Genomic DNA, 72,089 nt, shown 5'->3' with positions numbered 1-72,089 from the left:
AAAGTTTCTTAATAAAAAAAGAGAGACAAATTGATACCAAAAAAAGAAATAACCATAGCAAATATCTTATAACAGTTGTTGTAAACACAGAGGTATGTTCACATTTAACATGAAAACATTTTCTGTTCCATTTCTTAGTGTCCTCTACATGAAATTCTAAGTGAACACATTTTTTATAAGTTACTTAAGAGAAGTTGCCTTGAGCAATTGACTCTTTTTCCTTCTTTCCCGGGCTGTCACAAACTTCAGAACCAAATACGAGGCTTGATCACAACACCTATGTTATCACTTCTGGAGGAGTATTTGTGTTCTTTTTTAATTTTTTCCTTGTATTTATTATTTATTGATTCCAAACTGGCTTGAGTCTTTTGTAGATATAGGAAGTGAATAAATCACCTTTATTTTTTGTTCTAGTCTTTTTCATGAACATTTTAACATTATTTCTTCTTTTCTTTCTTCCTTTCTTCCTTTCTTCCTTTCTTTCTTCCTTTCTTCCTTCCTTCCTTCCTTCCTTCCTTCCTTTCTTTCTTTCTTTCTTTCTTTCTTTCTTTCTTTCTCTCTTTCTTTCTCTCTTTCTTTCTCTCTTTCTTTCTCTCTTTCTTTCTCTCTTTCTTTCTCTCTCTCTTTCTTTCTTTCAGAGTCGACACAAGTAGGGGAGAGGGGCAGAGGGAGGGAAGGGGGGGTGAGAGAGAGAGAGAATGAATCTCAAGTAGGCTCCGTGATCAGCATGGGGCCCAATGTGGGACTCAATCCCACAACCTTGGGATCATGACCTGAGCCAGAATCAAGAGTTAGTCAACCAACAGAGCCACCCAGGCACCCTCATGAATATTTTAATAACTCTATTAGCAGGTGGTTTGATTTTATATTAGTTTTGATATCTCATAATAACTTTAAGTCTGTTTTTGGTGTCTTCTTTTTCATACTTAAAAATATGTCAGGAGACTGTTGTGGCAAAACCTTGATTATACTGATACTATAGAATAGCATATTATAAACACTTGTCAAAGCAAACATTGCACTGGACAAAGCTAACTGGCAAGGAAGACTTTCTTCAAGGCTCCCATCGTAGGAGACACAAGAACTGAGTGTGAGTTCAACTTCACTAGAACAAAGAGTGGGGACATCTTTGTAAGACTTGGATTGGAAGGTGGGGTTCTAGGCCATCTGTGTTTGTTAATCACTTTTGCCCCCAATGGAAAAGTAATCTTCATGACCAAAGGTAGTTTTACAATGTATAGCAAGGCTTCCAACAAAGTGAACCTCCTTCTGTCTCAAAGATGCTGGGAAGTAGGGACATTAACTTCCTGAGTGTTTACATTTCAAAGAGATAGCCTCTTGTCCCTGAGAAAGACATTCCAGGATTGGAAGACTGGCAAAAAGCTTTTTAAAAACTTTACATCTTAAAGGGGCAAAGAAAGAATTTACAAGCTTTATAAAGTAAATGTTGTAAATAAAGGGAGGCCAGGGCCTATCCTCTGGAAAATATCTAAAGTTTAGTCAAGCTGAGGGAAACATTAAGGGCCTCCTAACTGAGTAAGATTGGGGAACAGTCAAGGGACTTCTAACACCATCTGTTTTCTCCTCGACGAAAACAGAGGCCTAAATCCTCATTCCTTTGGATCCGAAGCTGCCAAATACTTGGCCGTTTGGATCACCTGTTTTTATCACATTTCAAAATTGTTCAATGATGGTATCATAATAAAACGATGTTTAATCGGAATTCTGTAAAGATTCAGCCCACATTTTGACAGAAGAGGAAGCGCTCAGTAACTATACTAAAAAATATTTTAGTATTTTACGATCCAACATGACTAGTTCCTCATATAATAACAAACTGTCAAAAATAAATTTCTCACTCATGTTGAAAGCAAATGAAAGGAAGACACCAAGAAACAGGAGCTGTAGGAATGAAACATTTATTATTTAACTGAATGATCACTTCAGGAAGAAATAGAGGCTGATAGTGATTCCTGTGATATTTGGGTGGTTTTGCCTTTTGGGGAAACCAGTATGAAAATAGCAAGCCTTTGGGAACTAAAATGATACCAAACTTGATGTCTGTTTTCACTGTTTGTTGTCAATTGCTGTAGGCAAAAATGACAGGGAGAGTGATTTAAACAAAGACCAGATGTGAATATTTTGGAAGGAAAAAGTAACTTTTTCATAATTCATCAGGCTTATTTTTTACTTTGAATAAATCTCAGAATACATGACTAAAAGAAAACAATAGTTTCAGAATAACTGTTGGACATATTTTACAGGGGAACTAAGAGTATTTAATGTAGACAATAGATTTTGGAGACTGAATTAAAAAGTGATATGATTCTTAAAGCCAGTTTTCCTCTTAAATACATAGTTCAATGTAGCAAAGCCATATTTAGCTTAGGTCAGAACTTTTTTTTTTTTTTTCTCAATTGTTTCATATATCCATTAGAGACATCACATGAAAAACTGGTGAAATGGATTTACCCCAGATGCAACTTAGTCAAAACTCAGGAATCAGATTTTACATGATGGACAGTGGGCTACACTCCCATCTACAAAGGGATAATAGGAAGTGGAAAGAACATTTTGTGTCATTTTTCCCCTAGTAGGAAATGTCCTTTTTAGATTTTTCTAGCTCATTTCCCCCCCCATCTGAGTTAGGATTACACTCAGATAAATGAACAACAAAGAAATTAAATAATAGATTACTTAGTAATATCTAATCCTCTGCTCAAACTTCTGGCTGCTTCACTCTGGGTTAGTGAAAGGACACTTCAGATCATCACCAAGCTTTGGGAAAAGGCAAAATTTCCCTTGATTATACATTGTTTAGGCCTTAGCAAGCACCAAAGAAAGTCTTTGAGGTGACATTTGTTCTCTGATAACTCCTCCAAGTGGGCTCTCATTTCATATTAATTGAATAGGTTTCTCTGTTATTTTTCCTGGTTTCTGCCTGCACCTTACATGGTGAGAATGTTTGGACTCGCATCCCCTTCTCATCTCTACCCACCACCACCCTTTTTTCTCTTTCCTTTTTCTTTCCACTTCATGGGTTTTTTGTGGCCTGTGGTGGGTCAGCAGCTAGAAGCTCTTGCCTCAGGTTTACTCAGAAATTGCTTCTAAATCTAGGGCGCCCGCCTGGCTCAGCTGGTAGAGCCTGCAACTCTTGATCTTGGGGATGTGAGTTTGAGCCCCACACTGGGGGTGGAGGTTACTTAAAAATAAAAACTAAAAAAAAATCTCAAAAAAAAGGAAGAATTGCTTCTAAATCTAGAATTGTGAGTTCTTCCCAAAGTTAACAAGATCAAAATTCAACAGGTCATTCCCATTATATGATAGCTACTAAACAATAGTTTAGCGTGAGGCTTTGTTCAGACAGTTTATATCCCTGGGACCACTCCTTCTTCCCACCCATTATTTCGTAGCTGGCCTTTGTTAAGTCACAACTCAAGGCCACTTTGCTATTTCTGGTTAACACAAATCTCTCACATTCCACTCTTCTATGTTTCCTTAATGGCAAATTCTGTAATAAACTTCTTGATTGTAGATTCAGCACCACTTCCATGAAAAACTGATAATTTCATTGAAAAAATAATATGGGGAGGAGTACAGTCTATAAAAATGAGCAAATGGCCATTAATAATTGGAGAAACACTTGTGTTTTTTTCTTTGATTTTTCTTTCTTTTTTAATGCTTAATTATTTATTTTAAATTTTTTTAATGTTTTGTTTATTTCTGAGGGAGAGAAACAGTGTGAACAGGGGAGGGCCAGAGAGAGAGGGAGATACAGAATCTGAAGCAGGCTCCAGGCTCTGAGCTGTCAGCACAAAGCCTGATGGTGGGCTCAAAGTTGTGAACAAAATTATGACCTGGAGCTGAAGTCAGATGCTTAACCAAGTGGGCCACCCAGGCACCCCATCTTTCCCTAAATTTTCATGTAGTATAACTGCAATAATACCAGGGAAGGGAAGCAAAAACTTAGATATGTGCATCACAGATTCTCTGTTTTAAGTCTACTTCCTAGGATGCAATTTTTTCTTCAGGATGTTAACTTGGTTCAAGGAAGCTGAAATAACACGACATTGCATGTGACACCTATAATCAGTTAGCATGTGTGTTGTACTTTTTGGGGGCTTTGTTTTTGTCTTTTTAGTAAAGGAGAGGTAGATATAAAGCTCTGATCAAAAATGGAGAAAATTTTTGAGATTTCTGTGATTCTCAGCATCAGATACCAATTTTACTCTGTTTTCAGGGGACTTCAGAGGGTAACCAACTGAGCATAACTGACCTACCTAGCTATAACCAAAGTGTGATACAACTTCTATCCAGGATGAGCATATTTGCTCTGTTACATTGCTACATGAAAGGAAGCCCCATGGCAGTCCTAGTCTCTGTCTGGTAGTTTTAAATGGCCTTAGGTCAGACACAAAGGCGAAGCGATTTGACCTGGCAGTGTGAAGACATCAAATGACGGAGTACCATGCTGAACAGAGATAGAGAAAGAAGTAAGGATGTCTTTCCTCTAAAGCTCCAAAACTTGGGCTCAAACTTTGTGTCCTGTAAATGTGTGGATTTGGCTCACTGAAGCTCAAATTCAGTCAGCTATAGGACAGAGCTTGACACTGATTGTGTAAAACATACAGGGTCACACAGTAGTCCTTGATTTAGTGGAGAAAAGATGCAGAAGGAGCAATGAATAGACTGTCTAAGCATTTTGCAAGTGGAAATGTTCGCATTCCAAGGGCAAAATGTAGGGTCTCATGTAATTATGGCTTTCGGTTACTTACATTTTCCTTTCTATCAATCCCAACATGAATCTCGAGCATCTTCTGTGTGCCAGCTGGAGTATAAAAGGCCCATTTTTCTGAAGAGATTATTTTGTGGTTGAAAAGGATTTTGTTTAAAAAAATTAGTGGGAAAAACTAAAAGTTACACATCAAGTATTAGGTTATGGTGTAGGACTCAGAGAAGGAAAGAGGCTGCAGTCTTTGGGAATTTTGTGTGTATCTTTGTGTTTGTGTGTGTGTGTGTGTGTGTGTGTGCGTGCATGGGTGTGCATTCTGGATACTGAAGTATCAGAAGGCTTAAGGGCCCATGAAATTGTGAAACTATGTCAGTTGTGTCCCCTGCAATTGTGTCAATAATTTTGGGTATATATACACATTTTATAGGCACATTTTTCTGAGAAAGAAGACTCATAATTTTCTCATTCAGATTCTCAAAGTGATCTATGTAAAAAATATTAAGAACCAGCTATGGTTTTATAGTCATCATTTTTATGAAAAAAATTAAATTACTGGAAAGGAAAAATATATTAATTTGACAATAGGGAGGTATATTTTCCCATTTTATATCAAGTGATATACAATATTTCAGTAATCAATTATATAATTATAAATAGGAGAATTAAGCACAGTCTATAATAATGAAACTGTGAGGCTTAAATGAGGTATTGGATAAATATAAACTCCATTTCCAACCACCCATATTTTTCTCTAATATTTATTGAATTATCCTCTAATATTTCTATGTATGTTTCGGTCATTTTGGTCAATGCCTCTTTGTAGAAAGCCAAACCATGCTTGCTTGAATTTGGCTAACAGATTGACTGACTGAAAAACTGAATAACTAATTGGATTTTTTGGTTTGATTAATTGTCTTATGTTTCAATCCTTCCTAAAGTCAGCTTAGGTTCTATAGCTAGGCTCACTGGCCATTTAACCTGTTTGTAAGGAGGCAGAGAAGATACATTAATATTTAGGGTCGATGCACATGGGAGGCAGAAATATTTAGTTTCACTGCCCAGAGCTCTCCTATGGATCCTCTTTTCTCCAGTCCAACATTATTCAACAGGTGAATCAGTTTAAGATGAAAATCAAAGGCATCTTGAAAAGGAGAAATGCCATCTTTGATAGCTTGTGGAGTACATATGAGGAAGTTGTAGAGTCATTCTGTCCAGACTGTTTTAGATTATGGTGCACTGTTATTCAAAAGCCTTGGAAAGTGTAATTCTTCTCTATCTTCTACCACACTGGTCAACTCCCTAAGAGAGTGCCCAGTTGACTATTATGGATTCCTCAAACTATTGGTCTGGGAGAAATTATGGCAGTAAGAAAATTTAAGTTGTGTTTGTAACACGGCTGGTTTTAGTTTTCTTCAAATGTGGAAGATTTGAGCGAACCATGAATGTGGGAAGGAAGCATTTTCCCAAATAGAGTGACATTCAGAAGTCAATTAAGGGTTGCCTGAAAATATGGCATAAAATCTGCTAAAATAAGACGAAAAGATGTGCTAACCTTAAAAGATGTAGTTCACATCACACATTCATAATTATGCCATTATTTTGGTATTCCAGATTTCCAGGGAATATGGGTCAGCTTAGATAGGGCACTTGCAAATTTTGTTTCCTTGATGTTTTAAGTGGCCTTGCTGATGCACAGGCTAGACTAAAGGTAATAGATTGTGGAAAATTGAAGTCTAAGGGAAAAATTTATTTATTTGTCTTGGCAAAGTCTATTTCAACAACATGTAGCCTACTTTCTCTCCTGAAAAACACAGTCATAAGATCTGGGGTGACTCTACCATTTTGCATAGGTGAAACAATTAGTATATCAATGTAAAGTTATGGAGCTTGAAGATTACTATGAACATGAAAAATATTGGAGAGAGAAAAAATAATGAAAAACAGAAACTATATAGCAATGTAGAGATTTTTGTTTATTATATTGAAGAAGGTGGTTTCTTCAAAGTGGAAAGGGTTTAAATTATGTATAGACACATAGATGAATATAGAGATAATATGTGTCTATTAGACATGTTTATGTGGCAATATATCCCATTATGTACAGAAACAAATCAGACTGTTCTGCAAATCCAATCTAGAGGCTGGGCTGTTGCTTCTTTGAGGATTGCTATTCATCTTTTTATGTAATAAGTAGTCTAAACTATTCTGTCATTAGGTTGATGAGAAGCAAAGAAAACCAAAACAAAACAGAACCAAAACAATGCCCGTTCTCCTTTGGAAACTCTATCGAGTTGCCTGCTATCATGAGAAGTAGCAAGATGGTTTTATGTAATTATGTATCTCATGTCACTAATAAGAACCATTTAGCAATGGGGGACCATGGAAATTAGTTTGGCAGTAAGATAGAAAATGTGTTTGAATTATCAGCACTTAATAGAGGATAATGGATAAATGTCAAATCAACTCTGGGGGGATATTAAATAAAAAGTAGCAACCCAAAAGCTAACAGTAATAGACAATTGGATGAAATTGCTGTGTGGGAGTTTTCAAAAATGGTAGACACATCCATGCTGCTTGTCATTAGAAATCAGATTTGTCACTCTTTTTAAAAATATTTCTAACATTTTATTTATTTCTGAGAGAGAGAGAGAGACAGTGTAAGCAGGGGAGGGTCAGAGAGAGAGAGAGAGATACAGAATCTGAAGCAGATTCCAGGCTCTGAGCTAGCTGTCAGCACATAGCCTGATGCGGGGGTCAAACCTACAAAATGTGAGATCATGACCTGAGCCGAAGTCGGATGCTTAACTGACTGAGCCAACCGGGCGCCCCCAGATTTGTCAACTCCTAATTGTAGAGATAGACTTCATGCTTATTCACAAGTTTTTGAGCACATAAGTATAATTTCCGTGAAATTTTGGCTAATAGAATACAATTGCCTTGCTTCTGGTTATAAAGAATAAGAACTATAAACATGTACAGTCACTATGAAAACTGCTATAGTATAAAAGAACACAGTGGGCTGTGAAGGTGGGGACATGATGGCAATGAAAGGCTTTCTGTTTCATTTTTGTGTTTCATTCAGAGCATTGTCTTGTGATTATTGTTGACAAATAGCTATACTCCAGAAGGTGAAAAAAAGTCATTTTACGGATTTATTAAATGTAGATATTTTTAAGTGTTTTTAATAATAATTTATCTCTTATTTTTAATAATTATATATGTAATTATAATTTATTTTGTAAATTGTATTTTGTAGTATTTTTAATAAACTATATATTTTTAATTAAAGAATTAACAAGCCTGAATATGGGTAATTTGAGTCTATGAGGCTATGTTTTGGGGAGAGATCAAGCAAATGTAAGAATAGAATTGGGAGAAAAAGAATTGAAAAAGAGAAGCCTGAGCAAATTGAATGCTGTGGCTAGTGCATCGATCATTCAGGAGTGTGTCCTTGAGTTCATGCTCTGCTGTTTACTAATTGTCACTTCCCCTCACTGAACCTTGGTTTACTCTTATAAAATAAATGTTATTACTTAGTTCATGGAATTTTTAATATTAAAAGACATTTAACATATATAATGTATCTGTCTTGAAGCACATAAAGATGTGCATTAAATGGCAGACCTACCTGTATTGCCTTCATCAGTATGGAATGACTTGCTTCTCCTAAGTGGATTTTATGGCTCCATGGTTTAGCTGGGTCATATAATTTTTCCAATCCATTGGAAAATGCCAGATGAAAGAATCCAGTGGCAGAGCAGTGCAGATGAAGTTGACTGCAGTGTATTTTTCCCCCAGTGCAGAAAACCTATGTCATCTGAAGTTATTTTTATGAAATTACAGAAATAGAATCAGTAGATGTAGGCTGTTTCTAAAATCATTGTAAAACATTGCTTTAGTTTTGCAAATTATTTTTTTCTCACTTTGTATTATTATTTTAACTGTATTTTTAAACTCTAGGTAAAAGCGATAACAGTGCTTTTGATGACTTGGATGATGTCTATAAAGTTAATATCCTTGTTTGGACCCTCTTTTTGCCTATTACACCAAGAGCTAAGTGCTTTTACTGTTTAGTAGGTTCAGACTTCTTATTTTTAAAGCTAAATTTTCTATTTTGTTGAAGACACCTCATTTGTTTCCTATTGTAGAGAGAGTCAAATAAGGTGACCTCTCATTTCAGTACAACTAGAGATCTACTTNTAAAATAAAAAACATAAAAAAAATAAAAAAAATAAAATAAAATTAATAAAAAGACAAAATTCCCCTGTTCAAATTGACCAGAACTTAACCTCACTCCATAGTTTATTTTAGCATACTCTAGCTTAGCTATCTTAAATAACAAGACTAAATAAATATAATTATGGATGGAAAATTAAATACAATTGTGGTATGGAATTAAAGGTTTTTAATCCCCAATATATGTATTTTTAGTTGTGAGATATTATTAGTTTGTGCTGTTTTCCTTTTATCTTTTAAAAGTTTAACGGTAGTAAAAATACATCCCATATTACCAGAGGGGAGGTGGGTGGGGGATGGGTGAAATAGGTGATGGGGATTAAGGAGGCACTTGTGATGAGCACAGGGTGATGTATGGAAGTGCTGAATCACTATATTGTACACCTGAAACTAATATAATACTGTATGTTAACTAACTGGAATTAACATAAAAACTTAAAAAGTAAAACAAAAACCCCACAAACTATAAATTTATCATCTTAACCATTTTCAAGTTTACAGTTGAGTAGTGTTAAGTGTACTCACAAAGGTTTATGTTCCTATGAATTTGACTACCTAAGATACCTCATGTAAGTGAAATCACACAATAGTTTTGATTGGTATGCCCGAATTTTTAGAGTTGAAAGAAAAACTTTAAAATACTTTGTCTAACATATCACATATATTTAAGTTTGACAGCTATGTCAGTGTCCAGTACTGGGCAGATGGCTATTTTCATCCCAATTTGAAGAAATTATTTTGAAAATGATTAAATTTATTTTAAATCATATTTTTAGATGTCTTATTATATACTGCTAAAAAAGCATAAGGTGTAATAATAAAGTTTTGTGTAAATGGGTCATTTGATGTATAAAGTGCTTATTTATCAAAAATTATTTTTACATAATTTGTTCTACTAAAAATGACTCTACACGGAACTTTATTGATACTCATAAAATAGGATTTTCCTTTCATTTTTAAATTTTTATGTATTTATTTTTGTCTTGTTTTGTTTTAGAGAGAGAGAGAGCACGAGTGGGGGAGAAGGGCAGAGAGAGACAGAGAGAGAATCCCAAGCAGGCTCCACGCTCAGTGAGGAGCATGTTGCAGGGCTGATCCCATGACCCTGGGGTCATGACCTGGGCTGAAATTAGTAGTTGGTTATTCAACCAGCTGAGCCACCCAGGTGCTCCAGTATTTTCCTTTTAATATTAAAAATATCTCTTCATAATAATAAAATAAATAAATGTATAATTTCTCTGTTGCATCCAGCTAAGGGTACAAGGACTTGCTCTACAAAAAATAAAACCCCAAAACCAAACCAAAGCCAAAAAAATTGCATCTTTCTAGTTATAAAGCAAACTCAGTAAAATCATTTGTGGGTAATATCATCTAGATAGACATTTATGAAGACATCATTTAGTGAATTTCCACCAGGGCCAGGGCTGTTTCTAATCTGTGCAGACCAAAGCACATCTCTAGTTAGACTTCAGTTGTAGTGTTTAAGTTTATTTTTAAAATATTTTTGAATGTTTATTTATTTTGAGAAAAAGTTAAAAAGACAGAGAATCTCAAGCAGGCTCCACACTGTCAGGACAGAGTCCAAGGTAGAGGCTTGATCTCAGGAGATCATGACCTAAGCTGAAATCAAGAGTTGGATGCTGTACTTTTTTAAAATAAGGATATTTATTAAAGGGGAATCAACTAATAGATGACCTAGCAATTTCTGAGCAGGGAAGAAAACAAGCTGGTTTTTTGTTTTTTGTGTTTTTTTTTTACTAACAGAATTCCAGAATTGAAGCATTCATCACTTTCTAGTAGACCTGTATCTCTCTTCCCTGCCCCCCCCCTTTTTTTTTGCATGAAGTGGTCTGTGATGTTACAGATTTTGCAATATTGTAAAACCAAGGCACAGCTAATTCACACTCAGTTGCAGATAATACCACAGCTGATCAACATTTTAAAATAACTTTGGAAATTTATAGAGTTGGATTATATACATAGATTTTTTGTTAGCTCTCACGATATCATTGTACCTTGCTAAAAATGACAAGAAAATCCAGACAGGGTTGTAGTTCATTTGAAACTATAAAGGATATTGGATTGGGCAGTTACTCATGTAGCCTGAAGGAAGTCTACTGGTGATGACAAATTGGTCAGAGGCCCTTCCTCACGGAATAAATGGAGCAGAAATACCACCCAGAGAAACCCCCATTGACAGTGATGGAAATGCGTACAAGGTTCCAAGGATAAAACAACTGAAGCAAATGGAATCAGAGAGATCAAGAAGAGAGTGTGCCAGGGGCTGGAAAACTGCTACAAGAACTAGCTGAATATTAACAAAAGCCTCTATCCAATATCCTTTATAGGTGGTATACCCATAGGTATGAGGAAAAGTGATGGTTGATGATACAGTCACTCATGTGGTGGTAGGAAGGAAAAGAACAATGTGAAGGTGAAAATCCTTCTAGCAGGACCTGGTACAGTGAAGCTAATCATGAGCTATAGGATATGGTTTGCATGCTTGGGACCGGAATTCATTATAGAGGAAGAGGACTGATGTTAGACAAATCCCACTGGAGATTGGTGGGAGTGGGGGAAAGGAAGAGACAGTAAGATCTAGTGGGTTGCAGAATGGAGGCAACAATTTTGATTTATCAAATGGGGAGTTAATGGAAATGATGGTGGATTGAGAGGGAGGATCTAGTGAGGAGAGTGAGTGTTAAGAAGACAAACCAGATGGGCAAATTTTGGAGAAAGTTTGGAATGTAAGCCTTTCCTGAGCATATTTTGATAAATGATAGGCCACCATCTGTCTGAAAAGGAGAAGGGAATACATGAGATTGTGACCATGGTGATGAAGAATATCAGTAGAGAAGATGAATTTGAACACACCGTTTTGCTTATAGATTGACATATTACAGGAATTAAAAAGGAGTAAGGACTGAAAGAAACTGGAGCTCCAGAATTTAATCCAATGTTTATTGCACTAAAGACAGACTCCTCTTCTTACTAATATTTATTGACTTTTTGTAGTACAGGAACTCTGCATTTTCACAGTTAAATTTCACAGCAATCCTTTGCAAGAGGTACTAATATTCTCCCATATTTCTGTTGAGTAAACCAAGGCTCAGGAAGGTTGAGTAAGTTGATGGCAGTTATGCCTTCAGTAAGTGTCAGTTGGGATCCAGTCCAGGTATCTCTGTCTACAAATTCCCACTTTTAAATGTACTCTGCAGGGTTTAAGCAAACATTTTTTTCTGACTTAGTTCTGCTTAGGTGTGTCCTTATGTGTGTGAGTATGAAAAAGGGGTTCTCTGATTTATCACTGTGAATTTTCTTCTCAGCTTAATTAAAAGCTCCTTGTATATAGGGATCCTGCCCTCATTTGTATTAAGTGGAACACTTTTATTGCTAAACTGCAAACTCTTTCTAAATTTTTCCTCTTTACGAAAGGTCTTTCTAGGCATTTATTTTCACTAAATATTAATCAAGGTGGCATTTTATATTCCAAGTAATAATGAAACATTCCCTCCACCATGGATTTCAGAGAAAGCTGGAGATAGCCTGCACCTGCATACTGACTGTCTCTTTCTGTGCCTTTCATGTTGTCATTGGGTTTAGAGGGCATTTTATGACCTTCAGTGGCATTACTTATATTAGATTCTGAGTATGGGCAGAATCACAGAGATATCTTTTTTCCCAACACCTGTATGTCATTATATAAATTAAATGCTACCAAGAAAATAGAGTCCATTTTGCTTTACTTGGAAAGAACCTATTTAGAATTTGTCAAATGCTCCATACATAAATAACCTGGAAAAGTTAGTCACAAAGGACTTTCGGATACTCAAAAGAATTACTCACCCCTCACACTACCCTAACTATTTCGTATCTGTATTGAAATGTGCTTAGGAATCTGCTGTGTACCAGATCTGCATCAAAGTCAAAATCCCATTTTGCAAGGGATATAAATCTCTGATTTTGAAATAGCTTCTGGAAATGTTTGGAGTTTTAATTTCATACTTGCCTAATTTTAATGTGGGTCAAGAAAATGGAATGGCAAATGCAACTGGTAGTTGGAATAATGAGATAGTACCTACAAAAGAACAAAAAAAATACAAGAAAAAGATACTACTAATAATGTATTTTGAGCCCATTTGTATAGAAGATAAATAATTTATTGTTGTAATTAATAAAATGACATGATTTTGAGGTTGAATGCTATGTTACTAATTGAAACTCATGATTATTCCTCATTACACATCTTCAACTCTTCTTTTCTTTACCTGCTGATTATTTATTTTATCAGAGTTTTCTTCTCTGACTTTAGCCATCTACTCTTGTCTTTCCTCTTCAAGGTTCTTTGTACTTTTGTCTCAGCAATGGAATTGCTGACAAGACTTGTGCTGCATCCTTTTGGTTTCTTTAAATTACAGTCTCCTTTCCCTGTCTCACTGAAATCTCCTAAGGACTTTGAAGCTAATTTGTAGTGATGCTTGCCCTGCCTCCAATTATTAAGGAGTGATAGTTGATGATAATAAGTGTACTCTACAACCGAGTGAGCCTGTTGAAGTCAATGCCTTCTTTTTTGCTGTTTATCCTCAGTTTAATAAAGTTGATTGACTTATAAAATTTACTTGGTAGGAAAAGTGTTTTCCAAGTAGATTAACTGCTCAATTATTTCACTGTGATTTGCCTATACAATTCTTGCTGAGGATTTCATGCTAATCTTTTTAGTGACAGATGATTGATCGGAAATTATACAAATTTATGTCTATAAGAGAGTACCATCACCCTTCAGAATACTGTCACTATCATATTTAGGTTCATTAGGATAATAGCTGCCAGACAGTCCTTATAAGAGGAAAGCACAGGAAACGTTTACTGATTCCATGACAACTCAGAGTTGTATGTTATGGCTCTGTCTTCTAGCAGAAGAGAGATGCTCTTGCTTGTGGGAGTTCTCCTTCTACAGTGAGATTTGGAACATTCTCAATTCCACCTCTGAGGCACAATGGTGGGTCATGGAGATCAGGTCTGGTGGTAATTTGTGCTGAGCAGGGTTATTCTCACCACTCCTACATCAGCATTCTGTGTACACCAGGCTCTTAAATATGAGGGCTGGATGTTGAAGAGTGATTTTTTACTCTCATGTTGGTGCCTCAAACACCTGATCCGATTTCTAAATCTCTAACCCTAACAATACCTGTGTCTCAAAATGAGGAATTTCTCCTAGTCAGCCAGTTGACTAAATTTGCAAATAATTTCAGGTCCTCCAGAGAATATTTGAACTGGCTTCTCAGGGCTCTTTCAGCACTGACATAAAGCAATAAAGTTAGGTGCACATTTCTCCTTTGTTGGGAGACCATCTATCTCTTCAAAGCTACTGGCAAATATAATTTGCCAAGGTGGTTTCCTCTTTCCCACCATTTCTACCTAATGTCTAACATGGGGTTTATTATAAATAATTGGATCCCCCCTTTCCTTTTGTGTTGATAGAATTTCTTTTTTGTTTGTGGCCTTTTGTCACTTTCTAGTACCCCTTATATCTTCCTCTCTTTCCTTGAGTTACTGGACCTCTCCACGTTTTCTTGTTGCACTTATGATAGATTTTCTCTATAAAGCACTTGGTGATAGATATAGTGGGGAACCATATAAAACCAACATTTATTGCTGGGTGTAACTTTATTTTATTAACTAATCAATGTACTTAACCAATATAAAGTCTCTATCATTTCTATTTTCGGCTCAACCAATAGCCATCCATTTTCAGAAAAGATTAATTCCAGAAGACCTAAGAGCAGCAGACTCAGCCTGGTTGACACTTTACTTATGGCTGAAAAGATAGTTATTCCTAATAATGCAACAATTGAAAATTAGTTCTCAAGATAGTTTATATATATGTGTGTGTGTGTGTGTGTGTGTGTGTGTGTGTGTGTATGTATATAAATGGTTCAATATCAGAATTGTATTCATTAATTGTTTGTCACTGTCCCACTACCTCTCACTCTCCTAGACAGAAACATATACATGTCCCTGGGGCTCAGTCCGTTAAGCATCTGACTTTGGCTCAGGTCATGATCCCATGGTTCATGGGTTCCAGCCCTGTGTCAGGCACTGTGCTGACAGCTAGCTCAGAACCTGAAGGCTGCTTTGGATTCTGTGTCTTCCTCTCTCTCTGACCCTCCCCTGCTCACGCTGTTTCTCTCTCTCTCAGAAATAAATAAAAAACATTAAAAAAAAAAACACACATATATGTCCAGTGGCAGTTATGACTTTTGTTAGTCCAAATACCTGGTTACTTTTGTGACTTTTAAGATGTTGGTACCGGGTGTGTACCATAAAGAGTATAGTAGATTTAGTTTCATAAATTAAGTATGACAGCTACATCTACTACTTATTAGCAGTACAACTTTGGGCAAGTCATTAAATGATTCTGAGCTTCAATTTCCTCATCTAAAATAGGGGTCTTGTGTATTTCATCTGTGGTGTAGGACTGTCCTTTTCTTAGATAAGACTTTTCTTGCTAGCATCTCTGAGTTACATGACTTATTCTGAGAGATTTGACCACTGAGGTGATGCAAATTTCAGTGCTCCCAAATTGCCATTGCTTAGACACAATGAAGGCATGCCATTCCTTAATGAGTTCAAAAGTAGGTTGATTTGTCTTGAAGCTGCAGCCTGAGGGTTTTACTCTTTTATTAATTCTAGTCATGGACTTCATGAGATTGTCAAAAGTCAAAGTGTTATAAAGTCCTCAGTATCACTTTGAAGTTTGCAAGTCACATTTTTAAAGTACCTTTCCTTGTTTCTAGCATCATTTCTTCCACTCTGGGACCCCAAGCCATTTCTAACAGCCTATGTTTCAGGTTGATACTATGCTTTGTTTCTCATCACAAATAACTCGTATTCAACCAACATTGTTAGCAATTCATATACATGGCTTTTTGCAAAGTGTTGGGGGGAAATGAATGAAAGACAGTCCATGATGGGGCACCTGAGTGGCTCCAACTTTGGTTCGGGTCATGATCTCGCAGTTTGTGACTTCAAGCCCCACATTGGGCTCTGTACTGACAGCTCGGAGCCTGGAGCCTGCTTTGGATTCTATCTCTCCTTCTTTCTGCCCCTCCCTAACTCATGCTCTGTCTCTCTGTCTCTTAAAAATGAATTAAACATTAGAAAAATTAAAAAAAAAGACAGTCCCTAATATGAAGAGCCTCACAGTATAGTGGGTAAAATGACAGGAAAATCAGCAAAATTAAATGTAGCAACTTCTAAGAAGAGAGAGAGAATTCTATTAGTGCAAGAAAGCAAATAATATAGGTTTGCCACATAGATTTCAACTAACCTAGGTCTACTTCAGGACAGAATATGGAGTGGGGTAGCTGATATCAGATGTGAGTCTTAAAAAACAAACGTGAAATTATTCAACCATAAGAATGAAATCTTGCCATTTGCAACAATATGGATGGAGCTAGAGAGTATAATGCTAAGTGAAGTAAGCTGGTAGGAGAAAGACAAATGCCATATGATTTTACATATAAGTGAAATTTAAGAAAGAAAACAAATGAACGAAGAGAAAAAAAAATTGACCAAAAAATGAACTCTTAACTCTATGAGTGAAATAGGTGAAAGGGATTACGAGTACACTTATCTTGCTGAGAACTAAATAATATATGAAACTGTTGAATCACTATATAAAATGAACATGTGTTACACAGGACAAGGAGAGAGGAAGCATTCCATATTTCAGAAAAAACATCTGCAAAGCCATAGAAGCAAGAGAGCATAGTCTGTTTGGAAGCAACATATGGAATAAGCTAGAATGGGGGATTTGTGAGAGAGGTGACTAGAGGTGTCCATTAATCAAGGTTCTCCAGAGAAACAGAAACAATAAGATGCATGGATGCATGGATAGATATAAGAGGTGGCTTATTCTGGGTATTGGCTCAAGTTTATGGAGATCTAAAAGCCCCATAATTTACTGTTTGCAAGTTGGAGAATGAGGAAAGTCAGTGGTGTAATTCAGTCTGAGTAAAAGGCCCGAGAACAAGAACCAGAAATGCCATGTCCGAGGGTAGGGAAGATGGATGTCTCAGCATACGCAAAGAGAGAAAATTCACCTTTCTACCACCTTGTTGTTGATTTCAGGTCCTCAGCAGTTTAGACGATGCCCACCTCATCAGTGAGGGCTGTCCTTACCATATACTGAGATAGAGGACAATCTCTCTAGAGATAGCCTCACAGATATACTCAGAAATAATGTTTTACTGGCTAACTAGACATTAGCTTGACAGAGTTTAACAATCACAACAACATGGTGATCATAGAGGTGAACCTGGACCAGATCTAGAGGACATGGTCAGCCATACTACAGGGTTTAATGTTTATCCTAAAAGTGATTTAAAAATATTTAATGATTTTATGTAGGAGAACAATACAATCAGATTTATGTTTTATGAAGAGCACTCTAGAACAGTGTGAAAAATGATAGTTTACAGGTGGAGGGAGTTTACCGAAGTCAGCAAGACAGGTTAGATGTAATATTAGACCCGATAACAAATTATGAGGAACTAAGGAGCAAAAGCCATGCCTATAATTGGTTTTCAAAACATATTTGTCAAACAATTTAATTACCTCCTTTAGAGGTGCACTGATCCAATGAGTGGAGGATGCCTAGTTTAGGGTTAATCCAGTTTTTAATATAAAAATATGCCATGAGGGAGAAAGAAAGGGAGTATTGCAACACTCAGTGCTTTCATAAGCAGCCACACTAATCAGTCCTCATCTGGGGTTCCCTTGAATGGGTAGTATAGAGGAAGGTTGGTATTTGTGTGTATGTGTGTGCTTGTATGTGTATTTGCATCAGTGTGTGTGTGTGTGTGTGTGTGTGTGTGTGTGTATGCACATGCATGTACACACATCCAAGCTGACTGGGAATGCAGAAAGGAATAAAAAATTCAGTCAGTGAGACAGAATGTGAGCCCAGGCAAACTTTATGTTAATTCTAAAAGTTCATAAAGGAAGAAGGATTACATCAATAGAGGGTGACTCATAGTTAAATGAGGTTTTCATCCATAAGGCATTTATTGGTAACAAATACCGTGCTCACAAATGAGGCCAAGTAATGCAGTAACAACATAATTACAATGATTTTAGCTGTGACAAAGGTATGCATAGATTTCAACCTACGCATATAAGCATCTAGAAGACATGATTGTTTCCAGAGAACTGTAGATGGAGTTGCATGGGTAGCCCTTACACCAGGAGGCCTTTTATTTCGAAGGCATTTGTAAGAAAATACCTCATTCACATCTTTTCTAACTGCTGTAATTTATAATTTTTTTTGTAGAGAAATAACTCATTTTTGTTTGTCTTTCCCCAGAAGATTTTGGAATTTCTTTGGGCTTAGAGTGCAGCTGCTGATAAATTATGTTGTGAGGAGTTGAAAATTTTAAAAAGAGAGGGTATACTTACTATACAATTGGAAGAGACAAATGCGATTTATAAATGGAGACAAGAGGCAGAGTGGAAATTAAAATTCTTCCAAGTGGTATTATATGATTTAAATAGAGTGCAATTTCCATGAACCAGAGGAAAAAATCAATAGAACAAGAGTTTGAAATGTAAGGAAATGCTTAGCCAGCATGCGCTCCCTCAGTTACCCTGACCCTCTTCATTCTGAGGTTGAGAAAGTGATGTGGAGTCATGAAAGAAAACTGGTTTCTCCCAGGAAATGGTGTGAAGATAAAGAACTGCCTAACAGTTCAGACTAATAGATTGCGGTATGTAAGAATTCAATATCCCCGAGCATCACAAATGAAGGGAAATCTTCATATCAGCCTGTGGGACTTTTCAAATTTTAAATTTTGGAACATGTGGAATTCAATATGCATGGATTCAATAAAAGCACATGTCACTGCGTTTTGGATACAATGAAGCAAAAGGGGAGTGATGTTTCCATGTGAAATCTTCCAATTTATATTTCATCAAAAGTATATTACATTTGGCTGTGGTGCTACATGCATTTATCTCTAAACATTGTATTGGAAGAAATGTTTTCTGTTCCCTTCTCAAGTATAAGGTTCTCTGTAAAGGTTTTAAAGAGCTACAAATTAGACTTGCAACAGTTTCATTGCTAAGGCAAGCATTTCCTCCTTTCTAATCGCTCTAACATATGTGACTATAAAATAGTATCTCGAAACTTGTCATTATTGCATAAATAATCTTGCTGCTACAAGAGGGACCTTGAATTCTTCAGAAGTTACACAGGACTATTTTAAGAACACTTCAAGAGTTTGTTTCCTGGAGCGCCTGACAGTTTTCTTCAGAACTGCTGCTTTGTAGAGAAAAGTAGTAATTGTTAAGCCTTTCTGCTTGAAGCATACAATTTCTCAGATGTGCCCTGCATAGGTGTATTTTAGGAAAGGTTTCAATTTGGTTGCCTAATTTCAGCCCTTGCTAGGCCCACAGTGATGATAACATTGAAAAATAACTTGGTACGCTGCTTGGTCTCTTGCTGTTCAAATTTTATCACAAACTGCTAGTTTGCTGGAGATTAGCTGCTAAAATGCTCTCCTGATTAATGTGCTAATTAATTAATGCAGCTGCTAAATTGTACTGCTGATTAAAATACGCCACATAGAGAGCTCTGGAAAAACTCCCTAAATTAGTCAAATCATTCCAGGTGCATTTTTACCAGAGGAAAACCTCAGCTACTGAGCAGAGTAATCAGATCTGTGGCCTGCTTCTTGCAGCAACTGAGGGATTCTTCAGTTAGATTCTTCTTTTACCTCACTCCTTACATTGACATCATGAGGCATTGGGAGGAATTAGGACAAACTTTTCTCTTTTTCTACAGCAAATTAATTTTCTCTAGAAATGACCAGTGGGGCTTAGCAACTAAATTTTACTAAGATCTGAAGGAGTTTGTAGTGCACATCATGTATTTTGAGTCTAACCCCAAGTTCAGACTTCGGTTGGTTGGCTCTGTGGAGGTTTGGGCCAATCAACATTCCTTCCGGGTGATTCCAGTTGTGGTATTCCTTCTCGAAGACCCTGGTTCTCAGAGTACATATTCTGCCTACCAAAACAGAAGTTAGTGAGCATCTAACATGTACAAAAATCATACTAGGTAAAAACATAAGATGTTTTAACTCTCTTTGCAAACTTCATTTTATAATTTTGGGCAGAAAGCATTCACCTTAAAAATATTTTCCATTACTGCACAACAAAGTACTGTACAGATACTAAATCAATGGAATAGATGTGAGAACTACAGAAATACAGAGGAAGGATAAATAATTTGCATTTGTAGTGATTTCTTTTGCAACGAAGTCAAAATGGCTATTTCCATTTCCTTGAAGGCTAAAAGGATTTAGGTTGATGGATAGTTGTTTGGCACAGAGAAACCCTATGAATGCATTCTCTCATGTGAAAACACAAAGGCCTGAAAGTGAGCAAAAGTTCAATCCAGTTGACAAAGCCGAGGCCAAATTGACAAAACCCAAGAAGGACCGTGAGCGTAAGCCCCAGTGCTGACAGCTAGCAGGCCTTGAGTACCAGGCAAGACAGGGGTCAATGAGCCACAGGTCTTTGGAGAAGGAGACAAGCTTGTTTGGAGATCTTCCTGCAATAAGAAGATTATATTGGGTGAAGGAGACTTGGAGAGCAAAAGATAAGTTAGGAAGGTTTTCCAAAATCCAGATACCACAGACCCTCGTCACTGTCCCATTTGTAGTCCACAGAGACCCTCAATAAATTATCCTTGCATTTGTACTCATAGTTCTTACCTAACGTTGGAGATACTGTGGAGGCATTAGCTTTCTTGAGAAAATTCCTGAAGAGGGATGGTCCCTTGAATCACATAGCATGTATTTAGATAAATGAAAACGCTTAGATCTGGTTCCATTGTTAAGGGCTGAATGTGTCCTTTCCAAAAGATATGTTGAAATCCTAACTCCTGTGGTCTTATTTGGAAACAGGCTTTTTGCCAATGTACTCATGTAAAGAGGAGTTATTACTGTGCATCTTAATCCAAGTATGGCTGGTGTCCTTATAAAAGAGGAGAAAGGACACAGAGATAGAAACACACGGAGAAAATGGATATGTAACAAGAGAAGCAAAGATTGGAGTGAGCATCTACGAGCCAAGGAATACCAATGATTACTCGCAAACACTGGAAGTTAGAGGAGGCAAGAAGGATTTTCTTTCATGGGGTTCAGAGGAAGCATGGCCCTGCTAACACCTTAATTTCAGGCTGCTAGACTCCAGAATTGTGAGACCATACATTGCTATCATTTTAAGCCATCCAGTTTGTGTTACTTTGTTACTGCAGCCCTAGGAACCTAATAGTTCCAGTAATAATTCTAGTAATTAATTTTTGATGAGCTCGTACTATGTGCTGAGGGCTACAGTGAACTCTTACATGCATTACAGTATGGTACAGTACAGCCCTCACAGTTAACACTATCTGGCAGATATTACTATTACCCTTTTCATATAAATAATAGAGTGAGAAATTGAAAAGCTTGTCTAAGGTCACAGTCTATTCAATTTCAGTGCTTGTGTACTATAGCCTCACAGCAGGATAGAAGTCTCTTGGCTTCTCCAGGCAGACAGAGCAGGGCAGAGTCAAAAGCTCTGTAAGCAAGATGATGAGCCATTTTCCAGGCATCCTGGAACCCAAGGAGCAAGGACATGAAGCTCTGTTTTAGCCTCCATCCTCTTTCTCATTGCCAGGCTCAGGAAGAATACCTAGCATCTCTTCTTTTGAGAACCAATAGTAGCTAAGATTTTTGGCTTGGATATTAGCAAACATCTGTGTCAGTATTCCTTCTTAACAAATGAGTAATAAAGGCTGAAGCTTTAAGGTAGAGGCTTATGGTTATGAGAAAGTTCTACTTGGGTCAAAAATAGAACAAGATTCAGCTGCACAGTCCAGTGGGGTGTGTGTGTGTGTGTGTGTGTGTGTGTGTGTGTTTCTTTTCTAACTAAATTTGTGCTTTTATATAAGTTAATGGAGAAGTTGAGATGTTATTTCAAAATGGGAATTTAATTTTTATACATGTATTTATATCATCAGAAAGCACTTAAGGCAATTTTAAAAATTAATAATAATATATTGAACATTAATGAAAGTCAGGAGGTCCCATGCTGAGAGCAGGGGACATCAGCGTGAATATGACATTTATCTTATTTTTTTTTAGTCTGCTGAATACATCATATTTTAGTGGTCTGTTACCCAGAATGAATCTTTTATCTTCCTTAACCACAGTTGCGTATAGCTGGGCTTAATCCCCAAAGATAGGGAATAATCTTTTGAAATAGATACTTTTCATTCTTGGCAAGGGATTCTGTAACAAATAGGGAGTTATTTTCATTTCTCACAGGCATGTATTCCTTACTATCCCTTATTTTTTTATTTTTTAATTTTTTAGTTAACATATAGTATAATAATAATTTCAGGAATAGAGTTTAGTGATTTCATCACTTACATCTAACCCCCAGTGCTCATCCCAAGAAGTGCTCTGTTTAATATCCCTCACTGCTTTAAAACCACTGTCGTTCCCCCTACCCAATACCCCACTGGCATCCTTGTTTTTCTTCTGTATTTAAGAATCTCTTATGGTTTGTCTCCCCCTCTGTTTTTATGTTATTTTTGCTTCCTTTCCCTTATGTTCATCTGTTTTGTATCTGAAATTCCACATACGAGTGAAATCATAGATTTGTCTTTCTCTGTCTGATTTATTTTGCTTAGCATAATGTACTCTGGTTCCATCCATGTTGTCGCAAATGGCAAGATTTCATTCTTTTTGATCACTGAGTAATATTCCATTGTATATGCACACCACATCTTCTTTATACATTTATTATTCGGGGACATTTGGGCTTTTTCTCTCCTTTGGCTATTGTTGACAGTATTGCTATAAACATTGGGGTGCATGTGCACCTTCAGAACATCACACCTGTATCCCTTGGATAAATGCCTAGTAGTGCAATTGTTGGGTCATAAGGTAGTTCTATTTTTAATTTTTGAGGAACCTACATACTGTTTTCCAGAGTGCTGCATCAGTTTGCATTCCCACCAGCAGTGCAAAAGGGTTCCCCTTTCTCTGCATCCTTGCCAACATCTGTTGTTGCCTGAGTTGTTAATTTTAGCCATTCTGACAGGTATGCAGTGGTATCTCATTGTGGTTTTAATTTGTATTTCCCTGATGATGAGTGATGTTCATCATTTTTTCATGTGTCTGTTAGCCATCCACATGTCTCTTTGGAAAAGTGTCTATTCATGTCTTTTCCCCATTTCTTCACTGGATTATTTGTTTTTTTGGGTGTTGAGTTTGTTAAGTTCTTTATAGATTTTGGATACTGTCCCTTTATCTAATATGCCATTTACAAATATCTCCTCTTATTCCATAGTTTGCCTTTTGGTTTGGCTGATTGTTTGCTGTGTGCAGAAGCCTTTTATCTTGATGGGGTCCCAATCGTTTATTTTTGCTTTTGCTTCCCTTGCCTCTGGTGACATGTCATGTAAGAAGTTGCAGCGGCTGAGGTCAAAGAGGTTGTTGCCAGGGGACCTGGGTGGCCCGGTTGGTTGAGTGTCCAGCTTCAGCTCACGTCATGATCTCATGGTCTGTGATTCGGGCCCTGCACTGGGCTCTGTGCTGACTCTTCAGAGCCTGGAGCCTGCTTCGGTTTCTGTGTCTCCCTCTCTCTCTGTCCCTCCTCTGGTCATGCTCTGTTTCTATCTTTCTCTCTCTCAAAAGTGAATAAACATTGAAAAAATTATTAAAAAAAGAAGTTGTTGCCTTTCTCCTCTAGGATTTTGATGGCTTCCTGTCTTACATTTAGGTTTTTCATCCATTTTGAGTTTACTTTTTGTGTATGGTTTAAGAAAGTTCATTTTTCTGCATGTCACTGTCCATTTTTCCCATTACCATTTGCTGAAGAGATTGTCTTTTTTCCATTGGATACTCTTACCAGCTTTGTCAAAGATGAGTTGGCCATATGTTTGTGGGTCCATTTTGGGTTCTATGGATCCATAGAAGATCTATGTGTCTGTTCTTGTGTCAGGACCATACTGTCTTGATGATGACAGCTTGACGTCTGGAATTGTGATGCCTCCGGTTTTGGTTTTCTTTTTCAAGATTGCTTTGGCTATTCGAGATCTTTTCTGGTTCCATACAAACTTTAGGATTGTTTGTTCTAGCTCTGTGAAAAATGCTGCTGCTATTTTGATAGAGATTATATTGAGTATGTGTATTGTTTTGGATAGTATTGACATTTTAACAATATATGTCCTTTCAATTGATGTGCATAAAATGTTTTTTCCTCTTTTTATATGTATCTTCTTCAATTTCTTTCATAACTTTTCTATAGTTTTCAGTGCATAGATTTTTCACTTCTTTGGTTAAGTTTATTCCTAGGTATTTTGTGGTTTTGTTGCAATTGTAAATGGGATTGATTCCTTGATTTCTCTTTCTGTTCCTTCATTATTGGTATATAGAAATATAATGATTTCTGTGCATTGATTTTATATCCTGCAACTTTGCTGAATTCATAGATCAGTTCTAGCCGTTTTTTGGTAGAATCTTTTGGGTTTCCACATAGAGTATCATGTTATCTGTTAAGAATGATAGTTTGACTTTCTCCTTGCTGATTTGGATGCCTTTTAGTCTTTGTGTTGTCTGATTGCTGAGGCAAGGACTTTTAACACTATGTTGAATAACAGTGGGGAGGGTGGACATCTTTGTTATGATCTTGACCATACTCATCCTCATTGAGGATGGTATTAGCAATGGGTCTTTTGTATATGGCCTTTATGATCTTGAGGTATGATCCTCCTTTCTTGAGGATTTTTATCAAGAAAGGATGCTGTATTTTGCCAAGTGCTTTTTCAGCATCTATTGAGAGGATTATGTGGTTCTGATGCTTTCTTTTATTAATGTGATGTATCACATTGATTGATTTGTGGATATTGAACCAGCCCTAAATCATAGGAATAATTCTCACTTGATCATGGTGTATAATTCTTTTAATGTATTATTGGATATGATTTGCTAGTATCTTGTTGAGAATTTTTGCATCCATGTTCATCTGAGAAATTGGTCTGTAGGTCTCCTTTTTATTTACTTATTCTTAAAAATATTTTAATGTTTATTTATTTTTGAGAGAGAGTGAAAGCGAGCAAGCACACCAGGGAAGGGCAGAGAGAGAAGAGACACAGAATTTGAAACAGCCTCCAGGATCTGAGCTGTCAGCACAGAACCCGACATGGGGCTTAAGCTCACAAATCATGAGGTCATAACCTGAACCAAAGTTGGATGCTTAACTGATGGAGCCATTCAGACACCCAAATAGTTCTCCTTTTTGGTGAGTCTTTATCTGGTTTTGGAATCAAGGTAATGCTGGCCTCACAGAATGAGTTTGGAAATTTTCTTTTCATTTCTATTTTTTGGAGCAGCTTCAAAATAATAGGTATTAACTCTTCTTTAAATATTTGGAAGAATTTGCCTGGAAAGCCATCTGGCACTGGACTCTTGTTTGTGGGAGATTTTTGATTACTGATTCAATTTCTTTACTGGCAATGGGTCTGTTCAGATTTTCTATTTCTTCCTGTTTTAGTTTTGGTAGTTTATATGTTTCTAGGAATTTGTCCATTTCTTCCAGATTGCCCAATTTATTGGCATATAATTGCTCATAATATTGTCTTATTATTGTTTGTATTTCTGCAGTGTTGGTTGTGATCTCTCCTCTTTCATCATGATTTTATTTATCTGGATCCTTCCATTTTTCTTTTTGATCCATCTGGCTAGGAATTTATCAATTTTGTTAATTCTTTTAAGGAACCAGCTCCTGGTTTGATCTGTTCTACTACTTTTTCTTCTTTTTCTTTTCTTTTCTTTTCTTTTCTTTTCTTTTCTTTTCTTTTCTTTTCTTTCTTTCTTTCTTTTCTTTCTTTTTCTTTTTTTTTTGTATCATTGATTTCTGCTCTAATTTTTATTATTTCCCTTCTGCTGATTTTGGTCTTTATTTGCTGTTCTGTGTCCAAGTCTTTTAGGTGGAAGGTTAGGTTGTGTATTTGAGACTTTTCTTCCTACTTTAGGAAGGCCTGGATTGCTATGTACTTCCCTCTTATGACCTCTTTTCCTCTGTCCCAAAGGTTTTGGGCCGTCTTGTTTTCATTTTCATTGGCTTCCATGTACGTTTTTAATTTCCTCTTTAATTTCTTGGTTAACCCATTCATTCTTTAGTAGGATATTCTATAATCTCCAAGTATTCATTTATACTTAATATAAATAACACTTAATACTTATATAATTATATATAAATAATAAATATATAACTAATACTTAAAACTTATATAATATAAATACTTAAATAATTCACAATATTTCTTGTGGTTGGTTTTGAGTTTCATAGTATTGTGGTCTGAATATATGCAAGGTATGGTCTCAGTCTTTTTGTACTTGTTGAGGGCTGATTTGTGACCCAGTTATGATCTATTCTGGAGAATGTTCCATGTGCACCCGAGAAGAATGTATTCAGCTGCTTTAGGATGAAATGATCTGAATATAGCTGTTAAGTCCATCCGGTCCACATTGTCATTCAAAGCCATTGTTGTGTTGTTGATTTTCTGCTTTGATGATCTGTCCATTGTTGTAAGTGGGGTGTTGAAGTCCCATACTATTATGGTATGATTATCAATGAGTTTGCTTATGTTTGTGATTAATTAATTTATACATTTGGGCTCTCATGTTGGGGGCATAAATATTTACAAGTGTTAGATCTTCTTGGTGGATAGACCAGTTAATTACTCTAGGATGTCCCTCTTCTTCATCTCTGGTTACAGTCTTTATTTTAAAATCTAGATCGTCCGATATAAGTATGACTACTCTAGCATTCTTTGATGACCATCAGCATGATAGATGGTTCTCCATCCCCTTACTTTCAATCTGCAGGTGTTTCTAGCTCTAAAATATGTCTCATAAACAGCATATAGATGGATGGATCTTGTTTTCATATCCCTTTATATCGATATCTTTTGATTGGAACGTTTAGTCCATTGACATTTAGAGTGAGTTCTGAAAGTTATGAATTTATTGCCATTATGTTGCTTATAGAATTGGAGGTTTTGGTGGTGTTCTGTGGTCCTTTCTAGTTTTGGTTGCTTTTGGTCTTTTTGGTTTTGTCTCATCTTTTCCCCCTTCAGAGGGTCCCCCTTAAAACTTTTTGCTGGGCTGGTTTAGTGGTCAAAAACTACTTTAGTTTTTGTTTGTCTGGGAAACTCTTTATCTTTCCTTCTATTTTGAATGATAGCCTCGACTGATAAAGAATTCTTGGCTGCATATTTTTTCTGATTCAGCCTGTTGAATATATTCTCCTATATTATTTCTGACCTGCCAAGTTTCTGTGGATAGGTCTACTGTGAACAGGATGTCTTCCCTTATATGTTAAGGATTTTTTTCCCCTCACTGCTTTCATAAATCTTTCCTTATTCTGTGTATTTTGTGAGTTTGACTATGATATGCCTTGGTTTTTATTGAATCTAATGGAAGTTCTCTGTGCTTTTGGATTTTAATGTCTGTGTCCTTCCCCAGGTCAGGAACATTTTCTGCTATCATTTGATCATGCCCTTTTGCCTTTATTTCCGTCTTTCTTTTCTGTATCATTATTGTCTATAATTTTATCTTCTAAATTACTGAGTCACTGCTCTGTTTCATCCATCCTTGCCATTGGGGTATCCAATAGAGTTTGCATATTATTTATAGCATCTTTAATTTTGTCCTGACTAGATTTTATTCTTTATCTTTGCAGAAATGGATTCTATGTCTTTTTCAACCCCATATAGTATTCTTATATTTGTGCTGAATTCAGATATCTTGCTTATATCTGTGTTGATTAAGTCTCTTGCTGTCATTTCTTCCTGTTCTTTCTTTGAGGTGAATTCCTATGTTTTGTCATTTTGGAGGAAGAAAACACTTAATAAAAACTTAAAAATTAAAAAAAAAAAAGCCAAAAAGTCAAATGAAGGAATCTTGATGCCAGGTGTGTTTTGGTCTGCTTTTTTAAAGAAGCTTGAGAGACTAGAGAAAAAAGGAAAGTGAAAGAAAAAAGGTAATAAAAATATAAAAATTTAAAAAATGATATAATAAAAAAGAAAATAAAGTGAAATAAAGGAAATGAAATAGAATAAAATTTTTTTTAATAAGAAATAAAGTGAAAAGAATAATTTTTTCTCTTTCTGTCTCCAAAAGTGAGGGGGGAATGCAAGAAAAAAAAAAAAAGAAAACAATTTAAGCAAAAACAGAAGCAAAAAAGGAAACTATAAATGAACCAGCAAACAGAATGAACTCTGAATGAGGTTATATCCATTTTCCCCTAGAACTGAAACTATGAAGCCTTCTATAGTCTGTACACCAAACAGGTGGAGTGACTTGTGCTGGTCTTCTAGGGCATATGCTTGGGGAGGCAGTTGGGTGGGGCTTGGCATAGCAGCTCCATTGTCCACTAGGTGGCGATGCTTATCTTAACTTGGGTAGATCAATGTGTCTTTCTTACAGGTGTGTGGGGAGAGGTGGAAATGGTTTCACTCCACTCCCTTGTCTCTGACACAGGAACTCTGTACACTCACTGACTTGCAATCAAGCACCCTTCCTTTTTCTCAGGACTCTGTCCACTTCCTGCATTTACCCTGTCCATATTCAAGTGCTCTGCCTGCCAGGAGCACTTCTCTCCAGAGTTTTATCTCCAATGGCTTGTGTTTCAAAACCCCATGCTTCAGAGACTCCTGCAGTTTGGACCCACACCTACTTTCTGGGGGAGGGTCTCACTGAACAATGGCCAGGTGCTGGCTTGCCCCAGAAAATATTTGCGTGATCGCACAGCAGCAGATGTTCAGAAATTATGGCAAACCACAACACAGCCAGCACCAGGTTTCACCACACACTGGTGTCTTTGTCCCAATACCAACAAATGTGGCTGCTCTCTGGGGTCTGCTAGGACCTTTGCCTATGGAGAGGCTGTATGGCCTCTATGGAATGCACTCTACTCTAAGTAGGGGAACTGTTTCTTCCTGTATGGCACATGGACCCCTCAGATCCCGTGGGTTGCTCCTGGGAATTCACCCTACTTCCTCACCAGAGCACTGCCAGACACTGATCTCCGAAACTTCAGACTCTTTGCTCAACTGCTTATAGAATTCTGGTGGTATTGAAACTCTCTCCCTTCCTCCTATTAGTGGTTTTGGGGAATATATTTTTTGTTCATTTCCCTGCTAGTGCTTTCACTCTTTCCCTTTCTCTCCAACTACTTTCATGGGAATGCTTTTCTTGCATGATCTCAATGTAGCACACTTTCCCTCTTTTTCCTTCTCTTTCTCTGTACTCCCCTCAAAAACAGCTCCCTAACCTCCATAACTTTTCTCTCCCCCAGTTCACCTCTCTCATCATGTAGCTGCTGAGTTCTGTGACTCAAGTTATGCAGCTTATTGTGTTAATCCTCAGATCAATTTCCTAGGTGTTCACAATTGTTTGGTGCTATCTCGCTGCCACCTTCATATTCTTTAAACACATAGAGATAGGTAGCTAGTTGGCAAATGTTAGGCAAAGCATTTCTTCTCAAAATGATTCCCTTTTGTCAGAGGCCAGCTCCAGCAGGGGTCCAGGGGCCCCTGAAGGATGAACAGTGTTAGCGAGGGAGGGATGAGAGAGGCCCGAGAGTCTTTCTGATCACCAGGCAGGCATCTCTGCTCTGACTGGGGCTCAACTTTATTTTATAATTAAGTGTTTGGGGGAAGGCACAGAAGTGGCATTTGCCTGAGACAATGATTTCTGATGACAAACTTCTTTGATATGTAAGAATTTCCCAGAACATAGATTTGTAGAAGACTCCTGCATAACCTTTATCAATAGTGATTGAGGTAAGGGATTTAGATGGTTATCCTGTGGGGAAGGAGGGTATCTTTAGCATTCAAGACAATAGTTTTAGCATTAAAAGGGTGAAGTTACTTCTTTGTGAGTAGGGGTCAATAGCTTGTTTAAGAAGTATTAAGAAAAACAGGTCATCACAAAAGAGCTTCCTCAATAGGTTCCTTCACAGGGAACAATCAGCATATTCAAGGCCAGAATAAGTCATTCTGAATACTGAACACAAATGCCTTGCCTGGGGGCAGGGGGGGGGAGTGCTCCAAGCAGAAAAAATTGGGTGGGGGTGGATATCTGTCCTTAACTCTAAATTAGACTCTGTCTCAGGGCCAGACTCAATTGTAACTCTTGTGTTCTTAGCTTCCTTTATTATGTAAGTCTTGGATCTGCAAGGCCCATAGGAAGAGCCTTTTGACAATCCTCCACAATGCTTTCATCTGAAATCTCTTTTGAAAAGGCAGGAATATGCTTTTCCTTATGAGCAATCTGTGTGGGAAATATCGGTCTGATCTGGAATATTGTGAGGCCTGGTCAACACCTGCAGACTCATTTCCAACATGAGCCAGTAGTAGCAGAAGGAGATACCAGTTTTCATTTCTCATGGCAGGAGCTGTGCAAACACTGCCATTCCCTCGCTGTGATCTTCATCCAGTGAGGCCGGTGTGGCTCCCAGCACCCTTTAGGTTCAACTTTTTTGATTTACCTTTAAAGTCAACCTCAAAAATTACTTCTTAAAAAGATGTTCATCTGCTCTTGTAGAAGATGTGCCCTTTCCTGGGTCTTTTAATTTCTGCTTCATTAATGTCTTTGAGGGTACTATACCCCACTATATCAGCCTCACTGTTAGTGCCAATGTTAACCTTTTCCCATACTGGAACTTCAACTTGAGAAGAATAAAAGCTGGTAATGAGGGTGAAAATGGAGAGAGGGCATGGTAAAAGAAAATGAAATGTGCTCAGTAAATACAACATAATTTATTGACAGCTTTAATAGAAGTGTGTGGAAGGAGGAAAAGTAATACCTAAAAATATCTGAAGAAGTTTGCCAGGATTTTTGGCAAAGCTTTCATGGAAGACCTATTAAGTCTAAGGTTGTGATAAATTTCTCCAGGGGAAGAAGAGGGAGAAGAGAATTTCTGATTAATTAATACATATTAAATATTCTAAATGCAGACCTAGAGAGCATTAATGGAATTAGGGAATAGTGATACACCAATGGCTAGACCGTTGGGAGTTTTGGCCTGGGCACAGGCAGTTGTTGGTTGTTTGTAGAGTAGAGCATTTTACCGCTAACTTTTAAAATAATAACGGTGATAATATTAAGCAGACTGACTTTTTTTATAAAGAAATTTTTATTTTATTATTTTTTTAAAGTAATCTCTGTGCCCAATGTGAAGCTTGAACTCATGACCCCAAGATCAAGAGTTGCATCCTGTGACTGAGCCAGCCAAGCACCCCAAGCAAATTTACTTTTAATAGATCTTTTTTATGCATTTTACTTTTCTACAGAAAAAGTACCACTTATTGCTTGCACCTAGAGGGCACTATTCTCATCACTCTCCCTTGACAAACTGCTATAGGGGGAGAATATTAGACTAGAGTATAGTGGGCAAAATAGGAGGAAGTTTCCATGAGACTAGTAAAGAAGGTATCTAATACTTTCCTGAACCTAGCTGAAGTCACCAGAGGACTTAACCTTATGTAATTTTTACTTTTATTATTTGTTAATTTTCCGTATTATAAGTGAATACATATTTGTTGTTAAAACTATGAAAATTAGCATAAAATGTAAAGGGAAAATGTGGGTATTCATGTTCCATTCTTGTAGTAAAACTTTGTTAATATTTTAGTTAATATTTTGGTTATTTCTGGCTAGTATTTTTTCATGCACATATATATGTTCATGTTTTACATTTTTGTTCATGATTTAAGTGCAGTTTGATTTCCTGCTTTTCACTTTAACTATAATGACCTTTTTCCCATACAAGTAAAATTTATTTAAGGCCATTATTAACTTTTTCTTAATATTCCATTATCAGATGCATACAATTTTGTAAAATCATAATATTTAATGCAAAAGAAGAAGCTCATGGATTGAATTCAGTTTGGAGACCCTGTAATAAACTCTAAAATACAAAGATATGATCAGTGTTTTCCATTAGCTTACTATCTACACTATTCATCTAGAGGACTCAAAAATTAACTCAACAAAATTTACTTCAGGGAATCAAGCTCCATTTACCTTATTGCCTTGCACCCTACTATTCTCCTAAATTAGACTAGTCCCAGAATATGATTGAGTAACACAGAATGTATTAAAGGTATACTTCTTTGTTGACACAAGCTTCTTCCTTATCCATTTTTTCAACATTTGGAGAAAAAATATATTGAGGGAAGTTAAAGAGTTAAATATAAGAAATAGATTAAAGAGAAAAGCTAAATGGTATTATAGCTTAGTGAAACTGATGAGAATACCATATATATTTTAGTAGCAGGGTACCCACATAAAAGGAGTAACTATCATCATGGTCTTAGTTAACATTTGTAAGATTGGGCTCACATTGAAGCCCTGTATGTTCATTTTTGATCCAGTTACACTTTTCTTTTTAACCCATGAATCCATTGTTTACCTGCTCTTTATGTGGTCTGGATCTGACTGCACAGAGAATCTGAGTATGAGGGAAGATATGCATGATTCATCCTAATTTGATGAATGGGGTGCTTGATGCTGAAGTGGCTCAGAAGGGATCACTTTGGATTAGAAGGGAATAGTTATGGGGCATTGCCACCTGCAAATTTGTTCATGGCTTTGCCTGAGTTTACAGCTGAGCTTTGGGCTGAAAAGCTCTTAAACATGATTTATCAACAGCTTCAGAAGTCTCCATGGGGTCTGTACTAATTCAACCAGGACTTTCTGCTACTAAAAAGAATTTAAGCGCCACTTTCCAAGGGCATCCATGACCTTCACAGATCAATTTAACAGGTCATTTCAAAGTTAGAAAACAAAAAAGTATTTTCAAAGCTACTAGATAAAGTATTTTTAATTCAAACTGCAGTCTCATTCACATTATACCACATCATACATGGTAGAATTTGCTTCCTTCCTACTTTCTGTGATATGATTTTTGTTGCAGTTTTATTGTAATGAGAAGACACTTTCTTAGAGTTATTAAATCTACCCACCATATCAAAACTTCATTTGGGGGCAAAATCTGGGTTCTGTATGAGACAGCAGGGGGACTACAACTAAGATACTACCAGCTATGTGATCAAATAATGTTTTAGATTTTCAACTTTGCTACTCCCATCAATTGTCAAGGAGAGAGTATTGCTGTCTTAGGGAAGCCCAGGTTAAAGCTGTTTGGTTTGAATTCTAATAGTTTGAATTCATTTTGTTAAATGGTCAAATATTACTTGAATGAATACATTTTAGAAAATGAAATATTCTATTGGGATTAATCTCATTGTGAATAAAAGTATATATGTATGTCTATCTATATATTTACAGTATATATATACTGAATATATACTATATACAGTATATATATGTGTGTATATATATATGTACATATATATACTGCCTTGCATTTGTATGAAGCTGTCTTCTACTTCAAAGTATTTCCCTCATTTAAGCCTTCTAGCAACTATATGAAGTAAATAGGTCAGGGGAAAGGTTTTTATTACCATTGGACACGAAAGAAAGCCTAGATATCTTTTGAATGACTTTTTCTGGTAAAGAACCTAGTTCTTCAATGATTGAATTTACATAATAGCTTGAATTCTAATAATGGAATAGTTTAGGAAAAGGTCAAAGTCAAAAACACCTTGGGATCTATTCCATCTTCTTTGCCTTTGAAAATCTTAACAAAAGACTCTTCTGGGTATAGAAATGAGATGTTGGCTTTTAGTGATCAACTTTTTTCTATCAAGGCAATCTTTGGACCAAAGGGAACAGTTCTTACTATAGTGATGCATCATGAGGGAGACATATTAATTATATGCACCAATTTCCTTTGTGTACCTGTGTATCAGTGAGGATAGGCTAGGTTACACTGCAGTAAAAGCAACCCCCAATTTTATGCCCTAATAATAATAAACACTCTGTGTCAATGTCCAGTGAGCTCTGGCCATCAAGGCTAATAAAACAGCCTCTATCTAGATTACTGTTGGTCTCAGGTAGAGGGAAAACAGACTTGGTAATCCACAAACTGCCCCTTCAAAGTTCTAGTTGAAAATAAGTTACATGGCCAGGCTGATGCCAGTGAATACAAGGATATGTTTTTCTGCTGCTAGAAAGGAAATTTAATGATTATTAATACTAAAATTACTATAACTTTATTGAAAAGGCCATCATGAAATAGGAAAGCAGCTTTGACTAAATTTCAAGAAACAACATTTGACTTCTGCTTCCAGATCTGTGGAATGACTTGCCAAAGACCAGTGCTTCTGGTGAGAACAGAAGCATATGTGTATATGTGTGTGTATGTGTGTTTGTGTGTGTATGTATGTATGTATGTATGTATTTATGGAAATCAGAGCTCCTGTCAAGCAGCTAGGCCCTTATAGTTTAGTATCTTGGAAAGAAGAGAGGCTTATTGGGTTGGGTCAATATTCTGTGCATTGCTTTCCTCTGGAGAGCATTTACTGACTGTTAAGAAGCACACTATGAGAGACTCAGAAGCCAAGGATAGGTCAACTGAGAATGCTGAGAAGCCAGTAGAGTTTCAAACAATCCTATGAGACTAAGGAGACAAAATTTAGAGCTTGAGAGTGCCAAAACATCTAAGATTTGAGAGCCTAAGATTATAGACAGAAGGGAGGTGCAAAGAAGAAAGTCCAGAATCTTCACCAGTTTTTCTTTGGGGAATTTGCTGAGTCCTAAACTGCATAGAAGCCAAGAAGATAAGTGTAAAAGAGCTAAGCAGAACTGTACTTTTAATAGAAACAATAGAAGTAAGAAGGAAGTGATATCTTAGAGAAGAAAATTATCTGCCAATTTAGGTTGATGAACTAAATAAAAATATCCTTTAAAAGATAAAGTTATTATTATATAAGCAAAAACTAGAGAATTTGTTGCCAGAAGACCTGAATTGAAATAAATGTGAAAGAAATCCCTTTAGGCTGAAGAAAAATAATACTAGGCAGAAAATAGGAAAAAATGAAAGAAAACATGGAAGAGGTGGATATGTGAGTAAATCTAAGTAAAATAATAATACAAATAATGTCTCATGGTATTTAATCATATGTAGAATTAAAGTTTGTACAATAGTAACACAAAAGGTAGGAGATCAGAAAATAAAGTACTTTAAGGACATACAATCATCTGGGAAGTGATAAAGTTCTTATTTATGTTCAATTCTAATAAATTAAGGATCTCTAATATTATCCTTACAAGGAAACAACCTGTTATGCATTGTTGCAAGAAGAAAAAAAGGAAGATAGAATATATGAGAAAAAACAGGAATAAAGAATAATATGATATATTTAAACCTTATTTTGAGAGAGAAACAAAGCATATAGGTGAATGCAGGAGGGACAGAGTGAGAGAGGGAGAGAGAGAATCTCAAGCAGGCTCTGCACCATTAGTGCCAAGCCTGATGCAGGGCTTGAACTCACAAACCATGAGATTGTGACCTGAGCTAAAATCAAGAGATGGACGCCTAACTGACTTAGCCACCCAGGTGTCCCTGTAGTAATTTATTTTATGACAAAGATGACAATGAATGTAGGGAGAAAAGTATAAGTTTTTCTAGAAATTGATAAATTCAGTAAATTTGATATCTATATGAAAGAAATAAATATTTACTCTCTACCTCACATAATAGATACAGTCAAATTATAGTCAATTGTAAAATAAAAACAGTAAGACTTCCAAAAAATTTTTAAAGAATATATTATAACATTAATAGCATCTCAGAAGCACAAAGCCCTAATCATATATCGATATGATTTAGAGTATACAAAGAATGCTTACAGATAAATAAGAAAATGAAAGGCAACCAAGTAGAAAACTCAACAAAATATTTGAACAAACATTTCACAAAGAGAATGCTCAAATTGTCATAAACATATGAAAATATACTTCACTTTCATTAGTAATCAAGAAAATTCAAAGTAAAACCAAAATGAGATAGTACTACACACCTACCAGGAAAGTTGGAATTTAAAAGATGGACAGTACTAGTTTTGATGAGAATTTAGGGCAGGGGGAACTCTTAAGCCCTAAAATAATAACTTATTTTAAAACTTGCTTGGCAGAATCTAAATACCATTTGACCAACAATTCTATGGTTATACCCAACAGAAATGTGTATATATAGACACCAAAAGACTTATTCAAGATTTGTAGCAGGATTATTTTTCATAGCCTTCAATTGAAAACAACCAAAATGTCTATCAACAGTAGAATGGATAAATTGTGATATAATCTTATAAGTAAATACCAATCATCAATGAGAATAATGATTATTGCTTAATGAAACAACATGGATAAATTTCAGAAACCTATTATTAACTAAATAGATCCAGATGCAACAAGAGTTTATATCATGTAGTGAAGTCCTGAAGCAGGAAGCACTAATGAATGGTGATGGAAGTTAGGGTAATTGTTACCTCTGGGTAACAAGTGTACTGATTAGGCGATGTCAAGGAGAGAGATTATTATTATTGTCCCATTTCTTGATCTATGAATTGTTTACACAGGTGTATTCATTTGTGAAAATTCATTGAGCAGTATACTTGTGTATGTCATACTTATATGAAATTTTACATTTAAAACAAAGTAATGTTTTAGGTTGGAGCAACATCCTTTTAAGAGCCACTTGGTGACAAATAGAGGGCCTTATACAAAATGTGGTTATAATTCCCCTTCTAAACTCAGTCCTTTATTTTGCTCTTAATGTAGAAACATATTTATCTTCCCCCTCCATTTCCAGAAATGTGGCAAGTTTAGAATAGATGGTAGCTTCTTTTCTCTGGGTTATTTATCTTTCTCCAAATCACCCAGATTGATGTCTCTGGATGTATGTGGAATGCCCATGGAAAAATCAGATATCAAAATGAAAAAAAGGTACAGAATGAGCTCTTTTCTTTTTAATTCATAGCTTTTAAGCATGTAAATATGAATCAGCCAGTTTTAGAGGTTGAATCTTCTAAGAGTGGCAAAGGGGGAGAATAATAAGCAGGAATTTCAATGCTTCAAGACATTCAAGAGTATGCATAGGTAGAGGTATCGTGGATATCAAGGGGAAAAAAGGAAGAACAATAAAGTATTCTGAGATTTGGTTTCTCCAGCACTGAAACTGCAAACAGATGTAAAGACAAATTTTCATTTTTTCTAGGTGAATCATGTTCTGCACAGTGGCTCTGTGACAGATTTTGCATCCAGTTTCTATTTGAAATAATCACCTAGTAAGGCCTTTGCTGGTATTGTAACTTGCTTAACGCTCTATTGTGTGTAGCCTGCAGCCTGGCCAGAGCATGACAGGGGCAGGAAGTACAGGCAGAAAGGGTCTCTGAGCCAGAAAGAAGCAAACCCAGAGAGTGGGAAGGAATGTATAATTTCCCTGCTATCACCTTATAATCATTTACATTACTGTCATTCTGTCTTTATATGTTTTTGGCTTTTTTTTTTTTTTTTTTTACATTTTTGGAAAAATAAATTGTACCTTATTCTGTTCTAGAAGTGATTGTACTATGATAAATGCACCGAAAAGCAGCTATTCAGTTTGGGACATGACTAGGGTGACCCAGGCCTCCAGGTTTGCCTGTCTATTTAGTGGTTCCATTTACTCTTAAAAGTGTTCCAGTTTGTCCCATACATTATATGGTCACCCAAGATCAGCATTATTGATTTTGAATGTGGACTTAAGGACTCGATGGGTGATTGTGCTGCTAAATCAAGGAGGAAATAAGCTATATTTTCATGCTGAGGAAATCCTTTCCTAAGAAGCAACAGCCAACTTGTCTTAACAGTAAAATGTAGAGGCTTTTTACCAAAGTAATAGCTGCAACTAAGCGTGTTCTTCCACATAAACTCTAAGACTATATAAGTATAGAAATATGCAGCTGTTGGCATGCATAGCAAAGAGAGGCCACCTGTATATCAAATCTATGTAAGCTTTATATGATGATTTATATTTTAAAGTATGAAGATAGAAAATCTCTGTGGCAGGCTAGAAGGAGAGACTTTCGTTAATTACGAAACTCCATTTATTACATAGCTGGTATTTTATTTGATCCAGTAAATAATTTGAGTTTCACCTCTATGGGCTGACTTTTCAAAAATATTGAATGCTTTGAGATGAAATTTGACTACTATTGCATGACTTGGCTTTATTTTCATCTTGATTTTTTTCATCTGAAATAAAAATAGAACACCTTCTGTAAACTATTTGTACATAAATAATAGCAGTTAGGACTGTGAGATGTTTCCCTTTCCTAGCTTGTAACCTCTTCCTCACCCAGTTCTTCATCTCAAAAGTGGAATTCTGATTTGGGTTTTATTCAACAGCTGTTAACTATTTCCTGTGTTCACATATAGTATATGAATATTCTCTGCCGGACTCAGACCCGGAACAGTGTCCGACATTGCCTTTGAGATCTAGGAGAAGGCAGGAGCCGCAGCTGTTATCCTTGGTTCGGCTAAATTTTAAGCAACCGTCTATATTTGTCCTTTTCTTCTCCCTGAGCTGACTGGTCTATTTGCTAACAAAGGATTTTTATGTTCAAGGAGAGGTTCACGTTTTTATTAGAGCTAGAGTCCTCTGTTTTATGCTCATTTGGAAGGAAGAAATCTCACCATCGAACACACACAGATACCCACCATACATAGATTCACGCACATACACAGACTCCAAACACTTGCCTTATAAAAATATAATAAATGAATAGATTTTCGGTGCTTAAATATCCATTCTTGTTCAAGAATTCCTTTGCTTTCTTATTTGAAGACACACTTATTTCAGTATTAGTATGGCATTGCAACTTACTGCCAGAGTCTTGCTTATTTTGTGTGTAAAATAGAAACCAAGTCCAAAAGGAGAAGGGAGCCGTATCTGCCACTGCAGGTAGCCAGACTCCTCAGTGTCCCCTCTCTCTAAGTGCCCTTTCTGGTCCCAAGCAGGATGTCAACTGTCACTATCTCACTGGCCTTCCACAGGTATAATTCTGCTCTTCATCTAGCCTGACCAAGATGCAGAAAACAAGGCCAAACAAGGTAGACCTTTTACGTACAAACTTTTAATAGGAAACGTAGGGAAAAGAAAGCTCAGGAAGCATGGAAATGGATGAATCCAGTGATGAATGGGAAATATCGCATCTTTCTACCCTTAACCGAAGGTGATCACAAAGGGGCCGGGCAGACAGAGCCACATGACTGACAGTCCTGGTTTCTTTACTGGACTTATTTACATCATCACTTCAAGAAATCCTGGCTGGGGACACACCTCCAGCCCTTTTTTCAATTTTTGAACTTTTCTTCCTCTTCTTTATTTTCTTTCTCTGCCCATAATTACCTAACTTAGTAGGGAAAATGGAAATCACAGAGACAGGCACCTCCCAGAAGGATTCCCTTTCTCTTCCAATGAAGACCTTAGGACCACTCATTCTTAATTTTTAAGTTAAAATGTGTTTATGGAAAGAAATCTAGAAAATCAATTGCTTAAAGAAAATAACAACTCGCCTTCCAGAAGTAACCTATTCTTAGTATTTTAAAGTATTTCTTTGTAACATAATGATCACTTTCCAGGTCAGTAAATATTATTCAAATATATTATGCAAATGACTTCATTCTGTTATGATGTTTTATAATTTAATGTATACTTGTTCGACATTAATGTTATTTCTAATTTTTGGCTGTTAGAGGACATGATGAATGTCCTGGCATAGAAGTCTTTAGACTTTTGGAGGCATACCACCTGGTGTATTCCAGAAAGGCTATGCCAATATCCATTTCTACTAGTAAGTATAAGATAGATTCATCCTGACACATCTTTAGCAGAATTTATAATTTTTTACTATATATTTTCCAAATTGATTGGTAAAGAATGTTTATCCTCATGTTGAGGGAGGATATTTAAAACAAAACTCTGTTTTCTGGTTGTTTACTTTATGAATTTCTTACTTTTGTTGTGTGCTCATTAAAAAATAAAAGCCCAGTGTACTATTTCGCCATTATTATATGGTTCACTCCCGTTATTCGCCTTTTTTCTTCTTTCTTTCCTCTTGTCCCTCCTTCTTTCTTTCCTTCCTCTGTCGTCTCTCTGTCTCTCTCTCTTCTCTCTTTAAAGTACACAAATTGCATTGGAAATAGTTTAAAAAAGTAGCTTAAACTTATAGTGCTTCCAAGATGAAAAGCTTTTCTGTTGACTTTGATTTACAGTTTAATGTAAGCATATAGTGCTTGTTCCTCTTAAGATATACAATATTTCCATTTTAAGGTGAAAAAGGGAGAAACAGGTAGAAATTTAATAACGAATTACATTTTTTTTTCTTTTAAAATGTTTGGTTTCCTGTTCCTCGATAATAGATCTAATGGTATTTATAATAGGGAGATTTATTTTTTCCTTTCTTTTCTGCCTGCTTCAATTTATGCTGAATTAAATAGTACATAGATTCAATAGTACCTTCATTAATGAATAGCATATAAGCAATGGCATTTATACTTCACAGTAGAATATATAAGATACAGAGATGCAGTCTAGACTGTGAATTTCTTCTTTGATATACCATCTACCATAAAAATCATTAAAAAATCACCTAGTTTATTAATAAGGACATTTGGAGAAGTTACTAACGCTTTCTGAGCCTTAGATGTCTCAAATACAAAATGAGTGTCGTTGTTGGGCTTGGAATTTTGTTTTGTTTTCCCCTAATTTTTGAATATAACTGTAGGTTCACTGTATGCAATTATAGAAAATAATGCAGAGTGACTCTATATACCTTTTACTCAGTTTCTCCCAAATGGAACACCTTGCTTCACTAGTACAATATCACAACCAGGAAATTGACTTTGGTTCAGTCCACTAGCCTCATTCAGATTTCTTCAGATTTACACGTATGCCTGTATACATTCTGTTCTATGCAGGCTGGCAGTTTTCTAATTGCCTGGCACCTACCACATGGTATGTCCTCAACAATGGTTTAGTAACAATTCTTGTCTAGCTAGTCTTTCTTCTCTTTTCTTAAAAGAAGAACTTCTGGGAACTCTTAGCCTCTGATAGCTCATCATAGTTGAAATGATAATTTGTTCATTGACACCAAACTCATACTCAACCTCTTTTTTACTCCCCGGCATTCATAGGGGGAAGCTCAGAGTTGTTTAGTCTCAGAGCCAGGGCTTGACCTAACCCTAAGTCGTCTGACTCCATTGCACTTGTTTCTCAAACTTGTTAGATTATTAGAATCATCTGGAACAGTGCTTCTCACACCTATATGTATATACAAATACCTCAGATATTCTGTATTTCTAACAAGTTTCTAGGTGATGCTGATGCTGCTGGCCCACCAACAATAACTTGCGTAGCACAAATCTTAGATACTTGCTAAAAATTCATATTTCCAGGGCTTTCTTCTCAAGATTCTCGCTCAGGAAGACTGGTGTAGAGTCTGGGAATTTATATTTTTATCTAAAACCCTAGCCAGTTCTTAGTATACATTACTTTTGGCAAACACTGAATATCTTTTATACCACCTTGATGCAGTTTCTGAATTCCTCTGGTTCCTTTTAAGTGTACAAGTATTGTTTAACCTTAATATTGTGATTTGAAGATTTGATGCAATCAGTTTTTTTGTCATTTTATTTTGCTTGGCTCAGTTTTTGTCTTTTGAAGGCAAAAAATCCAGAAGGAAAATCAGATTCTTTTACTGAAAGTTGAGTTCAACTCATAAGAGCTTTAAGGTATTAAAATAATTTCAGTGCCATTCCATTTGACACAAAGATTTTATCAGTGCTTTAAAAAGTCTTCCTAAACCTGTATATAACAGCTCTTTTTTTCTGATCTAACTAAATAACATATTGGCACATTGGACTTGCAACCAGAAATTTCTTATCATCTCTGAGTTTACTCTTTCCAGGTCCAGATAAAAAATAGTGCTTAATCCCCTGAAGATATAGACAGTTATGTGAGCTGGTAGTATTGATAAAAGAGAATCATAGCCGATAGGAATGGCTGGATTCAACCGTAAAAGTTGAGGCCGTATAAATCATCAAATAACATGGGAATTGGAAAACATCATTATAAGCAACTTGTGTGAACCCCTGATGTTTTAAATAAGCCATGAAATGTGACTTGCTTTGTAATATTTTGGAGCGACTAAAGATCCCAGCTTTTAAATTGAAATTTTCCTATTTGGCAGCAACACAGCAGGCCTACAGAATAATTTATAGCCATTGGCTTTGTTACTTATCCCTTTTAAACAACCCTCGAGGGGAGGAAAACATTATTAATCTCCATTTTGTGGATGAGGGGATTGAGGTATTAAGATGACTCAAAACTTTGATTTAGCCTCCACTTGCATTTTTTAGTCCCAGTTCAGAGCTCTCTCATCTTATGCCGGTGTGTCTGCACTTCTTTGGCTTATCTTGATGAAAAACATGGACTCAGTTTTCAAGTTAACTTAAACCACTTAGAAAAATTGAGGTAAATTTAGCAGCAGTACTTTCTTACACCGATGGACTAAATTCTGCAGGGCTAAATCTAAAATCTAAAAATTATTTTTTTAATTGATGTTATTTTTAATGTTTGTACATTTTCTTCAAAGAATTTATACCATAGGACTACTCTTTTTTTTAAGTTTATTAACTTATTTTGAAAGAGAGAGAGCAAGAGAAAGAGGGAAAGAGAGTGCAAGCGAGGGAGAGGAAGGGAGAAAGGGAGAAAGAATCCCAAGCAGGCTCCTCTCCATCAGTGCAGAGCCCCACTCAGGGCTTGATCTCATGAACCATGAGGTCGCATTACCTAAGCTGAATCCATGAGATGGTTACCTAGCCGACTGACCCACCCTGGCACCCTGCATAAGGCTACTCTTTTAAAGCAATTTACTTTACTCGTTTTCAGTAATCAAGTAGAGGAGAGAAGACATTGTAGTTCTGATTGAAATATGTACCTGTACTTTGTAAGTATGCCAGAAATTTTCTCTAACATTTTGTTCTTCAGTAAAATAAACACTTTACTTCAGTTTTTATGCTTTGAGACACTTTTTTACATGCAGTTATTTTAAAAATCTTTCCTATAACCTGTGTTTTCTGCTAAGCAAATCTTGAAAGATGAGACCAGTGATGCTTGCTCAGAAAGCTAACGAGATTCTTTCCAGCAGAGGTGGGAATGGAGTGCTTCAATTCTCTTCCTATGGCAAAGGAAGTAATTAAAAGTAACACAGTGGTCATCAACTGTCCCCCTACACCGTGTACATATTTTACTGACCTCGTTTACATATAGTTTCTCAAATCGTAGTACCCATCAGAATCACCTCAAATTCCTGATTAAAAGAAAGGTGGTAACTTCAGTGTACCTAGCAGAAATCCTACTGAAAGGGGATTACAGGAGGCAGTGTTGGGATGTGCACTTTAACAAGCTTTTCAAGCAATTTGCATGCTTACTGAAATCTGAGATCCACCTCATCTGGGTAAGAGGCTTGATTTGCCTCTGTCTTAGAAGGGATTCTATTGCCTAGGGAAACTCTGAAATGTATCCGTAACCGGGATTGCTTTGTTCCTCTATAGAACAAACTTTCTTCTAGCTGTTTCAGTTACTTTCTCACTAAAATAGCTTACATCTGGCCAAACTACCCAGGTTAGAAAGACGCCTGGATATTCCTGAAACCTCACCTTACGTCTTGACCCACACAGGTGGACTCCTTTAACTGAAACTCTGCAGCTCAGGTTAAGCACCGGCCACTGTCCTTAGATTCATCCCTCCTACTGGACTCTCAGGCAATGGGCAATGGTGACGGAGCACCTGGGCTTGTTGGAGAGGCTGGAGCAACTTTTCTTAGCTAGACAATTTGCTTTAACTGTCTATACCTTGGTAACCTTATTTTTTCAAGGGCTAAATTTGGTAGCTTCTTTACACTGCATAAACATTTTAGTGAATATAGAGCTCAGCCATGCAATAACACTGAGCTAATGGTAGCATGAAAAGGGTCACCGTGAGATCTCTACTGCTACGTTACATCGTTACATTCTACCATATGTGGTACTAGTCTATGAGATTCAAGGAGATCCTGTTCTGGCTATGTGGAGTAGGACATTAGAAAAACATTAAAAACATTAAACATTAGAACATTAAAAAAGTTGTAAGCTATAATGTGCTAGAGAAATAAAATCCAGCATTATTAACATCATTGTCCGGAAGAGCAATGTCAAATTAAGTTTTCCTGTTTAGGTTTGTTTCAAGGGGCAAGACCAAGGCATTGTTCAAGAGAAGAAAACCTAAAATACCAGCTTCCATAGTTTTGAAATATTATGTGCTTGTGTAATTTTCCCCAGATTCTAAATTTTTCTAAAGTCTCTTTATACAGAAAATGGTTTCTACCATCTGCTTCCATTGTTGCATGCATATCGTTGAACGTGAACCCAGACCTTGGACAGTGGACTGGAGTGACCCAGGGGCCAGCTGTATCAGACTTGCCCAGTTTTCATGGACCTTAATGGGAGTTTAAGACCTTGCTGCAAAGAAAGGAGGAAGAGGAAACTGTTATGAAGGGCCAAGCTTCTCAACCTTCTTCAATTTCTCTTCTGAAAAATCGAAGAGGATTGTGTTAGATTATCTTTACTGTAGTTACCAGCTCTAAAGCTATGAGCCTCGATGGAACTTTTTAGGAAGGGGAAAGGAAACGAAGAGACATATAAAATAGGAGAGATAAGAGGAGGGAGGAATGAAAGGAGAGGAAGTAAGCAAACTTGTGGTTGAGAGAGCATCTTACCAATTACCTTGGCTGTGATTCCCTGAACCTGAGCAAAGGAGTACCTTATGTTGTGTTTACAGGAATTAAATAAGTAACCAAATAAATCACAAAATAATAACTAGTTATTTTTCACAGTCAAAAGTGATTTAATATCTACTTGGCCCTTTGGTTAGTTTCATGAATTATTCATGTATCTCTTTAGGTACTACCAGTGGTTGATGGAGTTATATGGCATCACTGATATGGGCATTGTCATGCGTGGCTTGTAGAAGCCAGTAAATTGAAGGTAGTTTATAGGAGGAATACTAGAGGTGGCTGTGATAAATCTAAAAAGTTATTTCAGTTCATTTAAAAAGCCTCTGAAGTATAAATAACAATTCCAGTGTGAATGGTAGGCACTTATCCCATCCAGTTTCTTTGTTTGCTAATAACTATGAAAGTTTACTCTCACCTGCAGAGTCATAAAAGTTTATATATAATGACAGTACATGGACATTGTCTCTGCCAAAATGAAAATTCCTTGACCATGTCTTATTTTATTGATTGTACCCTCTGGATATTCTATTGGAGGATAAATGAATATGGATATTTAACAAGATTTTAGGAGAAATCAATATGCGTATTTTTACTGCATACTGAGTTTGATTTTTAGAAGAGAAAAAAAGTCTGCATTGAAAAGCCTAAAGATAGATTTATTTGTATGCATCGAAGAACAATTGGGAAGGAAGTGTGTTTTTAAGTTCAATCAGCCAGACAGATCACTGGAGGGAGCTCTAACTTCACAGCAAAACCAGAACTGAAATTTTTCATCATTCTCCAATTTCACCTGGAAAGAAAGGACCCCCCCCCCCCGCCCCCTTACAAATCAATGATAAATATGAAAAGGGTCTGGAAAAGAGAAATGTGTTTAGGGGGGCATCATATGGCACTTTTACTTACAAATAGAGACAGGATCATTATTCAGAACCAGCAATATTGAAGCAAGTCAAAAATATTGGATTATATACACAGTGAGGGCCATAATATATATTTACTATGAAAAAAATACTTTGAAAAATGTGCTTTATAACTGTCAACTCCTGCTCCCCCTTCTAACAATGTAGACCCACAGCAAACACCATTCTCAAGGCCAACAAGGCAGAATCTGGCATTAGTGTTCACATTATTACAACAGGCTGTTGGGTGTTCTATCTGGGAGAAGACTTTGAATGGATGATGTCCTGGGTCCATCCTTGGCAACCTTACAACTGTGCCTACACCAGATATGTGAAGGGCATTTAGTTTTTTAAAGGTTGAGTGGTGTGTTTGACAGCATCCTGCACTGGGGACCAGAATATATAGACTGCCTTCACTGCTGAACTCCTAACGATATGTGAGCCTTTGGGCTTTTTCATTTTTATGTTGCTGATGATAAAAAAAATATGAAAAGATTGGTCTACATGATTTGTAAAATCACTTCTAATTTTTAAGCTATGATCATCAAGTTAAAATAGTTTATTTGCTTCTTGAGTACTGACTATGGTATATATTCATACAGAGTGATATGTAGAATTCAGGCCTGAAATTTATTTAATCTTTTAAATTTGTGCGTGTGTGTGTGTGTGTGTGTGTGTGTGTGTGTGTAACCAGTGGAGGTTTCCTTTTGCCCAAGCTTCCAGAAGGTTCTTATTCCTATGAAAGCCAGCTTGCCAGAAGATTGAGCTAGTCACTTGATTCTCAACATTATCTTACTCTCATCTCCAGTGAAGACTTCTGGTCCTCCATGTATCCATTTCTATCCCTTTGCTCTTTTTTCAATCTAGGTCCTCCCTGGGAGCCAGTCAGATCCAGTGTCTCAGAGCAATATCCTCTGTTGTCACTGGCAAGTCTGGCTCTGGCTGAGTCCTTGGGACTATAGGATAGTTTTTGCCACAGGGCCCCTCATAATTTGGTTTCAAAACTATGTGGGCATCAGGAGGCCTAGGGCCTTTCTTGAAGGGGAGAATGTATGTAGACTTGACCAAAGGTTTGGGAGAGAGCTGGTCTCCTTTCTGGGACAAGGGGAAGCAAAGTAAGACATCTTCCCAGTTCATCCCATTCTCTTTTAAAATGTGGAAATTAGTTTTTCTTGTAGCCAGTCCTAGCTCCTTGCTATATTTCTAAATATAACATAGTTCACATTCAGGGGGAATGGGGCTGCCACTCACCCAGAAATTGGTGGTGCTTCCACACATGGTTCTGTACAAAGCTAGAACTATCAGTGTTGGACATCCCAAAGGAAACAAGGCCCTCCTGTCCCTGAGCACCTGGATACACAGAGGCCCAAAGTTCTTCATTGGAGATGAGAATATGATAATGTTGCAAATGAAGTGACTAGCGCAATCGCCTAGCAAAATGGCTTTCTTAGGAATAAGAAACAGTTGGCAGTGGGCACCTGGGTGGCTCAGTGGGTTAAGTGTCCAACTTTGGCTTAGGTCATGATCTCATGGTTTGAAGACTTGAGCCCCACATTGAGCTCTCTTCTGTCAACGTAGAGCCTGTTTCAGATCCTTTATCTTCATCGCTCTCTGCCCCTCCCCCACTCATGCTTTCTCTCTCTCTCAAATATGAATACAGATTGAAAAAAGATTTAAAAATGAAGGAAACACCTGGGGGATCAGGCTAAGAAAAACCTCCATTGGTTAAACCTGGGAACGGTATAGCAGGAGGCATCTATTCTTCCTTCAGAAAAGAAAGGGAAACCTCCTGGCATTGCCTCTCTGTCCTGCCCTTGTCATCAGTGGATGCAGGCAGCAGTGATTAAAGGGTAGCAGGCTGGTGATCCTGGCTGGTGCTTAAGTGTTTGGAACCCAGCTTTGTGCTGTATTCTCTGAAAGGGCTCTTTCTTCTTTCTACCCAGAGCAGGTCCTGAAGCATATTGCACTATACGCTGACCATCTACTCTTCTGAATGGAGGGCTCACCATCAGTAAGGGGAGGGAGGCAAGCTGGCTATCCATCGCTGGGCTTCCCATAGCTGGCCAACTACCAAGTGCTCAGGGACAGGAGGGCCATGTTTCCTTTGGGATATCCAACACTGATAGTTCTGGCTCAATGTAGGCCTGCTACTTAGAAACCTCCCAAAATGCTGTGTCCTATTTAAAAAAAAAAACAAAAAAAACAACTCACAAAACTTTTTCTAAGATTCCTCCCTATTCACACGTCTTCATCTTCCCTCCATCATTTACCTGGTCCTTTGAAAGCTGGCTCCAGCTAAGAAGCAGGTCTGTAGTAACATTTTGAAAAATGGCTCTCTAGAACATCGAATGTCTTCAGGATCTGGCCAAACCTCATAGGAATTCTGGCTACTTAGATGGGCCCTGGGGCAGGGTCTTCTGCCTGGGATTTGTTAAACTGTTCACTGAGGCCAGGTATATAATTTTCAGGACCCGATGCAGAAAGAAAAAGGCAGGGCCCCTGCTCAAAAGTGAGGAATTTTCTAATAGTGACAGCAGAGCCTTAAACCAAGCACAGGGCACTTCTGAGCGTGGAGCCATGTTTGATGCATAGGTCTCATATGGCACGAAGCCAGTCTTGCCTGGAATGATGGGGACCTGGGATTCAATCTGATAGAGACATAGGACTGGCTTAGACTCTGAAGATATTCCCCATAGGAGAAAAAGCTAATACAAATAAAAGATAAAGAAAATAAAACCCAAGCCACTCCTGCCCGTGTATTTTTTTTAAAGGTGAGAAATTGTTTCAACAAAGAAGCTGTGATTGTGTTTCAGCCAAATCCTTAAAAGGATAATTAGTTAAATAGTTTTGGAAGAAACACTGTGGAAAGAGGAGGTGTTGAAATCATATGATCATTTTGTTTATGCCAATTAAAATTTTCAATCTGAGAAGATGCAATGGTTTCTTCCAAATAGTTTCAAGAAATTGGAAAGCCAGCTGGAGATACACTCAGTGGCACCAACACTGACGAGAAATCTCTTGCAGGGGCTGGCAAAGTGCAGGAGAGGGATGTTTCCAAAAGGCTGGAGACATTTAGTTTACCTGTATGACCTACAGCCTTAAAAGGATTGAAATAAAGTATACAGCAGTTGAGCTGTATAATTTCTTTTTTTTTTTTTTCTAACATTGTATTTTTACCCTATCTTATTATTCTAGAGGGGGTGAGGGGATTACCTTGGCAATAAACACACTGTATTATAACCTTCAGTATAATATTTTGTGGTTTCAAAACAACTTCAAAACTATTTTTTCCCTTTAACAATAACCATTATTCTGCAGTGATTGACTTTATGACAGTGTTCCTTGGCATTCATTTTGTTTGAGCTCAGACCTCCAAGTGAATATTTTAAGTAGCGTCTTGTGATTTGCATTGACTGAGCTCTGTAACAATACAGCCTCACAGCTGTGAATGTGTTTTCTCCTCTCGCACAGCGCAAGGTGCTGGCATCCTGACTGCTTCAGAGAGGCACCATCATCACCTTTGAGATGCTGTCTTATGTGGCATCCCTCCAGCCAACTGTACGCAGGTAAAGTTTGCGTTAGTGCCTCAGCTACTTCCCCCTCTACCCCAGGTCCTGAGTCTCCTGCTCCTTACCCTCCTCTCTGGACAGTAGCTTGTATTTTTGGACACTCAAGTTCTCCCTATCCTACACTAGTTCTCATTCTCTCCTGAGTTAAAAAATAGCCAATTTGCCTGTTCTTAGTTGGTCTCACAGGGGCTGACTGTACATATGGATGCCCTTGTAAATATGTTTGTCTTTCCTTCGAGCCTGCTGCTATCAGAAAATTTAAACCAAATGAGTGTGCAAAAAGGTAAAATTTATATCACGGGGAGGCCAGAAGGAGAGTTGGCTTCGGGAAGGAGTGATATATAGTGACCTCAAAATAACAAAGTTGCTTACTTTCTAAAGTAAAGATAATCTTGTTTCTTAGATATTAGATCTCATTCCATTGAGAATAAGCGTGTTGCCTGACCAAGGATAATTTGGACAAGTTAAAATTTAGGGATCTGAAGACAGGCCATAATTATGGCCTTTGCAATCCTTTCACAGTGAAAGTAGGTGAAACTTGAACTTCCCAATAACACAGCCCACAGGGCTAATGCTCTCAGGATAAACATAGATGGAACTGCTTCATGCTGAAATCCATTAATCATTTCTTAGCAAACCCTCTTTGGTGTGTAAAAGCACTTTTTACCTAGAATATTAGAAGCAAAAATGACTCTGGAGAAAAAACATGATAATTATAGCTTACCATAATAAAGCAGACGATGCAGCTTGCAATGAGGTAGTTTCAATCATTGTCATTATTTTTACAGTTTTTGGAAGTCATTAATTGCTGAATTTTTAAGCATTTCCCTTAACAAGATAAAAACTATATTTTTTACTCATGCAAATGATGACATCAAATAAGTGTTCTGAAGGTGGTGAAGAATTGTTTTTCTTATTATCACCAGATCTTCCCTTAGGCATGTTGCAAGAAATATTTTATTTATAGCTAAAAAGTACCCAATAACATAAGAAAACAAAAGACATTTCTACTCAGGATTTGTTTTACACTTAAATTTGAAATAATTTTGGACTCACAGAAAATTTCAAATACAGGATGAAGATTTCCTGCGTACCCTTCACACAGCTTCCACTAATGTTGACATATTACACAGACAAAGTACAGTGATCGAAACCAGGAAATTAGGGGCAACTGGGTGGCTCAGTGGGTTAAGCCACACACTCTTGATTTGGGCTCAGGTCACAATCTCACGATTCATGGGGTCAATCCCCGCATCAGGCTCTGTGCTGACAGCATGGAGCCTGCTTTGGATTCTCTCTCTGCCCCGCCCCTCCTTTTCTCTCAAAATAAATAAATAAACTTAAAAAAAAAAACCCCAGGAAATTAATATTGGTATAATGCTTTAACTACAGGTGATATTAGAATCCCCCACATTTTCCATTAATACCTTTTGTTTTTCTGTTGTAGAACCCAATCAAGAATCCCACATTGCATTCACTTCAAATCTATTTCATTTCTTCCATTGTGTGAAAGTTCCTCAGTCTTCCCTTGTCCTTCATGATCAGGGTCAGATCTTAAGCAGGATGTATTCCTTTGACTTAATTAATAATAAAAGAACAAACCATATCTCTGACATTTGGAAACTTAAAGAGCAATATTATAGGGGCATCTGGGTAGCTCAGTTGGTTAAGTGTCCAACTTCGGCTCAGTTCTCATGATTTCATAGTCCATGAGTTCGAGCCCTGTGTCAGGCTCTGTGCTGACAGCTCAAAGCCTGAAACCTGCTTTAGTTTCTATGTCTCTCTGCCCCTTCCCAGCTTGCGCTCTGTCTGTCTCTCTCAAGAATAAATAAACATTAAAAAAAAAATAAAGTTATAAGAGGAAAATTACCTACTTTCTTAGAAATATTTCAAATTATTAGTGTATTCTTTGCTAAGTTTTAATGTATATATTTAAGATTGTGAATCAAAATCTAGTTGTAAATAGTTTTTAATGATTTTAGAAGAAAAATTTTTTTCTGCACATTGGCCATTACTTTTGTAATGACTTGTCTTGGGCAGTTTACATCTAGAATAAAACTTCTTTATAAGTGGCTTTTGGATTTATAATTAAGAAGAATTTTTGCAAGAAGCGAAATTATAATTTCTCTATGGCCTCTGAAGCTTGAATTGGAAAGAAATTCTATTCATGGTGTGGCATAAATCTGACTGACCATTTTATTCCTTTAAATAACAAAATACATTTCAGAGTAGTGGGATCAAATTCTGCATGGAAACACTGGCATACATTCCATGTTCCTAACTTAAATTCCTGAAGACATTGTTTATAAACCTGATATAATTGTATATGTATATAAGCTATATGTGTGTATAATTCTCATTAAGATTGAGTATTAAAATTGAGCCACAGCAGTGGTAGAATTTATTAGCAATTATGACATAAAGAAAGGCAAACACTCTCACTTCTATATTTATAAGAGTTTAAAAATATATATACAAATGGCATAGATTATTGGATTTTCCACCCAAAACCAAGAGATTACTGCCTGTTTGATATAGGTGTAACATTGTCTTATGAGTGGTGTTAGCATCAGTCATAGCATCAGTCACACTGGTTGGCCTTAGATGGATACAGTGGGAGAATGTTGACATTGTTCCTTTGTCAAAATTGTATCTTCTGTTTAAACATTTTAAATGTAATTTTATTTAGTGTTCAGAATATGCAATTGTTGTAAAACCTAGCTACTCCTGAAATCAGCTGTGACACAGATGTAATTCATTTATTTGTTCTCTACTCTTTGTCCAAGGTGCCCTGTGCATAAAACAAATATTGCATGCTGTTTGAGTTTATATATGTTTATGGTAAAGACTATCTCTCTCTAGATCATGGACCATGATGCCAGCATAGGGTAGGCACTTAATAAATGCTCACTGAATGAACTCTTGCTTGTCTGGGTTAAGTGGGACATTGTTACAGATACTCAAAAATAACGGTAACTGCNTGCTGTTTGAGTTTATATATGTTTATGGTAAAGACTATCTCTCTCTAGATCATGGACCATGATGCCAGCATAGGGTAGGCACTTAATAAATGCTCACTGAATGAATCTTGCTTGTCTGGGTTAAGTGGGAAATTGTTACAGATACTCAAAAATAACGGTAACTGAACTGATAGTAGCAATATTATGAACCGAAATGTTGCATGGTGACACAGACAAACTGAGAAGATTCCTCACCTTTTTCTAGCTTTTGAAAATTTGCTCTTGTACTTGTGTAACTTTTATCTGTACACAAATTTAAATTGTTTTGCCTTTTATTCTTTTTGGCAGTAAAAGTTTTTTCCCTGAAAACTCTAGCTATCAGTAGGAGAAGTAAAACCCTAATTCTGCCTCACCCTCCAGCACCATCACTAGCTAATAGAGTTTTACACAAAGGATATATCTCCTCATCACTGTATTGAATTTTTAGAATTACTTCCTCAGTGCAGTTGTAAGGCTTTGAAAAGTTCTGTTTGTAGAGTTGGTGATTGGGTAACATATTTTGAGTGAAGTTGTAAAGAGTCCATGAATAAAAAGAGCAGAAAAGAAGAAAAAGATATAGATTGAATCTAAGGATGTTAAAATGCAATTTTAGCTTTTTCTCTGATAATAGGCTTCTGCCTTCAGTTTCTTGCTACATTCGAATGAGGTACGTGAAAGAGTGAGCTACTTTTAAGAAAAGCCTTCATTGTGATTGTTTCTTTCTCTCTTTGTTTTCTTCTTCTTCCTCTTCTTCTTCATTATTTCATTCTTTAAAAAAATAATATAGCGATTCTTTTCTAAAAGTTGATGCCTTGAAGTAAATACTACATAGTACTTTTCTTCTTATGGTGGCTTGAATCAATGCTTCAGGTTGGAAAAGAAGTAATTTGTACTTCGTCTTCTTGCTTTTTTTGCAGTTTCATTTGCATAAACGTGCAATTTATGTAGGGGGTGATGTACTGTATTGAGAAATTCAGAGACAGCTGCCAGGGCCATCTTGCAGGGAAGCTATGCTCAACCTGAAATTTAATTTAAATATTTCATTTCATTATCATAGATTGCAACATTGGGAGTAAACTCTCCCTTCTTTGGAATCAGCACTAATCCAATCCATGAAAATTCAATTGCCCTGTCACTCTTAGTCTGCAAATTTTGTGGCTGAAAGCACACAACTGCAAACTTTGCAATGGAGATTGCCTGAAAGAATACTTTTGACTTCTTACTTAGAAGAACTTTTGTTCTAGGAATTCAGACAATAGAATGCAATTTAATCAACTAAAGAATTATGTTTATTGATGTGCTCCTGATATGTCACCAGACATAAATGCAAGTCAAATGATGTTTTTCACTTCCCACTAGTATTTTTAAAATCAGCCAGTTTTGATACATTTAAGTTGCTGCAATTAACTGCTGATTTCATCTTAATATGGGATGGCATTAGTGGTATCAACATCATTGAAATTGATGTGTATGCTTGTGATTAATAACTACTTTGTTATTAAAAAACATTCTCTCCCTCAATAATGATTATGGAAAATAATCTAAGAAAATATTATTTCCAAAATCACATCTATTGCTATTAACTAAGATTGTAGGCATTATTGAAATCACAAGAATGTCAAGACTGCAAAAATACATTTTGATTTCCTTGGTGTGATAAAAACCTTTGTTGCAGTTATTGTTTGTGATGAATACACGGGGTTGGAGGGTGTCTTGGCCAGTACCCAGCCTCATCTTGGCTTAGATATGAATTTTAGCAGATGAGTTTTAGAAGTAGTACTTTAACTCCAAAGAATAATTCTGATCCAAGGAGAATGATTTGAAGCTGATGAAGTCCTTGTATTTTTCAAACAGTGCTGATGTTAACTTATTCAATGTTTATGTCTGGCTACTTGTAGCTCAAAGACTGCATTAATGGCACATCAGATAGTCCATTAATGAAATAAATGCACAGGCACACATATACACATGCACAGATCCCTCCTCACCCTTACATATAAACCCAGTGGAAGTGATATACCTTTGGAGATATTTTCCCCCCTCCCTCCTCTAAGCTAACAAAGGGCAAAATTGTACCTTTTCTTTTTAGGAGGGTTTGAATGAGTTGCACCATCACCTCCATCTTGGACCTTGCAATTTCCATAAACCTCTTCTCATCTGGGTTTGAATAGCGGACATATTGATGGATTCAATATTCAATCCTGAAAAGACCCCAGGAGAATGAACACACTCAGAATAGACATGTAGCTCATCAGTGTGCTTGGCTTTCCTACATGATGGATCAAGGCCTTTTTGGGCACATGGGATTTTTAGCCTTGGAAAGCAAATTCCCTTACTGTCTTATTTGGGATGGACTCTGGCTGAATATTCATGACATTGGAATCCCAATGTAAGATACATCTCACCCCTTTTGAGTTTGGGTATCCTTTCTACTGACCATGTTCATATTAAGTTAGGAAAGGATTTGCCATTGGCATTGTTTTAACTTCTGTTTTTTAATTACTTTTATTGCCACATAATTTTGAAATTTATGGGCAAAGCTTAAATGAGTTATAAACGGCTGGAATTATGAAGTAATAAAAATAAATGAAAATGACTTCATATTTTAATTATTTTTAATCTGTTCTTAGAGTTGAAAGAAAATAAGGATGTATCACAGGGGTCACAGCTTGGAAGGAGGTAAATTTTCTGCCTTAGAATGCTATTTCTTTCCACATGAAAACTAGAATGTATCATTGGAGGCTCAACAGTCATAGGATTATGTCTGATTCATTTTGTCTTCACTGAGAGGGCTTCCTGTACACATCTACACTCACAAACAATATTCAGTTGAGAGTGGGTGAGAATAGATAATGGCCACTGATATCAGGGTATTTATGAGCATTTGTCCCCAAATATTGAAACTATGCTTCTTGCTCTTGAAGAACTCATACTTTATCATGGAAACCAAATATACATGCCAAAAATAAGAACCCAGAGCAATATTCATGGGATTGTATTCATAAGGCCTAAAGTATTGGTTAGAATAAAATACTAAAGGATTTTAAAGAGATAGTTGTAGTCTGGGGTTATTCAGAATATGCTCTTGAGAAAGACAGTTTGTTCTGCATCTGAAAATGTTTGTTAAGGGAAAGGCGAATAGGAGAGCATGTCAGGTAGGGAATAAACTTGTAGAGATCAACTTTGGTGTATTGAAGAATGATAGGGAGGTTTCTTAATGCAAGTGGAGATAAACATATTGCACACCAGATTAGTGCCAATAAAAGTAGTACTGATAACCAATATTTACTGAATGGTTTGTATGGCCCAAAATATTGTGCTTAGTGCATTATATTGATTATCTCATGTAACCCATTTTCAGTGATCACCAGTGACACATTGGGAGACTTCACATTTCATTTGCTCCCTTAAGAGTCGAGCTAATGTAAATCTTTATATATTCAGTGATTTGATTTTGGATGAACTAATGTGGAATGGAAAGTAGGCAAGGAAAATGGCTGAGAGATGACTCTGAAAATCTGGGTATTAATAAATTGTGCATTCTGCATGAAAATAGTGGATTTATCTAGTGGTATGCTGGTAAATATTTAACAGTTGACTCTAGGGGAAAATGCCCTAATTTGATAAGTTGACACTTTCTGTGGTGTAAATACTTTCACAATGACTGACTTCAAGCTAGTAATGTAAGACCAGCTGATTCACCAAATTCCTGAAAACAATTGGCTTTGGCAAGCCAGTATGAGCTAGCTCCTGCACAACAACCAGCTAACCTCAGATGTAAAGAAAACGAACAATGAATGAGGTTTTGGTGGCTTCGCTATGTGGAATAGAAAAAGAGACTATCTTGAAAGGGGCATCCAGTTTTATAGCTTGGGGCAATGAAAGCCTGGGTATCACTGACACAGAGCAGTGCAAATCCAGCTGTGCCTCAGTTGAACATTAGTCACAGAGAGACTTGGCTCTAATCACTCTCTCAGGCAAGTATTTGCCAGATTTTATCTGTTTGGAGGAGGAAACTTTCTGCCTGGGGAACTGCGGGAGGGATATGACACTGAGGCAATGATAAGGTGGTGTGGCACAGGATCCTTGGACCAGCTCAAGGATTAAGTCTGAGCCATTAAAATAGAGGGCTAGAGACTGATTTGGGAGGACTCCTTTTCATTTAAGAGACCCATGAAACATGTTTATTTTTCTTGGTATGGTGTAGAACAGGGAAAAGGCATCCAACCTATCTGTGCACATCACTCTGGTACTGTGAGAGGTTCAGACACATGAGAAACTTCTTACGGTGATTCCTAGAAATGTTTAGAGGAATTGGAGAAACTCTCAACTGATATGAACTTCTATTTTTGTAGGTATAAAGTGAAATTTGAATTAATAATCATTTAAATTTGTTCTGAAATGCTCTGAAGCCTGGGAAATTTGAACCAGAAGAAAATAAAAAAAAAAAGTGGGCAATTTAGGATGGAAGGTGAGAATAAGGCAAATGATGTGATATGTGAAATGGTAACCAGGAAAATATGTCTTGTAGTGCAGCTGGAAATAAAAGGCTAGAAAAGTGAAAAGAACAGAAATTAAAGAGGGGCAATGGGAGTCATCAACCATAAGATGACACTTCTTGGTTGAGATCCAAATCAGGCAGTATGGATGAAAGATATCATATCTTGATGAAGTCCTCAAGAATATCCATAGTCACAGCATTCTAAGTGAAACCAATATATTTTACCAGCCCATAATCCTGAGTGTGTATAATAAATTCATTTTCCAAGCACGTGCCTTAGAAGTTATTTCTGTGCCATTCTCATTTGATTCCTACTTTACATATCTCCCTGGGCTTCTGAATTCCTCCTGACTTACCAGTATTCTTTTTTTTTATTTAATGTTTTATTTATTTCTAGGAGAGAGAGAGAGAGACAGCGTGAGCAGGGGAGGGTCAGAGACAGAGGGAGTCACAGACTGAAATAGGCTCCAGGCTCTGAGCTGGCAGTCAGCACAGAGCCCAACGTGGGACTCGAACCCACGAACCGCGAGATCATGACCTAAGCAAAAGTCGGACGCTTAACCGACTGAGCCACCCAGGCGCCCCAGCTAACCTAACCCCCTATTTCTAACCTTTTTTAGATCTGCTTTGATTTCCTTATTTTCATAGTTCCTGTCTCTCCCACTCATCTTGCTTCTTTATCCTAGAGCGTACATTCTCAGTTTCTCTCGCATCTGCAGAAATACACTTTCTCTTGATCCTGTCAACACTTGGCATGTTTATTCATTTCTCTTTCTCATTCTTTTCAGCCAAACCCCTTGTAAGAGTAGTTTTTCTCTATTATTGCCATTTTCCTACTTTTCTTGATTTCCTACTTTAATTCAATTGTTTACAATCTTTTATGTGCTCCCATCACATTACCAAAAGAAACTATTCTCTCTTGGAGATTATAATGAGATCCTAAAAACCAGTCAATATCACTTTTTACTCCTCATTTCCTTGCTTTCTAGAGCCGTAGGATTTTACCATGTTGCTAATCCCAATTCTCTCTGAAATTCTCTCCCCACTGGATTCTGCAATTTTTTCTACCTGCTCTCTTCCTACTTTTCTGATCCTGACACTTTGTCTTCCAGTCTCATGTATATTTTCAATGGGATTAGGACTTTGCCTCTTTTCTTCTGTTTCTTTCATTTAGTCCAACAGAGTTTCATTTCATTAAATGGGTGCTCACTGAGCATTTATTACCTGTAACTCATCTGAGTTACAGTAGGTCTGCCTCATAGTGCCTCTGAGGTCCTGTTGGAGAACAATGGAAAAAGCTATCTTGTTCTTTAGAGGCCTTTAGAGATCTTTAGAGGCCTCTAGAACCTATCATTATGTGTAAAATTTCCATCATTCTTTACTACTTTTGGCAGAGGAATTTATGATCCCTGTTGAAATGCAAAAAATGTTTTTCAGTAGGCTTCATACATTGCCAGCTATACCTTAAGTCAAACCAGGAAAAAAAAAATAGTCAAATTATCCCACAGGACACAGATTCAGAGGTGTGAAATATAGGACAGATACATTTTAATGAGGTAAGGTAGAGGGGTGAGAGAATATTGAGTAATAGTAGGCACTCTCTGGAAAGGGCAAAAAAAAAAAAATGATTTGTCCCCGTGGGTTCCCTAGGCGAACTATTGCCAAGGCCTGGCCTTGGAAATGCCTTAATTTTTAAAAAAGACACAAAGTAAATATTGTAAATAAATTCCCATGGCTCAATAAGCTCAGCATTTAAAAAACGACAGTTCTTCTCAGTGTATGTATTCCCTCTGCTTGGTTGTTGTGGGTTTTTTTTTTTTTCTTTGTTTTTGGAATACTGTCATGGTTCTCAGTAAATTAATCTGAATCACAAGAGATCATCTCCCTAGAGGTGCTTAGTCTAATTAACAACAATAATAAAAAATCTCCATTACAGCCTTTACTCTGGGAAAGCCATTAGGAAACTACAAGAGTGACAGCAATTTTTCTTCCAGGTTCAAGTGGTTCCTTTAACTCTAGTGCAGTTCTTATGAATGAATATTCTTTGATATTAGGTAGTCCTACTGAATGTCTCTGGAATGGACCATAAACTACTTTGTAATGGTAGATAATTCACTAGGCTAACACAGAAGCTGATTTTTGCTTATTAATGAAAAATGATATAACTTTAGCCTTCTGGTATTTCTACTAAAGTATTACTATTTTCACAATATGGCCTGGAATTTCATGGTCTTGGGAGACATATATATATATTTTTTTTTTTTTAATTTATGAATCTTAAAAAATTTTAATCTTAAATTTTTTTTTTAAATTTTTTTTATGAATCTTAAAAAAAAATTAAAGGGCAACAGTAACAGAAACTCTGTATTTTATGGCATTAACTGCAAGCTGCAAGTTTCATAGGTTTTCTTCATTTTAAATTCAATGTCTGTTTTTTACTGTTTTTACCATGTATTCATGGTAAAGTGGGGCTTTACTAAGTTAGAAATTCTTTGTTATGTGGGGTTCTTAAATCTGATATTAATGTGAGAATTTTGAGACTACACATCCTAGTGCCTTCCTCCTTAACTATGTGCCTATAAAATTTAGTAGACTTAGTCAATCTTTATCAAACTGACAACAATCTTATCTCCCCCTTTCTATATTTAATGAGAATAATGCATTTGGTGAACATCAATAAATAAAGAATCTTCCTGAACAATCACAAGGACATTGATTATTTAAGGACTATTTTTGTTAAGTTCTCTTAAAGAACAGATGTTTTAGCAATGCCAACAAAACCAATAAAGATTAGCTTGCATTTGATGCTCTTTATGGCACATACAGCTTTCTGATGACCACAGCTCTCATTTGGAGATCCCCTTCCCTCATAGCTCCTTCACCCTGACTACTGCTCAGGTGTCCAGAATTTCTGGGTGAAAACTGGGTGGCTTCTTTGCTCCTCATTTTCTCTCTTTCAGTCTTAGAGTCACTGTTTTGTGTATGAGTCCTTTCTCTGGGAGATGGGTTTGAATTTGTGGTGCTTATATGGCGACTGATATGAGGAATCACAATTCCCATCTACTGTTTATGGTTTTAGCTTCAACTACTGAAAGGGATTTCAGGTACCATCATGGGTTAGTAGGAGGGATGTTGTTGGATTGGGATAGTTCTTATTTTTATTTCAAGTTTCTAGATCTTTAAAGGGACTTAGAATAACTGATTTGAAGATATAAAATTAATGGGTTTTTAAAAAAATATATAAGACATAACAGACTTAAAAGATATAAAAAGCTAAGAAGTTTTATATTTTAAACTTTATTAAGTTGTAATTGACATTTAATGAAGGGGAGGTATTTAAAGTATACAATTTGGTAGGTTCCAACATGTGGATACACACCTATGAAACCATCACCACCATCAAGATATTTAATATCCACCACCCTCAGACATTTTCTCATGCCCCTTTGTAAGCAAACTCTCTTATGCTTCCCCAACAGTCACCAATTTGAAAAGCTAAGATTTCTTTTTTTTTTTTTAAAGGTTTATTTATTTTTGAGAGAGAGAGAGAAAGAGTGAGCAGGGGGGAGGCTGAGAGAGAGTGGGACATAGAGTATGAAGCCGACTCCAGGCCCTGAGCCATCAGCACAGAGCCAGATGTGGAGCTCGGATTTACAAACCACAAGATCATGACCTGAGCCAAAGTCAGACTCTTAACCAACTGAGCCACAGAGACGCCCCAGTAAAGCTAAGACTTCTTAACACCAGACTGATTTTGTGGTCAACACACTTAATACACTCATGAGAATAGTGTAGCATTTAGAGTTCAATTACTTGTCCCTTGACAAATTAGGAAAAACTAGGTCCACGACACAACAGGAAGGCTATTCTAGAGCACCACTGGTTAATACGCAGATCTATATTATGGTGATTACTTTGACCGTTAAGTGGTGAACAGAAATTAGAAGAAACAAGTATTTTTGTTTTTGTTTTTGTTTTTAATTTTTAGAAGAAACAAGTATTATACACAGCAGAGACCTGAAGCAACAGTTCCTAAGCCTTGTAAAATCCTCAAGCTCACATTCTGGCTTCAACAGTTGTTTGCTACTCTAGTTGCACAGAGGGACCTTTAAAAATGTTGATGTCTGGGACCCATTTCAGGTTAGTTAAATGAGAATCTCTGATAAGTGCTGAGTCTCAGGGTTCATTATTATTTAAAACTTCCCAGGTGATTCTAACATGAAGTGAGCCTTGAGAATCATTGCTGATATTCTACTCATAATTAAGTGTCCTTTTGTCAAACCATTTTCAGGTTTAATCTTCCGAAGGATTTCACCCAGAACTGGTCATTGTGTATTACTCTTCTTTCCTCAAGAGATTGTTCTGTTCTGGCCAACAAATACGTCTTCAAGGACAGGTAAATAGTTATTGCTTACAAATGATTTTGATTTATCTTCCTGCCTTACCATAATTGACGTAATCAAAATCTGCTGTTTTGTGATTGATTTTAGCTTTCATTTACCATTTTTTAACTTAAGTATGCCTGAGAGGCCATAGAAAAATCTGTGATGTTACCTAGTGAGCTACTTTCCCAACCCTTTGTGGCCCTACTCTCTTTCCAGTGTCTCCCGCTTCTCCAAGTGGCTCATGTGTTCTCCATTCTGCATCATCCCTGGATCTTCCCTCTACTCTTGGCATATCCTGAGTCTTAGACTCCAGGGAAATACCCCTGTTCTCTTTCTTATTTCTAATGTCTACTTTTTGCTGGATATCTTTTGTAATACAAGTATTTATGTCAGTGCTGCCAGTATTTGAACGTGGTGTCTTGGGAAAGCTACTACCATATTAACTTTAGTCTTTTACTGATGACGCCATGACCTGAAGGACTAACTAAAGTGGGAAATTTCTGTTTTCATTTCAAGCAAGTAGGAGTAAAATTCAAGGACAGATAAGCCAGTCCATGGCCTCCATGCCACACTATGGACTGGTTGGTGTTCCCTTGTATTTCTGCAAAAGTACAAGTCTTTTGGTAGCATCACCTTTTCAGCTTGTTAAGTGACATTGGTTTGCCAACCTCTGAGAAGAAGGAAGCATCTGAGTGATGAAACATTGGTACTTCAATGTGAATTAATGGCACAGTGTTATTTTTCAAAGTACCTTCCATGACTGTGCTGCAGCAGGAAAACATCACTGCTCAAAGACCCTTGCATGCAGACTTCTGTGTGTGAGGCTACTGAGTGTTTTAACAGATTGGGCACAAAGTTAAAGATGTGGGACGTGACTTTTCCTCAAAAGAATATCAGAGTTTGGGCGTTTTTTCTCCCATCCCTGTTTCGTTTCAGATAGTTGTTAAAGGCAGGAGTTTGTAGAGAAAAAGACCTCTCACTACTATATATCATTTATGATGGATTATCTCAGAACAATTTTTCATCGTTTTTGCTCATATTACATATTCACTTCTGGAGGTAAAATTGCATTTAAAGTGATTCAGTGAAAGGTAACTACAATATTACTGTGTTTATGAATCACAAGTTAGTCTTTTATACTTGCTTTGTTTCTTTTAGGAGAGTTTTATTAGCACATATAAAAGTAGCTAAGAGGTAAAACACTTTTCTTTTTGTTTATATATAACTTGGGAAATATTTTTACTGCTGACTGTAAATTGAAAAACTGTAGTACCATGATTAAGTTAGTCCAACATGTAAACATTTCATGGGCAATTGCTACATACATGACACTCACTAGAGTTGGGGATATAAATACATGGTATACAATTGGTATGACCTGGGCATTTAAAATGTTTTAGGGAAAAATGTGAGCATAGCCCCGATTGGAGCAAAGCTCAACTAGAGGTAATAGAGCTAATATATTTTCATATATTTAGCATTGGTAACATTTTTACTAATTCAAGTGTTTGAGGAAGCTTCCAAAATGCCTACTTTGTCGATGAGAATAAAAGGATTAAGAGTAAAATTAAGATGATTTAAAAGTTTAGACACTTAAGTGAACTGATAACTACGTAACTCACCTAGGTGAATTGATGAGAAATGCCTTGATTTTTAAGTTTCCTGACACCTAAAGGAGTCACAATTTTTATTTTCTGACAAAGGAAAAGGCACAATTTATCTGCAGAGACAAATATATTTTTGTGACACTGCACTCAAACAGGAATATATCTCAAAAGTCTCAGTACAGTGAATGTCATATGGGCTAATAAAATCAACTACAGTTTTACAAACAACAGGAACTGTGAGTCCACAAAAATGACTGTTATGGCCATCTGTAGGACCAAGGGCATTGCTTAAACTACAGATAAGTTTCTATGAGGACTCGAGATAATATTACATGGAGACATATTTTTTAATTTTAATTTTTAATTTTTAGCTTATAAAATGTTACATGCATATTAAATCAATTTAAACAACAAATAACATGAAATTCAAGTGAAATTCTCCTATCCTTTCCCAATTTCCATTTGTTCACTGCATAAGTAATTTCTTTTACCCTTTTCTGTTCATACTTCAGGCAGTTATCCTCAAAACACTACCTACTATTTTTATACAGCTGTTTCTTCACTCAACAATTTGAATAAAATCTAGTATCTTCTCACTCTCATAGAGGTGATATAATACCTCCTCTATTCCTTTCCTCTTCTCCCAGTATTTTTTTTAAAGTTTATTTATTTAAGTATCTGTACACCCAATATGAGGCTTGAACTCAGGACTCTGAGATTAAGAGTCACATGCTCTTCCAACTGAGCCAAGAAGGCATCCCTCTCCCACTGTTTCTTAATCACTAATTTTTATTTCTGTTCCATAAGTAGAATAATTAACTCTTGATTTTTTAAGTCAATAGATATTGGATTGTCTCTTGAACTTCAGCATTATGAGATGGGAAATTTTGAATTTCTACTTTTGGGCCCAACTCTGCCCTAATCCCTGTTTCTACTGATATGACATTACTTATCCACTGCCAACAAAATATTTTCCTCTGCCACTAACTTGGTGTTGCTGGAAGTGATTATTTAAAATCTCATGATAAAATCCACTTTTTCCTCACATTCTACTGATTGCCCAAATTATGCCATGTTTTACTTTGGTTCCTAGTCAATAGTATGAATTTAATGTATAATTTGTTTGCCTTTGAATTTCTAGTTGTCTTTATTTTTGCTTTGTCAAAGATTGTACCTAATTTCCTATTACCATTAAGATCCCTTACTTTTTTAAAGTTCATTTATTTATTTTGAGAGAGAAACAGAAAGAGAGAGAGAGAGAGAACAAGCAAGAGAGCAGGAGAGGGGCAGAGAAAGAGGGAGAGAGAGAATCCCAAGCAGGCTTCACATCAGCACTGAGCCATGAAGCCCAAAACGGGGCTCAGTCTCACAAACCATGAGATCATGACCTTAACCAAAACCAAGAGTCTAAACTCTTAACTGACTGAGCCACTCAGGTGTCCTTAATTGTTTTTAAGAGTATTCATCTATTTTAAGTGGGGGGGAGAGAGAAAATCCTTTATTTTTTTAACCATACCATCTAAGTGATCCCCATCATAGCCACTTTTTTCTTGAAGACCATCTTCTATGATCCCTCTGACTTTCTGTTCTAACAAAGAAAACTGCTTTTTAGAATACTTGTCCCACCGTCACACTAGTATTCTGGGTAGTTGATTTGATTCCCAGTAGTTCCTTTTTCTTGGCTCCCCCTTTCATGGCACTCTCTGTGAATTGGTGGCATTCCCCTTCCCCTTCTCTTTTGGAAGTGTGCCTGGGCAACAACATTTTGTCTCTTGCTTATCTACAAACTGTAAATTTGCTTGTTTGAGCTGTATATGAATATCTAGATTTTAAATAATTTTGGCTTGAAATGTTGAAAGCATTAGTTAATTACTTCAATTGTCCTCTAGTATTCAGTGAGCTCTGCCAAGTAAGTCTGGATTCTCTAATGCTAACTTTTCCTTTAGATCTTCCTTAAATTATACTATATGTTTCAGAAACTGATGAGAAGAAACAAATACATCTTTAGAACTTTAAGAATCAGCTTTGTATTCTCTCTTAAAGGGAAGGTCAATCAACAATTAACCTTTTCTTTTCTTTTTTGTTTTGTTTAGTTTTCAGAAAAGAGCTTAAGTTATATAATCAAGCAATTTCCAAAAGACTGTATTGAGATCTTATAGTATGTGTCACATAATATGGAAAATTACCAGTGTGTTTAAGAAATAGTTATACACCCAAAAGCTGCCAAATGACTTAAAGCATTTCCTTGTTTTATTTTATGTTTTTAATGCTTATTTTATTTATTTATTTATTTAGAGAGCATGAATAGGGGAAGGGGGAGGAACAGAGATAGAGAGGAGAGAGAGAGAATCCCAAGCAGGCTCCATGCCCAATGCAGAGCCTGATGCAGGGCTCGAACTCACAAACTGTGAAATCATTACCTGAGCTGAAATCAAGTGCCAGGCGCTTAACCAACGGAGCCACCCACGCACCCCATCAAAGCATTTCCTTACTTTTAGTATGATACTTTATCACAAGGTGCTTCCTGTGGAATCACTTTGAGTTTGCTAATGTTAGCTAATTCTGAAGCTGATTCTGATAACAAAATCTCTTCAGGGTTGAGAAATACTCCATAAGAATAAAATCACCCTCATCAAAAAGTATATAAGCCTGAACTAGTAAGCAAGCACCAAAAAGTCGATTAATGTTTTATTTTGCCTTTAAATTTGTCTATTATCTGTTTTTATAATAATTTTTTCTGGTGATTTTGTTTCACTCTTTGACAATTTCCCTAGCTAAGACAGTTTCTTTATTTTTTTTTAAAGTTTTTATTTAAATTCCAGTTGGTTGACATAGAGTGTCATATTAATTTCAAGTGTACAATATAGTGATTCAACATTTCCATACAACACTTGGTGCTCATTAGGACACGTACACTACTCAATCCCCATCACCCATTTCACACATCCCCCTACCCACCGCCTGTCTGGTAATCATCAGTTTGTTCTTTATGGCTAGGAGTCTGTTGCTAGACTTTCTTGATTCTTACTCTTTCCCAGCTTCGGCTTTCCAGTTGGCCAAGTTCTACCATGGAAATGCTACTGCTGAAGCTGTATCTAAGCTTAGCACTGATTATTCCCAACATCATAGTATTGGAAGGGAACATGAAGCATCTTTGATGGCTTCTAAACCTTTAGAGGAGACCATTTACTATCATAAAACACATAGGGTTTGGCATTCTCTAGCTCCTTTACTGAAGAAATTGAATCAGAGAAGTTTGAAATGTCTGAGCCAAATTTAAAGGACTAATTAGGCAGAACTACTGAAAGTAGTTTTGGAGGTATGCATAGAAAATTCTAGGAGGTGTTTCTCTCATCTGGAGGCTACCAACATAGTACCCATGGTCTTGTTCAGCACCGTATTGATTTTCTTGGCACTCAAGAGTCAATGACAGAAGCTATGTGTCACTACCCTTAGCCCAATGCTCCTATTTCATCATGACACTGGTATACAATGAAATACATGTGCACATACTCGAATGCGAGTTTATGATCTTTTAGGCTTTCAAAGCGTGATTTTAAAAATTATAAAGACTCTGTGAGATTTTAAAGAGTTAAAGAATATGAATTAGCTCTCTTAAAATATTAATGTATCAAAAGATTCCAGAATGAACTGAAGGGATTTTTGCAATATAAAACCAATTTATCATTTGTGGGATATAATTTGAGCATGTTAAAGTTAATGCTAGGATGAAAAAATACATAATCATTTTATTGTATTTTCTTTTTCCACCTTAAAATATGAAAGTGACTAAGATGTGGTGAATATCTGTCAGATTAAAATGCTGTCACCCCAGTACATGCCAAATTGACAATATTGGATTTTAAAGATGATGTTGATATCAAATATTTATGCTACCTCTAGGATCAAGACAAAGATAGAAAATGCTTCAGATAAAACAAATATTCTATATATAATTCTTGTCCAGTAAGACATATGTTGAATGATGCTTTCCTTCATTGATATGTCCCCTATGTTGCTGGCACAGAATATGCTCTGTTCTTTGTTCAGGTCTAGTACACGATTCTGACAGTGGTGGACAGAGGCTGTCAGTTTTAGGTTATTGTCGAAAAGCCTTGTGTGCACTTAGAGGCAGATCAGGAGAAGTTAGCAGGCAAGAATTGTTTTCTGACCTTAAGTTGCTTTTTCAGGTAAACTGGTTTGACTCCTTAAAAAAAATAATGTTTGTTTTCGAGAGAGAGCCAGAGAAAGCCAGAGAGACAGTGTGAGAGGGAGAGGAAGACACAGAATCTGAGACAGTTCCAGGCTCTGAGCTGTCAGCACAGAGCTGGACATGGAGCTTGAACTCACGAACTGTGAGATCATGACCTGAGCCAAGTCTGAAGCTCAACCAACTGAGCAACCCAGGCACCTCTACTCCTTTATCCTATCTAGCTTCTCACTTTTTGTCTCTTTCAACTTCTCTCCCAATGTAAAAGGAAAAGAAAAGTAAAACTTTTTTCATATCCATGAATGTTCTTTTCTCTCTTCCATCCTTGTGAATTTCACAAAGCCTCCGCTGATTAGGTGGAAAAGAAGTGTGAAGTTTCTTCTTCAAACACACTGATGCTAGAAAACTAAAAATACACTCAGCAAGATACATGTGTTTGAAATTCACATGAATGTATGCTCTTGGTGACAAAACTATCTCTCTTCCATTTTTCATATCCCAACCATATGCCAGGCTATATTAAATTATGATGGCTTGGGGTTCATTATTGTAGAGGAATAAGAATTTTATACTTCATCCAGTGAATTCATGCTAAGATCAGAGTCCTAGAGTAACATTTGACCATTCATATAAAGAAGATGGCATTTTGGTTTTTATAAAGTTTAAGAAGTAGGAGCTCTGTCTACTGTTTTAAAGCAGCGTTTTAAAATTTTGGCAACAAATTTATTTGGAACTTCTTTTGGTTCATTCTTCACAAATGAATGCATTTTCCACCCTGTCAGAAAGTCACGCATATTGAAAAATTTTTTCATCTGCTTTTGTTTTTCCTAGAAAGAGGTAGTTTTGGTTTGCTCAAAACTCTCTTCTGTTTTCCATTTCATCCACAAGTGTCCAGATGTTTGCATTCTCAAGGAACTTGACTGATGTTAGAAGTACAAACAGTGAATTGTTTTATTTTTTAATTTTATTTTCCATGAAATTAAAAGGCTAACATGGTGGTAGTAAAAGGATATCTTTATATGTTATAAACATATCCTTATATGTTTATAATTGAACCTTAACTATACTCATAGTTTGGTGACATGATTCTTGAAGCAGAATATCTTGAAAAGAAAAGAAATAGTAAAGAACTCGTGAACTTTCAGGGCAAGACAATTTCCATTCTGAAACTTACAGGCACAGACACAAGAGCTTCTGTCTTCTAGCCGAGGGCGATGCAACGTCCTCTCTTTTCAATTGAGGACAACCACTGAATTAGCCTCCTTTTATGTTCTGTAGGTTTAAAGCTCGTTTTATTTCAAAAGGCCTTTGGCACGGTACACTGATTTTATGTTTGATTTTTATTACTTATTTTAATTGCTTGTGCAGTTGTGTATATTTTTGGTACTCTAACTATATTGTTCCTTGTAAAATACCTGGAGTAGTTTCTAAGAGGCAGAATATTTTATGAATTGTGTTTTCTTGTGTAATTAAATTATACATAATATTTATGTTACTGACTCCAACTTCCTAAAAAAAATTAGAGTAAATGCAAGGTGTACCTCATAGATTTGAAGAAAAAAATATTTAAACAATAGATTTTTTACCTTAAATATGCCCTTCCAAATCCCTTCCCAATTTGATGTGAATGAAATAAAATAGAATCATGTTTCAGAAACTGCATTTATTATTTCTAGTTGTGTTTTGGGGACATCTTGATTTTTCACCTTAAAAAAAGTTTAGCTCTGTTCTTTATGACAAATCAGACCTTACAACAACCTTTTGTATGTAGTGTATAAATGGAAACTTAAAAATCCTGGTTGAAGTATAAAATTCAGCAAAGAAACTTGAAGTGCATCCAATCAAAGGAAAATATATATTAAGTACTCATTTACAGTGAGATGTTAGAAACTCAGTTTGTGGTTGTTACAAGTCTTGCTAATAGATTTTACTACCATTTGCAACTATGTGGATGAAACTAGAGGGTACTATGCTAAGAGAAATTAGCCAATCAGAGAAAGACAAATGTCATATGACTTTACTTATATGTGAAATTTAAGATACAAAACAGATGAACATAAGGGAAGGGAAGCACAACTAATATAAAAACAAGGAGGGGGACAAAACATGAGAGACCCCTAATTATAGAGAACAAACTGAGGGTTGCTGGAGGAGTAGGAGGTGAACTAAATGGGTAAGGGGCATTAAGGAAGACACTTGTTAGGATGAGCACTGGGTGTTATACATAGGGGATGAATCACTGGAATCTACTCCTGAAGTCATTATTACAGTCTATGCTAACTAACTTGGATGTAAATTAAAGAAAAATAAATGCATAAAAAATTAAAAATTAAATAAAATAGGTTTTACCAGACATATTTTTTTCAACTATGAAAATGGCTCTATTGTCTTAAATATTTTGATGGAAATCATGTCTGGATGCAATAATGGCCAGACATGATATAATCATGAGTTTTACATCAGGTTGAGTATACTTCCTTAATATTATCTTCTAAATATTGTGGACAGGTATTCCCATTGCTCCTAGTCTAGGTGATCAATTTGTGATGAATCAAGCTGCCTGAATCTCTCAGTCCTTTTAGTTTGCTTGTATTTTATTAGAGAGTTTATTTAACATTTCAACCGTGTTCAGTTCTTAAATGTGAACGGTCTCCTGTGATCGCAAGCTTAATGCTATATAATTTTTATAGTAATATAAAATTACAATTTCTGTTGCTGTGTGGGCAAAATGTTTCTCATTCTTTGGGGTGAAGACTAAGGGTATAGGTGTAGAGGGAGAGAAAAAAAGAAGAGTAGCAAAGCGACTTGCTTGAGTGAGTTTGGGGCTTACGGAAGATTTTCTGGGATAGGAGTCTCTGAGCCTTGCCCTCACTTGGATGTTGTTGGTAATTTTGATTATACTGTATGTTTAACAATGGGTTGAGATAGGATAACAAACAGATTATTCTACCTAAAGTAATACCCATGTATTCTGCCCGTATTACTGGGAAAGATCTTTAAAAATTGCAGAGATTATTTACATAAATGAATTTCATTTCACAGAGTTAGAAGTGCACAAAATTAAGATTATTTATGCCTCAATAAAAGCAGTATGGGGCAGCCGATCTTTGTCCTTAGAGCCTTAGGTACTACAATTAAGAATTAATTTTTCTATATTAGCATTAGGAACAAATTGTAAACCTTTTCCAAATTTACAGAGTACATTTATGTAACATTACTCAGTGTATTCACTTAACACTAAAATGTAATGAGGGGAATTTGCATATTTTTCATTAGGTAAAGTTTTTGTGTTTAGACAAGACTGTCTTAATAAAATGCATGTTCTATCTACTCTCCCATTTTAAAAATGTTGAATTAGTGGATTTGGAGGAACCTTTCTACTATCTACTTATTTGTATGATTATTTGGAATCCTGGCACTTGTAACTCTGAACAAATCTTGGAATTTTAAATTCAAAGACAATTTCCTAGAAGACATTTTTTAAAGCTTCTGCAATATTCAATTACTTACATGATAATTCCATTTTAAAATTCTCCCACTTCAAACTTTCATAAGACTGTGCCTCACTGCTGCTTCTACTTATTGGCTATCTCCCTCTCTCTCTCTCTCTCTCTCTCTTTTTTTTTTTAAGTTCTCCAGTGGCTCAACTTCCTTCTCTGACCCCGTCACTCATCCCTCAGCCATCTGATTCTCACTCAACATGCTCAGGTCAGAGTTCTCAACTCAGGGATTCAGTGAGCATCACTTCACTCTCAGATGTAATCACCTCCTAAACACAAGTTCTATTTCCAATAGTTGTTGAAATCCAACATAAGTAGTTGGATATTCCTCCTCAATACCCCAGTCAAGCTTTCCTTTCTCTGTCAATGTTATTTTTACTCTCTTAGCTCCCAGGGTTGAAATTCCATAGTATCTTTGTTCTTCCTTCATCCTCAGCCCACACATTTAGTAACCAAGTTCACTTAACTACTCCTATGTTACATTTTTCAAATCAAATTATTCCCTCTACTTTCTCCATTTCTACGTTAGTCCAGGATTTTAGTATTGCCTAAGTTACTCTGTAAGGTTCCATTTTATCTTCTTTCTTCTTTACACACTGTAAAACAAAACAATACGGAACAAACCCGACTTTGTGCATATCACTCAGAGAAAACCTTAATTGACACTGGAAGGCTATTTGGAGATTTAACTCTTCACACCCCATTTCTCCCCCCCAAGCTCCGCTTGACCCTCACATACTCACATCATCATTAGAGTCCTAAATGAAATATAGAGGAAAACCTGAATTTGATCTAAACTTATAAGGGTACCATTAGGTACCAGGAAAATTCAAGAAATTGTTCCTTTTTAGTTAATCATAACGATGGACAAAACATAAGGATCAGGTATGCCTTTCTATACTGAGGAAATATAAAAATGTCTGGAATTCCTTTTAAGTTTAGGATGTAGGGTTGGGACAAGGACAAGAGGCAGAGTAATTAGTGACCATACTACTTGTTGTTTTGTTTACTGTGTTTAATTAGCGATAGAAAGCAGCTAGACTGGGAGATTACAAGGCTCATGAGGTAGCACACTGAGCAAAAACAAGCAGCACAATGGAGTTTTCATGATTGAGCACTAGCAAAAATTCATTTCTTCCTTCACTAATTAAAATTATGGCAATGACTCATATTTTAATATAGTAGAATTGTGAATGAAGGTGATTATAGTCAATAGAAAATTGCATAACTGAATTTTTATCTATTTGGGGACTTTGGTGCCTGCCTTAATCCATATGTATCTGGACTATTCCATTTTTATAGGTCTCATGAGGTAATATATCTGTGTATATTCAGAAGGCTCTTTCTGGTCCCACGTATAATTGAACCAAAAATAATAAGACACCTAGGAATAAACCCAACCAAAGAGGTGAAAGACCTGTGTCTGAAAACTATAAAACACTGATGAAAGAAACTGAAGACGATACAAAGAAATGGGAAGACATTCCATGTTCCTGGAGCCTGACTGGAGTTGTAGAAAAGCATGCGACTCTTGATCTCCAGGTGGAGAGTTTCAGCTCCACGTTGGATGTAGAGATTACTTAAGTAAATAAATAACCTT

This window comes from Crocuta crocuta, unplaced genomic scaffold, assembly GCF_008692635.1.
Source record: "Crocuta crocuta isolate KB4526 unplaced genomic scaffold, BGI_CrCroc_1.0 scaffold197, whole genome shotgun sequence".
Taxonomy (NCBI): Eukaryota; Metazoa; Chordata; class Mammalia; order Carnivora; family Hyaenidae; genus Crocuta; species Crocuta crocuta.
The sequence above is the reverse complement of the archived record's forward strand: the minus strand, read 5'-3'. Positions refer to the sequence as shown.